We start from the raw sequence: 72089 nt of genomic DNA, 5'->3' as shown, positions 1-72089 counted from the left end.
CTTGCGGTACACCACTAGTAACTGGTCTCCAGGATGAACATTTCCCATCAACTACCACCCTCTGTCTTCTTTCAGCAAGCCAATTTCTGATCCAAACTGCTATATCTCCCACAATTCCATTCCTCCGCATTTTGTACAATAGCCTACTGTGGGGAATCTTATCGAACGCCTTGCTGAAATCCATATACACCACATCAACCGGTTTACTCTCATCTACCTAGATAATAAAATGTGGGGCTGGATGAACACAGCAGGCCAAGCAGCATCTCAGGAGCACAAAAGCTGACGTTTCGGGCCTAGACCCTTCATCAGAGAGGGGGATGGGGAGAGGGAACTGGAATAAATAGGGAGAGAGGGGGAGGCGGACCGAAGATGGAGAGTAAAGAAGATAGGTGGAGAGAGTATAGGTGGGGAGGTAGGGAGGGGATAGGTCAGTCCAGGGAAGATGGACAGGTCAAGGAGGTGGGATGAGGTTAGTAGGTAGCTGGGGGTGCGGCTTGGGGTGGGAGGAAGGGATGGGTGAGAGGAAGAGCCGGTTAGGGAGGCAGAGACAGGTTGGACTGGTTTTGGGATGCAGTGGGTGGGGGGAAGAGCTGGGCTGGTTGTGTGGTGCAGTGGGGGGAGGGGACGAACTAGGCTGGTTTAGGGATGCAGTAGGGGAAGGGGAGATTTTGAAACTGGTGAAGTCCACATTGATACCATATGGCTGCAGGGTTCCCAGGCGGAATATGAGTTGCATGAGGAACATGATGGACATGTCGTCTAGAGAATGGGAGGGGGAGTGGAAATGGTTTGCAACTGGGAGGTGCAGTTGTTTGTTGCGAACTGAGCGGAGGTGTTCTGCAAAGCGGTCCCCAAGCCTCCGCTTGGTTTCCCCAATGTAGAGGAAGCCACACTGGGTACAGTGGATGCAGTATACCACATTGGCAGATGTGCAGGTGAACCTCTGCTTAATGTGGAATGTCATCTTGGGGCCTGGGATAGGGGTGAGGGAGGAGGTGTGGGGACAAGTGTAGCATTTCCTGCGGTTGCAGGGGAAGGTGCCGGGTGTGGTGTCCATCATGGGCCTCCTGCACTGCCACAATGATGCCACCCGAAGGTTGCAGGAACAGCAACTCATATTCCGCCTGGGAACCCTGCAGCCATATGGTATCAATGTGGACTTCACCAGTTTCAAAATCTCCCCTTCCCCTACTGCATCCCTAAACCAGCCTAGTTCGTCCCCTCCCCCCACTGCACCACACAACCAGCCCAGCTCTTCCCCCCCACCCACTGCATCCCAAAACCAGTCCAACCTGTCTCTGCCTCCCTAACCGGCTCTTCCTCTCACCCATCCCTTCCTCCCACCCCAAGCCGCACCCCCAGCTACCTACTAACCTCATCCCACCTCCTTGACCTGTCCATCTTCCCTGGACTGACCTATCCCCTCCCTACCTCCCCACCTATACTCTCTCCACCTATCTTCTTTACTCTCCATCTTCGGTCCGCCTCCCCCTCTCTCCCTATTTATTCCAGTTCCCTCTCCCCATCCCCCTCTCTGATGAAGGGTCTAGGCCCGAAACGTCAGCTTTTGTGCTCCTGAGATGCTGCTTGGCCTGCTGTGTTCATCCAGCCCCAAATTTTATTATCTTGGAATTCTCCAGCATCTGCAGTTCCCATTATCTCTGATACTCTCATCTACCTGTTTGGTCACCTTCTCAAAGAACTCAATAAGGTTTGTGAGGCACGACCTTCCCTTCACAAAACCGTGCTGACTATCCCTAATCAATTTATTCTTTTCGAGATGATCATAAATCCTATCCCTTATAACCTTTTCCAACACTTTACCAACAACTGAGGTAAGGTTCACTGGCCTATAATTACCAGGGTTGTGTCTACTCCCCTTCTTGAACAGGGGAACCACATTTGCTGTCCTCCAGTCGTTTGGCACTATTCCTGTAGACAATGACGAGTTAAAGATCAATGCCAAAGGCTTGGCAATCTCCTCCCTGGCTTCCCAGAGGATCCGAGGATAAATCCCATCCAGCCCAGGGGACTTATCTATCTTCGCCCTCTGTAGGATTTCTAATACCTCTTCCTTGTGAACCTCAATCCCACCTTGTCTAGTAACCTGTATCTCAGAATTCTCGACAACATTGTCGTTTTCTAGAGTGAATACTGTTGAAAAATATTCCTTTAGCGCTTCCCCTATCTCCTCTGACTCCACACACAACTTACCACTACTATCCTTGATTGGCCCTAATCTTACTTTCGTCATTATTTTATTCCTTAAATACCTATAGAAAGCCTTAGGGTTTACCCTGATCCTATCCGCCAACAACTTCTCATGTCCCTCCTGGCTCTTCCGAGCTCTCTCTTTAGGTCTTTCCTGGCTACCTCGTAGCCCTCAAGCGCCCTAACTGAGCCTTCACATCTCATCCTAACATAAGCCTTCTTCTTCCTCTTGACTAGAGATTCCACCTCCTTTGTAGCAAAATAGTAACAACAAGTTCACAAGCTTTGCCTCTCCCTAACTCTCTAATGGCCTCCTACAATTTGTTGAGAACTCTGCGTTCCTCTACTGCTTATCGTGTATCACCCACTAAATTTGTCCTGCCTTGGACAAGTTTTCAGTAGTCCAGGGCATTCCTTTAAAACCTAACTGAAAAATTGGCTAAAGAGATATCTGACTTACTGTCTTGATCCTTCTTTGATTCAGTGTCAATTTTTGTCTCATGACACTGCTGCAACACATCCTTGGGATGTTTTACTGTATGAAAGAGATTACACTAGCTGTTTATGTAGACTAGCTGTTTATTAGGGGAGGTAATGGCATAGTGGTATTAACGCTGAACACTTAATTCAGACCTCTGGCAATATCCTGGGGACCTGGGTTCAAATCCTGCCATGCCAAATGGTGAGATTTGAATTCAACAAATATCTGGGATTAGAAGTCTAATGATAACCCACAAAACTGTTGCTGATTGTTGGGAAAAAAAACCTACGTGTTCACTATCATCCTTACGTGGTCTGGCTTACATGTGACTCCAGACCCATGGTGACCAGCAACATGGTTGACAGCTAACTGCCCTCTGGGCAATTAAGGCTGGGTAATAAATACTGGCCTAACCAGTGATACCCTCATCCTATGAGTGAACAAAAAAAAGCAGAGAACAAATTCCATACAATGTGGAGACTTGAATTAAGCCTCATCTCTCTTCCCAGGTTCAGAAATGTTTATTTATACAATGTGAATACAGGACACCTGGAAATTCACTGGGTTAGACCTCGTACTTCATTCTCCAGACATTGGAATTCCAGACCAAGCTGATATAATCAGAGTCTCTGAACATTGTTGGACGTGGGATTTTTTTATGTTAGACAAACTTGAGCAATGGGAATCCAGTTTCAATGAACAATGGTCCTGAACACAAAATAAAACAAAATTTGACATTTCACAGAATGGCTACCGGACTCCTCTTAGGCTAGGCACTGGAAGACCATAAGACATAGGAAGGTGAGTAGGCCAGTCAGCCCCTTGATGCTGCTCTATCATTCAATAAGACCATGACTGAGCTTTAAAGGAAGAGTTTTAATCATTCACTGATGCTGATCCGGTTTCTCCATAATATTTAGTGCTACATTTCCCACAGGTAAAGAACCTCCCATCACTGCAAAGCCCAAAATTCAGAGACATTAGTTGTTCAGGAAATGAGTCTCAATCAGCAGTAGTCTAAGATCACGCCTCAACCTCCAATCTGCATTGTGCTTTCCAGGTAACAAATCATTTTGATATTCTTGTGACAACTACTTAAAATCACATTGCCAGAATTATTCTTTGCTAAAATTATAGCCTTGCCAGATTTAACTTGTCAGTAACAGATTATATCGGCTCCGAGTTCATATTGGAAATGTATATGGAATATAGAAAGTGCATTCTGAAAAATAAAATTAGATACATGATGTGCAGTTGGTGTTGTTCCTTTCTTTTGATTTTAAAGAGGCCAGGTCCTGTGTGGAGTACAGAACACCAGGTTGCTTTCCCATGAATGCAGACTGACAGGGTACTTGTACAGTTTTACAGGGTAGGCTGATAAGGTGTAATCCTAATGGGAACAGTTGCAGGCTACAATCTCTTGTGGAATAATACAGAAATAAAGTTTCATAGAAATAGTTTAAGAGTACAATCTCATGGGAAATAGTCCTGGGGATACAAGCCCACAGAATGCAGTCTTCTAGTATACAATTCCATGCTTCTAGAAACCAATCGCGTACCCAATACATTACAATTCCACAGTATAGAGACCCATGGGGTACAGTCTCACCATGTATAGACCGTGGGTTAAAATCTCAGAGAATACTCATTGACAGATTATATTTTCATGGGCTACAGAATTGTGGGGTAATAGTTTATGCGATAAAATTCTTCAAGGTATGATCCCGAATTCCTTTGCTAAAAGAAACAACATCTGGGTCTGAGAAAGTTTGCACCGGAACTAACAATTGCCCAGATTGGCTATGGACTCACCCCCTGCTAAATCAAATGTAAGCCATACCAATTCCTACCCTTGAAACATTGAAAACAAAAGTCAACAAACAGAACTGACTAAGGTGAAGGAATGTTACATGGCCATGATCAGAGATATACAGTTCTGAACTCACTACTATAAGCCTAACCCCTTTCCAAACACCATAATCAATTAGGGATCTCTGATGAGCCCGTCCACCGTCACTAATGAACACCTAATTACACAGTCAGTTTTAAAATTTATTCGTTCGTGGGATGCAGTTATCAGTGGCTGGCCAGCATTTACTGCCTGTTCATAATTGCCCTTAAGAAGATGATGGTGAACTGTCTTATTGAACACTTGCAGTCTACATGCTGAAGGTTGATCCACAATGGGAGGGAATTCCAGGATTTCGACCCAGCGACAGTGAAGGAACCATGATATATTTCCAAATCAGGATAGTGAATGGTATGGGGGAGAACTTACAGGTGGTAGTGATTCCATGTTATCTGCTGTCCTTGGTCTCCCAGATGGAAGTGGTCATGGGTTTGGAAGCAGCTAAGGATCTTTGGTGAATTTCTGCAGAGCATTTTGTTGACAGTAAACGCTGCTGCTACTGAGAGTTGGTGGTGGAGAGAGTGGATGTGGTGCCAGTCATACAGGCTGATTTATCCAGAACAGTGTCAAGATTCTTGAATGTTGCTGGAGCTGCATCCATCCAGGCAAGTGGAGGGTATTCCATCACATCTGACTTATGCCTCGTAGATAGTGGACAGGGGAGTTAGGAAGTGAGTTACTCACCACGGTAGTCCTAGCCTCTGATATGTTGTTGTAACCACTATGTTTATGCTGCCAGTCGAGTTGAGTTTCTGGTCAACGGTAAGCCCCAGGTTGTTGATAGTGTTGGATTCAGTGCTGGTAATACCATTAACTGTCAAGGGGTGGTAGTTAGATTGTCTGTTATTGGAGATGGTCATTGCTTGGCATTTGTGTGGTATGAATGTTATTTGTTACTTGTCAGCTCAGGCCTGGATATTGTCTAGATTGTGTTACATTTGAACATAGACTGCTTCAGTATCTTAGGAGTCATGCATGGTGCTGAACATTGTGCAATCACTGACATTCCCCATTTCTGACCTTATAATGGAGGGCAGGTCATTCATGAAGCAGCTGAAGATGGTTGAGCCAGGGACACTACCTAAAGAACTACCGCAGAGATGTCCTGGCACTGAGATGACTGACCTCCAACAATCATAATCATCTTCCTATGTGCCAGGTATGACTCCAACCAGTGCAGAGTTTGCCCCAAGACCCATTGACTCCAGTTTTGCTAGGGCTCCTTGATGCCACATTTGGTTGAATGTGACTTTGATGTCAAGGACTATCACTTTTACTTCAGCTCTGAAATTCATCGTTTTTTGTTCATGTTTGAACCAAGGCTGTAATGAGGCCAGGAGCTGAGTGGCCCTGGCAGAAATCAAACTGAGTGTCACTGGGTCGGTTATTGCTGAGCAGGTTCTGCTTGATAACACTGTTGATGACACCTCCATCTCTTTACTGATGATCAACAGTAGACTGATGGAATGGTAATTGGCCAGGTTGGATTTGTCCTGCTTTCTGTGTACAGAACAAACCTGGACTATTTTCCACATTGTCAGGTTGATGCCAGTGTTGTAACTGTACTCGAAGAGCTTGACTAGGGAAGCAACAAGTTCTGGAGCATAGTACTGTTTCTGAAATGTTGTCAGAGCCATAGCCTTTGCAGAATTTAGTGCCTCCAACCATTTCTTGATATCTCGTGGAGTGAATCGAACTTGCTGATGACGGGTATCTGTAACACTAGGGACCACTGGAGGCCATGATGGATCATATTCTGTCATACCTGTGCCCAAATTCTTAAAGAACCATTCAATTAATCCCATGTCTCTGCTCTTTCCCTGTAGCTCTTCAAATATTTTCTCAACTTTTCATCCAAATTCCTTTTGCAAGTAATAAAGGAATCTATTTTCACTACCCTTTCTGGCATTGCCTTCCAAATTACAACTTACTGCAGAAAAAAACTCTTATCTCCCCAAGTTCTTTTGCTACATCTTAAACTGTGCCCTCTGGTTATTGACACTCCTATGACTCGAAACAGCTTGTCTTCATTTACCACTTTAACTGTGATGTTGGTTTATTGTAGTACAATTTGCAACTTATTAGCCTAACAGTGTGAATCACCCTAATCAGGGGGCACTCCCATCAATGTGGATTCCTAATTAGTTTGAGAAAGATTTTATGTATAGACATCAAAGGTTAAGTGTGCCAACAGAATGAAATGATGTCATCTGGTTGTGGTATACTGGGTGCCAAGGTACTTCCCAAAACCTGTGACCAGATGAGCCAGCTGTGGTTTACTTTAAGTAGGAGCAGTGAGTTGTAATCCAATCTTAGTCCCAGGCCTACCTACCCTTAGGAATCTGAGTTAAGAGACAGGCGGAAGTGTTTCCAAATGAAAAGATAAGTACTGAACACTTGTAGTAACATACCTTCAACAGGGACCATGTGGGTACAGTGAGATTTATCATCCATTATCTCTCTGTCTGACTACTTTAAAATGTTCCAAATACTCAGAACGAACAATATAACTGCCATATGCAATGCAATTTGACCATAAAACAGGAAGGACAAACAAGATTTACGCTGTATCAAACTTGTGATGCAACTATCCTAGGAACTCAAGTGTAGAATGAACTTTAGTTTGGAGTTAGATCAATCTTATCTAGCTCTCATAGAAGAGTTCAGGGGTGAAAGCCTGTGGAATCTATATCTAGTGGGAGTTGATATATTCAGGGGACAAAAAGTGATATCCAATAAGAGTTAGTTCTTCTGTGGGAGAGAGGTGAAACCTGAGTGGAGTGATTGCCATTATTTTTATTGGAGGTGAGATTTGACCTTTCATCCTTGGTGAGATGCAATATACGATATTGGAATTTATTTATGGGAGACGTGTTTGGCTTGTGCAATGTGTCAAATGTGTCCACACTTCCCCCGCCCCATATCCGTTTTCCATAAATTATGGATAAATTAAAGTTGGCCCTTAATATCTCGGCAAGTGAAACTGGAGCTGGTTATTTATATAAAAGGGCCATTGCTGTGAAAGGAGCATATATTGAACAGAAGATATTATTAATAATAACAAAACATGAGGAGTGACGTAAGCGAGAAAAAGAATGAAAGGGAGGGATGGCATAGTGGTATTACCACTGGATTATTAATCCAGACACTCTGGTAGTGTTCTGGTGACCCTGGGGTTCGAATTCTGCCACAGCAGATTTTCAAATTTGGATTCAGTGAAAATCTGGAATTAAAAGTCTAATGATGACCATGAATCTGTTGTCAATTGTCAGAAAAAAACAATCTGATTCACGGACGTCCTTTAGAAAAGAAAACTGCCATTCTTATCTCATCTGGCCTCTATATGAATCTGGATCCACAGCAATATGGTTGACTTATAACTGCCCTCTGGGCAATTAGGAATGGGCAATAAATGCTGGCTTAGTGGAATCCTGTGAATTCATTTTTTAAAAATGATGAAAATTAGAGCCAGATGGTACTTGAAGAATAAGAATGAAAATGTTAAGAAAAGTGAGAATAAGGTCAAGAAAGGGATGGTGAAAATAATGAAAAAAGTGAGAATTAGAGATTCAGACACTCTACCTCTTTCCAGCCAGTGGGCGGACACTCATCACTCTATTAAATATGGGCCGTAGTCTGTTAGCTGGTTCGTTAGCTAAACTGGAGGTAAGATTGTCTCAGGACTTGGTTTTAATAGCTCAGTCTTTTAATGATACTTTTATGACAATGAAAAATTGATGTTTAATGGAAGTAATACAAGTGTTCATGAAACTTGTGTTTTCAAGTGAAGCAGGAAACTGGAAGGTACTGGATCTTTCAGATGTTATTCTGCATGATGTTGACTAATACAATCCTAAAATGCAGAAAGAGACCATTCAGCCCATCAAGTCTGCACTAACCCTCCAAACAACATCCCACCCAGATCCAGGGCCCCAGCCTATCCACATTTCCTATGGCTAATCCGCATGGCCTGCACATCCCTGGACACTGCCAGGAAATCTGTAATGATCAATCCAGTTCCCTGCACACCTTTGGCCTGTGGGAGGAAGCTGAAGCATCCACAAGAAACCCACACAGACACGGGGAGAATGTGCAAATTCCATGCAGTCAGCCAAGGCTAGAATCTGACTCGGGTTCTTGGCAGTGCTAACCAATGAGCCAAAGGTAGTAGGAACTGCAGATGCTGGAGAATCTGAGATAACAAGGTGTACAGGTGGATGAGAGGTAACAAAGTGTGGAGCTGGATGAACATAGCAGGCCAAGCAGCACCTTAGGACCACAAAAGCTGATCTTTCCGGCCTTGACCCTTCATCAGAAAAGCCCTTTATCAGAAAAGGGGGAAGAGGCAGGTGGTTCTGAAACAAATAGGGAGAGAGGCGGAGGCGGATCGAAGATGGATAGAGAAGATAGGTGGAGAGGAGACAGACAAGTTGAAGGGGCAGGGATGGAGCCAGTAAAGGTGAGTGTAGGTGAGGAGGTAGGGAGGGGATAGATCAGTCCATGGAGGATGGACAGGTCAAGGGGGCGGGATGAGGTTAGTAGGTAGGAAATGGAGGCACGGCTTGAGGTGGGAGGAGGAGATAGGTGAGAGGTGGAACAGGTTAGGGTGGCAGGCACAAGCTGGACTGGTTTTGGGATGCAGTGGGGGAGGGGGGGATTTTGAAGCTGGTGAAGTCCACATTGATACCATTGGGCTGCAGGGTTCCCAAGCGGAATATGAGTTGCTGTTCCTGCAACCTTCGGGTGGCATCATTGTGGCACTGCAGGAGGTCCATTGATGGACATGTCGTCTAAGGAATGGGAGGGGGAGTTGAAATGGTTCACGACTGGGGTGGATTAACACAGCAGGCCCAGCAGCATCAGAGGAACCGGAAGGCTGACGTTTCGGGCCTAGACCTAAGAAGGGTCTAGGCCCGAAACGTCAGCCTCCCTGCTCTTCTGATGCTGCCGGGCCTGCTGTGTTCATCCAGATCTACACCTTCTTATCTCTAACCAATGAGTCACCTGGAAATCTTACAAAGTAGGGTTATTGTCAGATATTCCGGATTTTAGGGAAATATAGAATGCTGTAAACTTGTAAGCACAGGTGCCCCCCGACATGCTGGAAGCGCTCTGACCTGGCCTCTCCAGTTTCAGTCCCCCATCCAGTCGTGTGCTGCACTCGAGTGCGCGTGGTCGTTGTTCTCCCATTCACAGCTTCCTCCTTCCCAGCTTTCTGGCCCCTCGCGCTGTGACAGTTGGAATTTGAACTCCTTCGCGCTAGTTCTTCAACCGTCTTCAAATCCCTTTGCCGCTGGTGCTTCGAGCCGCTATTCGATCCCGTCCAACATATCATATTTGGTGTTCGAAGGTGGAACGGAGGAGTAGTGAAACACATGGTGTTTCAGGGGGATAGAACCCCTCCCCGCAAATAGCTGGAGAGAAGACAGAGTGGCGTGCCACTTATTTATGGGATGGTCCACAGAAAGAAATGTTTATCAGTCACTTAACTGAGCAGTAGCGGGCCTTCCCCAGAATCAAGTACCCTGGATATAGACGTTATGCCCTCCGACAGCTGCTGGATATTCGGGGTCCCTTCTTTGATGTGAGTTGTACATAATAAACTTGATCGTGTCCCAATTTACACTTCACTGCTATGATGTGTTGAACTGACGACAACACTGGAGAGCTGATGTCAACAATGTATCATAGAGCTAGTTTATTTTGTAGAATACACATAAAGGACCAGTTCTCGTTAACATCTGTTGCACGCAATAATACAAACAGAAAAATAAGTTACAGTTTTCCAAAAAGTAGATAATTTTTAAAATTTATCTCAGCTTCTAGGTTGTACAAATCCATATGCTGTACCTAACTCCTTGATGATGCTACATTATCTGTGACTGTCATGGAGTATAAGCCTTCCTGTCTGTCAGTTCCGATCGAAGGAAGCACTAGATGGCACTGGAAACTACCCCTGTTGAACTTAAATGAATTCAGTCCCCATCTCAACCAGAACAAGCCTGACTGATCACAAAGGTTTCCAAACCAACTCCCATTGTCGAAACGTATGCTAGTTCATGCATCGCGTCTGATTCTCTCAATCCTGCTGTCCTTTGAATGTAATCCTTTGAGAACAAATTTCACTCAATAGAAGTATTTTTAATTGTTACACCAAGGATAAATGGTGAGAAATCCCCAAAGTGAGAGAGACATTTATATAGCATGATACCAATAAATGTTTGTAAACTAAGGAAAATGAAATGTGGGAATATTTATATGACCACATGACACCAATAACATAGCCACAGGTGAATCACCAATGACCTGATAGAGTAAGCAATGAGCCATAATATAACTATGCACCATACCAACTAGTTTCTTCAAAGAACACCTGTCAGTCAGGATTTTAGTAGATTATAACTTAATCAAAAGATAGTTGGAACCAGTTTAAAGGCATCCTCAGGGTCCTTTCTTCAATTTATTTATAGGTTCCTAGTGGGAGGATGGGAAGAGAGAGACTGTTTGAGGATTACATATTTGACAAACTTGTGATGCTATTTTGATGTTTTCTGTTTATAGCGGAGGTGCAGTGCAGAGAGAGATGTTGCATACAATGAAGCTGAATAGGAAGAAAGCAGCCATATGTCTAAAACCTCTTATCCGTTTCCCCAGATGTAATTTTTTTTGGAGTTCCTTCAGAAATATGTAAATTCAGCAGGAGCCAGGTTCTGTGAAACCTCTGATGTGAATGAAGACTCTGTGGTTGAATAATAAAGGATCAGTAATATGAAAGTTTGGAACACATAGCATCTAAATGCGGGTGTCAATTATTAGAAGCATTACTTCACAGCATTGCAGCATTCTGTACATTGTCACCCACTGTATGAGTTGTGTTTCCTAAATTCTTTATTTCTGATGAACAACAGATACCAGTTAATTAAACTGGGTAAAAAAAAAACACTTCTAATGCAAGGATTGAGGACTCAGCTGCACTCAGCTGAATTTAAATATTATTTTCTAGGACAGTGGTCCCAGTAAATTTCATCAGAATGATAAGGAACCGCAAGAGGCACAATTCTGGCATTCAAGCAGTTGTACTTGTACAGCACCCTTAATATAGCAAAGCATTCCAAGGTGCTTCACAGGACTAGTGTGGGAAAGTGCTCCATGCAGCATATCAGGAGTAGAATTAAGTGAGATGATCAAGGATTTGGTCTAAAGGATGTTTTTTGAGGGGGTTCTTGAGGATAGCAATAGGGAGCTAGGAGAAATAGGAACTCCTGAGACTAAAGACCAGCTGTTCATTCATAGAGCAGGGGAAAGGATGTTGTGTGACCAAAATGAGTGAGTTGAGGCAAAGGAATTGGGGAGAAGAGTGCATGTGCGTCTGTGCATGCATACATATGTGTATCTCATGTGTCTGTGGGTCTAGTTGTGAAAGTACGTGAACATAGGGACAAGGGTAGGCCCTTTAGCTCCAAGCCCAACCATAGTTGAGGTCATGGCATTGTTTAGGCAACACAACTCATACAGGGAGTGACAATGTACAGGAGGCTGTAATGCTGTGAAGTAATGCTTCTAAAAATGTGTTATCTCCATTTAGATGCTGTATGTTCCAGACCTCCAATTTTAAGTCTACTTATCCATCTTGCTCAACCCCAAGCTAACAAAGAAAACATTTTAATTGATCTAACATCATCAGTTTTTGATGGAAGTGTGTTCCATATTTCCACCAGCATTTCTGTCCAAAAATGCTTCCTTTAAAGTTTTTGAGAAGATTTGTATCTCGGGTTGTGGATGAGGTTGTAGACTTGCTCACCAAGCCAGTGTGTTTGATTGCAGACGTTTCATCACCCTGCTAGTTAACATCACCAGCGCACCCCCCATGAAGCATTGGTGTTCTGTCCTGCTTGTTATTTATATGCCTAAATTTGCTGTGGTGGTTGGCATCACATCCGGTTCTGGTTTTCAGTGGTTTATATATTGGGTCCAGTTCAATGTGTTTGTTGATGGAGTTCCAGTTAGAATGCCAGGCCTCCAGAAATTCTCTGGCATGTCTGTGTTTAGCTAATAGCAGGCAACAAACCGAGGCATATAAATAACAAGCAGACAGAACACCAATACTTCACCAGAGGCGCGCTAACGATGTTACCTAGCAGGGTGATGAACCTCTGCATTCAAATACACTGGCTCGGCAAGCAAGTCGACAACCTCAAAAATGCTTCCTGTCATCAGCCCTGAATGAACTGGCTCTAATTTAAAAATTGGGCTTGCTTGTTCTAAACTCTCCCACCAAGGTGAAGAGCTTTTCTATCTACCCTTTCAAGTGTTTTAGTCATTTTGAATGTCTCAATTGTGTCCCTCTTCAGTCTTTTGTATTCAAGAGAGCACAAGTCTAGTCCTTACAACCTGCCCTCATATTTTTAATTCTTTGGATCAGCACTATTTCCCTTCAAAGGCTGAATAAGTAAGATTTCAGTTATATAGCACTCGACAACCTGAAGATTTCTCAAATCATTTACAGCCAAATAAATACTTAAATGTATCAAGCCACTGCTGTAAAGTCAGAAAGCATACTGGATGTATCCCTTGAAAGACAGAATGGTCAAAACTGCAAGCAGTACTCCACAGGATGTTCAAGTGGAACTCTATACAACTGTACTGTAACTTCCACTGCTTATGTTGCAGCCACTTTGAGAGACTAACATTTTATTAGATTTTGGAATTAATTATGACTGTCCACTAGATTGCTGTATAAAGAAGTTCAAAGCTCTTTGCCCCCCTGCAGTTCCCACCTTCTTAACATTTTGCAAATACTCTGACCTACCTTTCTTACGTAGAATAAGGATGGCCTTACTCTTCATCCATATTGAACTCCACCTGCTGCAGTTTTACCTATTTAACCTACCAAAGACCATTTGAAATTTCTTGCTTCAATATGTACTATTTATTGTACTGTTGAATGTGATATCATCAACAAACTTGGTTGAATTTTTTTTAATGTCTTTGTCTAAGCTATTGGTAAATATCATGAAAGGTGGAGACTTATCCATGATACTCAGGAACATCAAATGCCACATTCTATCAATTTCAGGATATGCCCATTATCATAATAGTCTGTATCGTTCAACTAATTCCCTATCCCTACTCATGTTAATAGCTCCATTTTCATGTATTCTACCTTTTATTAATGGCTTCATACAAAGCCTTAATGAATATTTTCTACATAGCCCCTGTTAAAAAAATCCATGGACACTATTATCTCCCACTTATTAATCCTTTCAAGAAATTCAACTGGATTAGTTTGATATGATTTCTTCTTTACAAATAATGGTTTTTTTCTAATCTGTTCATATTCCCCAAGTGGTCAATCACTTTATTCTTCACCACAGCTGTTAAACTAAAGGAATAATAGAATGATTCCAGCCAAGAAGGTAGGAGATACAAAGGAAACTTAAAAAAGGATGAACCTACTAAATTTCATACATTCAAAATGCAGAAAATAATTAGACAGATGAACAAACCTCCAAGATGTGATTAGAAATTGGATTGAAAAATTCTCAATGTCACTCCATTTTTAAAAAGGTTGGGAAAGAGGAACCAGTAAAGAAGTAATTTTTTTTTAGTTTTCCATATATGGTATTTTAATCTCTTATTCTGTGAGGACCTGCAAGGTCTTCATTTAACAAATCTACTCTTTCCTTATTTCCAATTAAAATGCCACCTGTGTCTTGAAGGGATCATCAGTATCTGTAGCCACCCTATTTTTCTTAGACATTAACTTTACTTGTAAAGATTTTGTGTTCATCAGTTTGTCTATCTTTGCATGTATTATAGATGTAGAGTCGATAGCCAGAGACTTTTCCCCAGGGCAGGATTGACTGCCACGAGGGGTCATAGTTTTAAGGTGTTAGGAGGAAGGTATAGAGGAGACGTCAGAGGGAGGTTCTTCACCCAGAGAGTTGTGAGCACATGGAATAGTTTACCAGTGGTAGTCGTGGAAGCGGAGTCATTAGTGACATTTAAGCGACTGCTGGACATGAACATGGACAGCAGTGAATTGAGGGGAATGTAGGTTAGGTTATTTTACTTTTGGACTAGGATTATTCCACGGCACAACTTCGTGGGCCGAAGGGCCTGTACTGTGCTGTACTTTTCTATGTTCTATGTGTAAGTTGTAAACGCCTATGGGTGTATCCATTCCCTGTCAGTCAATTCCACTAACAAAGCTGGATATTCACCCCAGGTGTTGGTCGAATCTGTTATAACTCAGCACTTTCTAATGACTTTGGTTTTAGATGTGGCTGCAGTACAAATACTGCAGTGGTTTTCTGTTAATATGTGACACTTTGCGACTGACTCTCCCCAGCACAGTGAAACTTCATCCAGCCTCACATTTTATTATCTTGGATTCTCCAGCATCTGCAGTTCCCATTATCACTGACTACTTTTTCAGTGTCTTACTAAACAGTGCCATTGGTTACGGGTGATGTTTATTCATAAACTACTTTTACTGCCAGTGAAACACTGAACCAGATATACTGCAATAGTACTCCCCAAAAGATCAGCTTATATTCAAGTATGTTCTCACAGAGCTCAGCAAATGAATCCAAAAAGATGACCCTACATAGCAGGCAAGGCAAAGGTTGCTTCCCTGATCTGTGTTGACACAAATATTCTGAGAATTACAGTTGTCCTCGCTGCTCCAGGGATGTCTTGGGGAATGGTACGTAGTCAGTTAGAACTCTCTTTGATTATTATCCAATTATACCAGCTGTAGGGAAGAAGAAATGGAGTATATGGCTTCTCTTGAAGAGCAAGCACCAACAAATGTTATAAATTCTAATAATTCTTAGACCAAAGGCATAGATCTTGAAGAACGAATAGATTCTGCAAGCTATAATGCCCATTAAATTTGAACATGCTGCCTAATATGTTGAGGGAAGGCTACATAGATGAGAGGCTGGGAAAAATTTTAGTTACCAACAAAATCAGGCTACCATATTCTCCCTTCCTTTAGAAATTGTTATTTGTTCCTGAGCTGGGACCGGTGGTGTGTTGGGATCAAGGGGAGTTGGGAAGAATGCAAGGTGGGAATTAGGGATAATAGGAAGTCACTGGGCAACTCTGTCAGTTCACATCTTCATGAGCAGGTGAGAGGCCAGTTTGGGTTTGCTACCTGTCAAGTGAGGTAAAAATTGGATCGTTTTCTCAGGCTCCAAAAAGAGGGAACAGATTTTTGTATTCCATCTATGATCGCTGAAAGGTTGTTTAGGGCAAGGGTGTACTCCATGTCAAAAATGAAGTTATGAACTTTTATAAAGCTCTGGTTAAGCCACAACTAGTATAGTCCATCCATTTCAGGCCACGACATTTTAAGGAAGGATGTCTTTGAGGGGGTATAATTGTAACTTACCAGAATGATTCCAAGGGTGGAGGATTTTAGCTCCAAGGTTAGGTTGGAGAGACAGCGGTAGTGACACCTTTAAGCAAAAGAGTTTGAGTAAAATTTGATAAAGGGGCTCAACTTTAAGGGCAGGTTCATGGCAGATAGAAAAAAGTTATTTGCGTTGTCTGGTCATTACAAAAATTAGGATACATAGAATTAAGGTTGGGGAATTTTGGAGTTGGGAACAGATAGAATGAAAATTGTTTTTACGCAAGTGGTAATGACCTAAAACTTGCTGCTAACAAGAATGGCGCTAGTGTAGACAATGAATAATTTTAAAAGGAAGTGGAGTACAAACTGGAAAAGTGTGAAATTGTCCATTTTGACTGTAAAAAAACATATATTCTAAATGGTGAGAGGTTGCAGAGATTGGAATGTCCTAGTGCAGGAATCACAGAAGATTAGTATGCCGGTACTGCAAGTAATCAGGAAAGCTAATAGAATGTTATCATTTATTGCGAAGGGAATTGAAGGCAATAGTAGGGAGGTTATGCTTTGGTTATACAGGGCATTGGTGAGACTGTATCTGTCTACAGTACTGATTGCCATTCTTGTGGAAGGATGTTGGTGCATAGAAGCACATCAGAGAGTCTTTACTTGACTGAAACCCGAATGACCAGATTAGCTTTTGAGGACACACATACCAGGCCTGGATCCTCAGGAGTTTAGAAGAGTCAGAGATGATTTAACTGAAACATACAAGATCCTGGGAGGACTTGACCGGGTGGACGTTGAAAGCACGTTTGATGTTGTGGGACAATCTAGAACCAGGGGTTATAGTTTAAAAAATCAGGCATGCCCAATTAAAACAGAGATGAGAAAACATTTTGTTCTCCAAGGGTTGAGTGTCATTGGAATTCCCTTCCTCAAAAAGCAGTGGATGCAGAAACTTCAAATAAGACCATAAGACATAGGAGTGGAAGTAAGGCCATTCGGCCCATCAAGTCCAACTCGCTATTTAAATCATGGCTGATAGGCATTTCAACTCCACTTCCCTGCACTCTCCCCGGAGCCCTTGATTCCTTCTGAGATCAAGAATTTGTCGATCTCTGCCTTGAAGGCATCCAAGTCCCGGCCTCCACTGCACTCCATCGCAATGAATTCCACAAGCCCACCACTCTCTGGCTGAAGAAATGTCATCTCATTTCAGTTTTAAATTTACCCCCTCTAATTTTAAGGCTGTGCCCACGGGTCCTAGTCTCCCTGCCTATCGGAAACAACTTCCTAGCGTCCACCCCTTCTAAACCATACATTTTCTTGTAAGTTTCTATTAGATCTCCCCTCAACCTTCTAAACTCCAATAAGTACAATCCCAGGATCCTTAGCCATTCATCATACGTTAAACCTTCCATTCCAGGGATCATCCATGTGAATCTCTGCTGGACACGCTCCTGGGCCAGTATGTCCTTCCTGAGGTGTGGGGCCCAAAATTGGACACAGTATTCTAAATGGGGCCTAACTAAAGCTTTATAAAGCCTCAGAAGCACATCGCTGCTTTTATATTCCAACCCCCTTGAGATAAACGACAACATTACAATTGCTTTCTTAATCACAGACTCTACCTGCAAGTTAACCTTTAGAGAATCCTGGACCAACACTCCCAGATCCCTTTGTACTTCTGCTTTACGAATTTTAATCACCATTAAGAAAATAGTCCATGCCTGTATTCTTTTTTCCAAAGTGCAAAGCCTCACATTTACTCACACTGAATTTCATCAGCCATTTCCTGGACCACTCTCCTGAACTGTCTAAATCCTTCTGCAGCTTCCCCACCTCCTCAGTACTACCTGCCTGTCCACCTATCTTCATATCATCGGCAAACTTCACCAGAATGCCCCCAGTCCCTTCATCCAGATCATTAATATACAAGGTGAATAGCTGTGGCCCCCAACACTGACTTCTGCGGGACACCACTCGTCACAGGTTGCCATTCCGAAAAAGAGCCTTTTATCCCAACTCTCTGCCTTCTGTCAGACAGCCAATCCTCAATCCAAGCCAGTGGATCACCTCGAACACCATGGGCCCTCACCTTGCTCAGCAGCATCCCATGAGGCACCGTATCAAAGGCCTTTTGGAAGTCTAGATAGATAACATCTACTGGGTTTCCCTTATCTAACATACTTGTTACCTCTTCTGGGTTTCCCTTATCTAACATACTTGTTACCTCTTCAAAGAATTCTAACAGGTTTGTCAGGCACGACTTCCCCTTATTAAATCCATGCTGACTTGTTCTAATCTGACCCGGCACTTCTAGGAATTTAGAAATCTCATCCTTGACGATGGATTCAAGAATTTTACCAACTACCGAGGTTAGGCTACTCGGCCTATAATTTTCCATCTTTTGCCTTGATCCTTTCTTAAGGGGAATTACAACAGCAATTTTCCAATCATCTGGGACTTACCCTGACTCGTGAGTTTTAAGGCGGGTTAATAGTTTTAAGGCAGAGGTAGGTAGGTTCTTGATTACCAAGGGGATGAAAGATCATTAGGGATCTGTAGGAATGTAGTGTTGAGGTCAAAAATCAGATCAAACTTACTGAATGGCAGAGCAGGCTCAAAGGGCTAAATGGCCTACACTTGTTCCTTGTTTGTATTTTAAGATGAAATTGAAGGAGGTACTCAAGAGAAAAACTTGCAAGGCTGAAGGGGTGGAGATTGACTGGAAGCTCTACAGACAGCCATCTTGGACTTGCTGGGCTGACCCTCCTCCTGTACAGTTCTACGGCTGTATAACAATGTGGTACTCCGTTGCTACATGTAGTCAGTCGATGATATAAATACGAGCTGTGGCTACTACTAAGGTATACACCTCTTAAAAAAAAACACTTAATTGTTAAATCTTGTGTTAATTAGGTACTAAGCACTCAGTGAATGAATGGCACAGAGCTGAAATGGAGAAGATGGGTTAAAAGAAATAGTGAAGAGGTATTTTTGAGGGCCATATTGATATGGAGATCAGCTGTAAAGATGGCTTAGATTATAGGGTCCTGGGCATTCAAATACAAATGATATATTTTGAATATAGCTTCAGTTTCACAGGCATAGTAAACATTCCTGGATTTTAGTTACACATACTCCCCAGGACTACACTCAGTCTAATTTTGTCAAATTAGATTTCTTTGGCAACACAAGCTTGACTAGCACATCATCTTCCCAGTTTGTGTAAAAGAAACCAATTATTTCTGATATGAATGATGTGCTTGTGTGCTTCCATCTCAGTTTCTGTACACATAAAAGTATCAAGTAAAAAGAAACTCTCTCTCTCAACAATGAAGTTCTTCTTCGTTGCTCAGCCATGTGTAAATACTGTCTTTTGTCCTTTATTTATTGTGAACTGAAAAGAGAAAGTAATTGTTTTATTGCATTGCAAGCATTGTTGCAAGGTTTGAAAGCAATTAAATTGATACTATGAATACTATTTGCACTACCATGGGTAACAGCAGTGGCCATGGACCAGAGCCAAAAGATTACATATTGAGATTCAGCTAGCAACAAGTAGCTGATTGATAACTGGTCCTGAGCTCACAGATCAATGACAAAGGCCTGTCTGTAAAGTACTTTGTGATTGGTTCTCAGATATCTGAACAGCTTGGAGCTGTGGATAGAGATAGAGAGGCTAATCAGATGACCAGTCCAGGAGCTGTCTGTTCTCTGCAGAAAACAAAAATGCTTTAAGTCTGAGGTAAACTAATTTGTCTTTCATTCAGCAGTTACTATAATCTGTGATTTTTAGTCAATATGCCAGAGACGTCTCATCAGTAAGCTAGCCACCATACCTCTTGCAAACCAGTGGAAGCATCTGGGAAAGGGAAGACTGAGAAGCAGCATTCTGATCAGCACAAGAATTAGCTGAACAGACCATGACAACTGACCTACTTTCCCAGTGTTCTCTCTATTCATAACATTCATTAAATTTTCCCCTGTCTAGTCTGCCTGTGAGAGAAAAAGGGAAGTTTAAGGAAATTACAGTTTTTTAAAAATTAATTATGTCAACAGTTCATAACTGTTTACCTATATAGCTAAAGCCTAGTCACTTGTAATAAATAGTTTTTGTTAAGTGTAGACATCTGGTTCATCCTTGCCAAAGAAAGTCTTTAAAAAAAAAAGACAACAACAACAACAGGTAAATTGGAGAACCTATATGTACTTTTAAAAAATCTTTAACCTTTTGTGATGACTCTGGTAACACCAGGGCTTGATTTCAACCACAACACTTCAGTGAGGTGTGACGTATGTTGGAGTCCCCCTGTCATATATAGTAAAATACCATACTGCTTATTCCCACAAATTTGATTACTGGAGAATAGAAATGTATTAACACACAGAGCACATATTTATCCCACATCACTGTAGGTCAGTTCTGAGGTTGACCAATGGGTAGATGAATTGTTTATCATGCATTTGATTTAGCTTAGTCACACTGTTTGCAAAATAGCAATGCTGCCAACTTTCTTTGAGAGAGTTGAGCCTTAGCAGGCAGCACTGATCAAGCAACACAGAACAATTTAATAAAAATAGACATAGCGAAGAAATTTTTTTTTAAATAATGTAATTAATGATATCCCAATAATACTGCACAGACCACACGAACAAATATCATTGTGGTTTTTAAACAAATAGTTACAATACATTAAAAGATATGTTACAGCCAATGACACAAGAGTAGAATTATAGGCCTTCATTTATGGTACATGTAGTTAATTGAGTCACTTACACAAAACTATTCTCGAACATAAGCAACTGCATGGATTCTTCATCTAGGTCCCTTATCAACTATCATGTAAACTAGTCTGCAGATTAGTACTGAGTCTCTCACCATTATGTCCCTTGTTGCACCCTGTTAAGTTTTATTTTAGTAGCCCGATGTTTACTTACGATCTTATTTTCCATTTAACTCAATTGCTTATGTCTGTGAAGAGGTGTTTGATTTCCAAGATGAACTGTGGCTGAAGCTGTCTTGCATCTTACTGCCAATAGACGATGAGCTTTATATTAGGAGGCCCAACATCATTATAGTCACCTCCTGAATGTTTCTTTTTTCCTTGCTTTGTTCCTTCAGTCCCCACTCTTAGCTGATGTAGCAACCTTAAATGTGGACTCAGGAGGCCAAACCTAGGGTCATATATGGGCTTAAAAAGGCAACATATGAGCCACAGGCACAAATCATATCCATCCACAAACAAACAACACTAAATACTGACAGTAGGAGCTACAGGAAAGCAGTTGCTGGTTACCATGGACCTCACTTGCCAGACAGGAAACAATGGGCCCATTTTTTCTGAAACTGTGAATGTACGAAGGACTGTAATGTGGACTGTGATGCTCTGGGTGGTCAATTATTCACAATCATTTGAAGAATGGACATTTAGATATGGTAATAAAAGAGGTCAACAAGCAGAACAAATGCTAACAATCTCCATGCCAATCCCCACTGAAGTATCTCCTATTAAGAGCTGGTGATGATCTGCAGCCTTTTGTGGGTTAATATTAAAAAGATGCAGGTCATGTTTTGGGTACACTTTAAAAGGTGTGGGTAAGCTACTCGTGCTTACAAACTTGGCATAGCAAAATGTGACAAGTCTGTTCTCCTGTGCCACATTTACAGCTGTAACAGTTCCTTTCAAAACAGGAAGGGAGCACACCCTGAGAGGCAAGGAAGAAAGGACAATGAAAAGATTGTTAGTCTTCAAACAAAGTGGATCACTGATTCCATTCCCTCTGACCCTTGGCTTCTCCATCCCAACAGATATGTCATGAATTGTTGGGGATGGGTGAAAGAGGCAGAGACATGAACTTGTGGCAGTTTCTGTGCTTAACTTTTAACTAAATCCCTTCACTTTAGTATAATACTTGTCACTCAAAATAGTCAAGTCAGAGGTGACCTTCACTGAGCATCCCTGAGCTGGATTGTTATTAGGCATGGTCATCCTTATGTGCCCTTTAACAATTGCAGCAGTTCTTCTTCGCAAGAGTCTCTGGACAGTTATATAATAAATCAGAAGTTTCAGTAATAAAAATCTAGTCTTGATTGTGTTGTGCTTGTTTCACATGAGAGTCACTGCCTGGGAAGGGCCTTTAATATTCCAAACGGATGTTGAACTTTCTCCAAGATATTATAAGGCACTGTGCTCAATGCATCTTGCCTGGTTCACTGCCTTTTCAAGGTTCCAAAAAGTAGATAAAGTGCAATTAAAAAACTAAAATGTTCTAGTGAAAAATGTCTACTGTAAAACTATTGTACAGATAACCTGGTCACTGTCATGTTCAAGGGCCTCTGGTTTACAGCAACTTATATTGTATTTTAACATTGTATTTTCACTGGTTTTTGGATCACACATTCTGTGATTCCACCTATTTTCCCAAGGAATTGCAAACCAATTACCTTGGATTATCCTGGAACTGTTTTTTGCTGATGTCATATTTTGATGCCCCTCTGCAGGGATGGTAAAATCTAAGGAGCCTCCGCGTAAGCAACAGGTTTCCCCTTTACTGTTGCTGGTTTGGTCAATGCAAAAGTCTTTAAATTGTCTGCTGTGCAATCATTTGACTCCCATGTGTTCTGAGCCTCCACCAAGTACTTCTGAAACTTGTCCAGATAAGGAGGCTTCTCAGGGAGCAGATAGTAGTGTGTAGAGCTCATCTTCTTACCATCTTCCATGATTGGTAAAATGCATGGCACCCTTGTGTTTGCTCCATCACTGCTCTGCCGCTGCAAGATTTTGTTGCTGACATATTTAGGATCAGGTGCAAAGCTTCGTGTGGGTGGCATCACTCCATTGAGGTAGAAAGGGAGGCTTTTGGGACTTGGGGTGCGCGAGTTATTTCTGGACACAGGTTCCCGTGGAGGTATCTTCGGTGGCCTGTCCTCATCACAATACATGCCTGACATCACCTCTGTAGACCATCTCCGGCAGTCATGTTTCACAAGTCGCGGGGGTATGGGAACTCGAGGAGGGACCTCAGGCTTCACCTCGTTGGAATTTGGTGATGAATGCGATAAGCAGCCTCCATTTTTAAATGCAACAGGTTTGTTGTAAGATCCAGCTGGACCGGAATGTGAACGCCGTAATTTGCGGTGAGGCCGAACAGACTTCTCAGTAACCTCCATGCTTTCCAGGTTAGAGTCTTTAATCATATTGCAACTCTCTGGCAACTTATTTCCACTAGCACCTTCTGAGTAAGCATAGTTGGTCTGCCCACATCCACGGAAGCTCCTTCTGCTCGGAGTATTGTACCTAAAGCTCAGTGGCCTATAGTCTTGCAAGAGGGAATCAGTTTCAGAGCTCGTAATGGATTCAACCTCACTATCAACATCATCAAAAGGCACATCACTAGTGATGGGCAATGGAGGGAGTGGCTTAGAACTTCGATCACTGGTACACCCAGAAATAGATAGTGGACTTGCTCCTTTTACTGGTGTTTGAGGTGGTGACTGTATAGTGCTATCCACAGAGAGTCTCTTAAATGGGGAGAGCAGCTGATCTTTTTCCATTTGTAGAAATGACTCCTCATTGTTAGGCATTTTCAGAGGAGCTGGTCGCGGCTTGTGGAAAGATGATCGGAGACAACTCCCGAAACAACAATGGCTGTTCAGCTGAATTGGATCCATTTCTTGCCCTGTTGGAGGAAGAAAAGTAATTTTTAAAATGGAAAGAATTCGCTATAACAAACATTTCCATCTTTTCAGGAGGTTCAGCCATCTTCTGGCATCTGGGTTCCACTGTTGTTGGCCATCTCTCAGTATCTTACTTATGCAGCCATTCTTCATGAGAAATTCTAGTCAAGACTGCCAGTGTGGTATTCAAAATTAGGTTCAAGGAATTATTGGACAGTGATCATTTACAGGAGCCCTTGTCTAAAGTATAATGTCAATTGGTAAGGCTCAATGCCAATTTAGCATAAATCTGGCTAAGACCTGTTCCGTACACATGGTGTAGGTAGGAATAAGAGTAGTTACTCAGTTTCAGTTTGATGATCTGACAGCAATGGAAAGGCTTAATTATCATCCAGTACTCGTTCAGAATTTGATGGTGGGCCTTCTTAAATCATAATTTTAATGCCCGCAAGACACTTAAAAGCAGCTAAGTTAATCACAGTAGAGTGGCACATTTGACCTAATCAGGTAAGAGTTACTGGTCTTCTAAGGGATATTAGTGAAAATTTCTTTTAAAATGACAATTTGACTGTTCCATGTTGTCAGTAAAATTATCCAGTTTCCCTTTTGAAAAAAACAAATTTGAAATCTGCAGTGTTTGGTGAGCATTTCCCATTGACGTGAGATACATACGGTTGTTTGAAGTTGCGATGTAGGGCTGTTGATGGGGAGCAGCATTCAAAGTACAGGTCATGGCTGTTGGGTCTGCGTAGATGCTGAAATCACAAAAACACAATATTTGTTGCAATATGAGAGTGAACAGTCAATCCCCTAGATTAATTCATAACAAAGGCTTTTCAACCCCTTCAATTCCATGTATCCAGGATACACATTTCCACCTACCTCTCTCATGAGCCTACCTTCTTGCCTCCACCTGTAGCCTTAATTCAACCATCAAAAATTACAGAAAAACAATATTCCCAGTGATACTTGCTGCATTATTCAGCTTTAGTTTTCTTTCTGCTCAATAGCCCTTTTAGAGGCTCAAGAGATCAAGTTTATCTTCAGAGCTACTCCCCTTTGATACTGGGGTCAGCTGTTATTCTGCTCAAATAACTGCAAAACCTCTTGCATTACACCTGTACTTAGAACTGAGCCCAGTATTCCTTGAACAGTATCCTTTAAATATTGTCAACAAGACCCCAACAGATGTAGACTCAACTGATGTAGCAGCATTTGACAAACTTACTATGTTCAAATAAAACATGACTAAACTAAATCAACACTACATTCTCTGCTTCCCTCTGGCCAGTTTATTTCATCCAATGGAGTGTATTTGGTTCCTATTCTTTTCTCCTAGGATGCAATACTTGCACTCCTTTTCGTTGAATTTTGTTTACCTGATCAGCCCAGATGCAATCCCGTCTTTTTGCACAGATGGTGATCATCGCTGCAGAATCCCTTAGTTTGGTGTTATATAAATTTAAACTCCTTGCATTGTAACTGTAATCTCAAAGACCCAAAAACCCTAAACAATATGCCAAGGACAGGTCCAGCAACACCATTTTAGCAGCTTAAACTCAATATTTACAGGGATTAAGTTTAAGTAAATCTCACCCTTTTGGAAGTCATGCAACATGACAACATACTTCAGTTTTGAAATGTATTTGCCTCAAGAAACCTCTGAAGGTAGTCCCTCCCAATACCAAACTGTAGTGAGTTCAGGTGCTCGAGTGATTCCAGAAATGTTCGGTATTGATGACTTTGTGATTAATGTGCATAAAGCAATTACTCAGCAGTTTGCAAATCTGTGTTCCAGCCCCGTGATGAAATGGTTACAATCTGGAGAATATACCATTCCTTTAAAAGACTTGGTGTTATAGTTAACAGGATATTTCACTCCTTGTCAAATACCAAGGAGATTCTTGAATTATTCAGTTTATTGTACCTCAATAATTCAGATTGTAGGACTCACTCCACCCCCTTAAAAGGCACATCAGTGATAAAACTCTCCTTTAGGAAACCACATTTGGCTTCTGGTGAAAAAAGTTAACCACCTGAAACATTAACCAATTCTTTTCCTTTACAGATACTGACTTAACTGCTTCGTATTTTCACAATTTTTTGTCTTGTTTGACATAACATTTACACTAAAGAAGATTAGACAGGATCTTTAGAAATCATCAACGACCTTACTTTATACGTTATTGTCAGGTTGTGGTGTGAAAGATATCTTCCAACCAAATCACTAGCTGTGCTAACAAATAAGTGTCTTTGATGTTGAAAGTTCCTTTACAAATTGCACTTCGGTGCAATTCTGACACAGTATGATGTCAGACATGGAATACATTCAAGAGGACAAAGTTATATTACATTGGTTATCTTAAAATGTGAAAAGGCATATAAGACAAGTTAATGTCAAAAGACAAGAACAATGAAATGTTTGAAGGACTAGAACTCTTACTAGAGTGAAGTATCAGGCTGACATTCAACATCCATCCCTTAAATTTATCTATTACATAAAAATTCCCACCATAATTAAAAGGGACAATTTCCATATATTGATCTGGATGTGAGTTTGCTCACTGAGCTGGAAGGTTAGTTTTCAGATGTTTCGGCACCATTCTAGGTAACATCATCAGTGAGCCTCCGGTGAAGCGCTGGTGTTATGTCCTGCTTTCTATTTATCTGTTTAGGTTTCCTTGGGTTGGTGATGTCATTGCCTGTTCTTTTTCTCAGAGGATGGTAGATGGGCTCCAAATCAATGCGTTTGTTGATGGAGTTCTGGTTAGAATACCATGCTTCTAGGAATTCTCATGCTTGGCTCTGTTTGGCTTGTCCTAGGTTGGATGTGATGTCCCAATCAAAGTGATGTCCTTCCTCATCTGTATGTAAGGATACTAGTGATAATGGGTCATATCTTTTTGTGGCTAGTTGATGTTCATGTAGCCATTGGAAATGCAAGGTTACTGAGATGGGGGATGGTCAGGGTTGGATAGTCTTCAGAGGATCAATGTGAACTTGATAGGCTGAACGGCCCATTCCCCCCATAGGGATTCAAGGATTAAAATGGCTGATCAGATCTAAGAAGATCATGCCATTCCACAGAGCCAGCCAACCTGCAGCATCATTAAGTTTCTTCAGATCTTGAAGATAAATCTCACATAAAACATGTCTTGATTAAAATCGCCAGACATAGCTTTTTATAAAAAGCGTACAAACTATCATGTTCACTTTTTTTTGCCAGAGTTCCCTCTTTAGCCCTATCTTTACTCAAAAGGGAACAAAAAAGGTACTGGATTAAAGAGAAGGTTGCTATTGACACAGAAGGGTTGGACAAAGTCCGTATTTTGTATGAAGAAACAGCATCACAGAAACAACCAGTGCAGGCACTAACCCAAAGATATTAACTGTAGTGTGTCTCACTTGGTGTACGACAGAGGACAGTTATACAAATTTAACAATTAAACTGTGCACCTACTTCCTATTTGCAAAAAGATACAGGAATCAGTATTTGGAAATTATCCCACTGTTTGTAATAGTTTTTCCATTATTCTTGCTTAACAGCATAGCTCATTACCATGAAAGTAGTTTGTATAGTTGGCCTTTTCATTTTTCAGTATCTGCTACCTCCAAAAGTGGTTTTACTGCTGCACCAGTCAGACAATGACAATATCGGTTAGCAACTGCATCTCCACTTTCATTCACCATTGTTCACTCACTTGCTGCCTCCAGCATGCTCAATGTAACCATTTTAAAAAAAAAGACAGCTGTGAACATTTTTGTCACTGCTCCCGATTGTGCTCACTCTTAGTAGGGTTCATGTACATTCTTCTGCTGATGGTGCTGATTCTCACAAGGGCAACAGAAATAATTATTCTGCCATCTCCATCATGGAGCTTGAATAGAGGTTCTCTCTGTGGGCAAGAGGTATGTTGATAATCATACAAAGATTACAAGGTGCGTTCACAGTGCTTCTTATATTTTGTTTCAGAAAAGCACACTAGAATCTTTCTTTACTTTAAATGGCCTGCACTGGTTCCTTCCGGAAGTCTTATGTTACATACTTTGACATTGATACTTGGAGTACTGAAATTTCTTCAGGAGCTTTTTCCAAACTGCTGTGAAACAGATAAAGATTGGGCCAATCAAAGGAAGCCCTGAAGAAGAAAAGATGCAGATGGGACAGAATTAGGTCACAATTTTCCAAGATGGTATCATCTTGCTGCCAGCGGAATGAATATTGACCAAAATGTTAATTCCACAGTGTGAAGAGTCACACAAGTACTGTTCTCTCCTCACCTTGCGTTCACCCTGGTCACTTACTGCCTGTTCCCATTCAGTGTTTACTGAATGTACCTCATGTTGCCCAGGCTGAAAGAGTCCAATTCATCTCATATTGATGATAGAATGACAGTCGAACATTGGTTGCTGTGTATAACATAGATTGTGTGTTTACCCATTGAAGCATCATAAGGGAATGTAGCAGTGAGTGATGTAACATCATTGAATTTTGGAACATTTTGTATTTAGGGGTGGGCATAATGGTGACTGTTCTAATGCACAAAAGAATGTCAACATAATTTAGTTGGACAGAAATGCTCAGTAGTATGGAATTGTACATTAAACATACAGAATCTTTACACTGGGGAATACTTGCACATACTTTGCATTCTGTCATTCCCACAGTTTAATTAGAGCATGTTGTTCACAAATCAAGGCACAAGCTGACCAATGTGCATCTTTTTATTGGAAGATTGTGGATGTAGGTGAATTTTAAAACATTAAAGTGTGAGAAAACCAACTGAAATGGGGTGGCACAGTGGTTAGCACTGCTGCCTCACAGCATCAGGGACCTGGGTTCAATTGCATCCTCGGGCAACTGTCTGTGTGGAGTTTGCACATTCTCCTTGTGTCTGCGTATGTTTCCTCCAGGAGCTCTAGTTTCCTCCCACAGTCCAAACATATGCAGGCTTGGGAAATTGCCCATGCTAAATTGCCTGTAGCATTCAGGGATATATAGATTATGTGGTTTATAGGGGGATGGGTCTGGGTGGGATGTTCTGACGGTTGGTCTGGACCTGTTGGGCTGAAGGGCCTGTTTCCACACTATAGGCGTTCTGTGAAATTTCAGGCAAAAACACATTCTTGGAACAGAGGAATTACTAGCAAGACCTCCATTTATTACCCATCCAGATCTGCCCTAAGATCTTACAGAAGGCACAGGCACGACAGTTGTAGGCACACCAAACTAAAGAGAGGAAATATAAAAATTAAGTGGCTTCCTCTAGACATCTGCAAATTTAAATAAGAGTATTTAAATTTCCTGCAGCTTGGTACCAAATGTCTGATGCTTCAAAAATTAGATTTTGAACATCCAAAGCTTTCTACTGGTAGAAGTTTTTGGTGGGGGGGGGGGGGGGGGGGCGGTGTTGAGAAAATACAAACTGCCATTTTTTTAAAAAATGAAAACTGCACAGTAGTGCCTGCTTCCAGTTGTCTGCTGTCCTGATGCTCACCATGATAAAATAGCTTCCCAACACTTAATACCTACATGAAGTATCGCTATCTGGGTCAGGTGAGAGAGAACAAGTCAGCAAAAGTCATTATCTTCTGGACTCAAAGTGGAAAAGGAAGCATACAAACCATAAGAGGGACCCTAAACTGAAGGGAGAAAATGCACATCTTTAACTGCCAAAGTGTAGCACCTCCTCTTTATACAGTCCAAAATCATAAGGATCAACAAATGTTGAACAATATGTTTTTGACCAAAACCAAAGTCTTTCTTAATATACCAAAATCATAATAACCTAACAGATAGAAACAGCTCCAATATTGGCTGCAGTTACTAAGTTTTGCAAATTCTACGGAAGGGTCACTGGACCCAAAACGTTTACTCATTTTTCTTCACAGATGCTACCAGACCTGCTGAGCTTTTGTAGCAACTGTTTTTGTTTGCAAATTGCATGTTTTACCTGTGACCCTGTGCCTAATTTCCAATACTGCCAATAAGAAAAGTCTGAAAACTTCAACAATTGTAGCTTTAAAAAGCCTGAAATATTAAACCCCTTCCCTCATTTTTGAGCCAAAATCCATATAGGCACAAAGTGGTTCACCACATTTACTCCCAGTATTTACACCATGTGCTGTCATCACCTCAGACTCAAAAGATAGATAAGCCAACTAATGATGAAAAACATATCGCGATTGCTGGTAACAAGTCTCTCACACCTGGGAGAAGTGGGAAACTTGTGATTTCTTTTCCTAGTATGAGCACGTCTTTCTAATTTTCATTACATTACCTGAGCTTTTTTTAAATGACTAGTTTTGACGGGACATTGACAGAGCATGAGTAATAACACCAATAATGTGGGTGTTGCAATTTACTGATATCAAAAAGGAGGAAAAAAAACTAAACTCAGATCACACAAGCTTAAGGCCACTTAATGTGGTCACAATGAAACTTCCGCTTTGAAAAAAGGGTCTGACAAGCTATTGTACCTTAAGGTCAGCACATATAGCAAGTATAAATACATACTTGCAAGAGAAAAAGAAAAGAATTGCAGGGCTATAGGAAAAGATTGGAGGACACAACTAATTGAATAGCTCACAGGTGATACAAGTGTGTTCAGCTGAATGGTCCCTTTCTGTGCTGTAAGATTTATGACTCAATGCTATATAACCCTTTCAGCCAGATTATACACAATTTAAGAATTGTAGCATGCTATTCTTTATTGTAGTGTTTCCTTAAGAGCAACTTTCGGATTTTTTTTAATGTTTCAAACTGCCATAGGTGGCAGGTTTGAGTGGTGACATGGACGTGAACTCAAACTCCAGATCGTAAGTCCAGTAACATAATCACCACACTACCATAATACAACTACAGGAAGTCAAATAGCGTTTCTGCTTTTAGTCACTATCCAGTCACCCTTTCTATATAGACACTTACAGATATTAGATAAAAGGACAAGCTCCTGAGGTAAGGCTTCCATTGACTCAATAGTCAAAAACTTCTGGATGTTCACTATCTTGTGTCATTAAGAACAGCTATTCAGTTGGAAAACAGAGAAAAAGGGACAATAAGCAACATCCGGATTATATCCAGCAGAGGACGCAGAAGGAACTAGGACAATTGGACTCTATATCAGTGACAGAATACAGTTTTTTGAATTGCTACCTAAATATTCTCGTTTAGTTGGAGTTTTCACAGGACAGCTCGAAAATACCATGTAATGTGTATTTTTAATTTAATTTTTAATTTAAAAAATACTCGATTAACGTGTTCACAGCTCAGAGAGCTAGAAATCGATCATCTCAAAATGGCATGTACAAGGGCATTTTGGAATTGGTTCACTAACAGCGAAGTCTGGGACCAATTGATCCGTATCCGAACGGACCGTTAAAACTGGGCCTCAGCAGCAAACAGGCACGGGACAGTAAAGCTTTAAATAACCAATCACTGCAGTTTGAGAGCCGATACTAACACCTTGATTTACTGCTGGCTGGAGAGAGAAACTGGTTTAGATCACAGCATAAACTCAAAGGGAGAGATGCACTTCTAACTTAGTCTAGAGCTTCAGTTCTGTCCTCACTTTTTGAAAGAAATAAGTGAAGCCTGCAGCAATCACGTCACAGAAAGCCATTGTCTTGGAGAGAGTGTTTTAGAGCATTTTTCAAATCTTTGAGGGGTAGTTAGCTGCATTTATATTTCTCAAAATAACTACAAACGGATCAATGGTGAGTGTTTCGCTACAGAAGTGATTTCAAGGTAGCTGCGGAGGAACTCGATTTAAATCATGAGATATGAAGTGATTTGGACAGTCCCTTGTGTTCAATCTATGTACGTATGTATCTTGCCTAACTCTTGGTAACAGGTTGACATAACCATTGTAAAATCCAGTCACTTTATACACTGACTCAGAAACCGATCTCAGGTTCTACAAAAGCTGCAACTTTTAAGATTTTGTTAAACTAAAGTAAAGAAAAATGTACCAAACTTCTGAATTAACACTAAAACAGCTAGCATGTTTGCATAATCCATTTGTATCATTATTGCAAAAATGTATTTATTTTGGAAAGACTTTTACAGAAGTTTTAAACTGGGGTAATACTTGCTGCAGTTCAGGTTATATATTAAACTGATCGGAGTGGCTCACGGCTAATAATTTATAGACAGTTTTATTCATCCAGCACAGCAACCAACACATATCGACATTTTTGGAAAAAATATTGTCGTACAACAAAGGATTTAAAATCACGAAATTCAGCAGAAACAAGAAACGTTTAAAAAAGACGAAAAAGTAACGAATAAAAAAGCAAAGTGATTTTTAAAAAGCAAGAGGCAATACCGGCGGAACAGGAGTGCAAACGACTGCGATTGGGGTCTGAAACTCACCTACCTCCTGATCAGTTTCACGGGACAGGAAATCCGGCGCAAATACTCCAACTAACTACCCGATTCAACGTAGCAATGAATACAAAAACATTTCTCCAGACTACGTTACACCTTCCCTACTCACTCTAGCTCCCGACTCTAATTAAATGTTTCTCTGTTGCAATGCGCCCTGCAGTTTGCTTAATAAGGCGGGCACTAAATCCTGATGTCACCGTGAAGTGAGATCAGGATATCTCCACGCCCACAGCCTGCAGTCAGCACGCTTACTTAGCTCAGCCTTAAAGGGGAACATATACAAATAATCGGAGATCAGCCCCTTATATTTAAATTGACAACGTTCCTCGTATTATGTGTACAAAAATGTATTAAGTTCTCAACCTGACAGCATCAGAGGGATGAATCCACAGATTGCATTTTTTTTAGCAGTCGGTGGGGCCCACCATCCATCCTTGCAGTTTAAACCTTGCAAAACTCAAATCAGAGCACAAAAACAAAAGGTTATATTGCACTCTGCCAAGAGTTTCCACGTCATTTGCTTATTCTCAGATTGCTACATAGCTGAGTATTGAGTGCTGAGTATTAAATTGTTTTCCGGCCCTGTGTGTCGCTATTGGGCTAATGTCTTGATTCACCACAAAATGTTACTTTAACTTCCAAGGATGAATTGAAAACGATTTAGTAGCTTGCTCCAGTATTGCATAGGAAGTATCTGATGCTACATTACTGTGTCTGTATCTATCTGTGACCCTATTAATCTCCCTTCCACTCTCCAACCTCACTTTATTTCCGTGTGTACCCAGCGACACTTACAGCTGTACTTTCTCATTCATAACTGACTTTGGCCCTCCATTCACCATGACATTTCCGCAGCTACTAAACTATTCAATCATTTGTTCAACTTCTTTTCCTAGTGTCAAAGCATGATTTAGTTTGCAGTGTTCCTAACCCTAACTCATAGGTTGTGGGTTTAATTACGTTCCACTCCAGAATTTTAAGTACAAAACCAGCATGGCACAACTGTGCAGTACTGATGGAATGCTGCACTGTTGAGAAGTGCTACATTTCTAATGGATGAACTAAACCCTATCTACTCACCCAAGTGGATGTAAAACACATCCATGGCACTGTTTTGAAGAGCAGAAGAGTATGCCAAGTATCCTGGCCAATTTTATCCCTCAGTTTACAACACAAGTAAAAGATTATCAAATCATTATCACATTGCTATTTATGGAAGCTTTCTGTGCACAAATTGGCTTACATATTTGATTACATTTCCTTTTTGTGAAGTGCTTTGGAGGCCCTCTGGAGGTAACAAGGCACTGTTTAAATGCAAGTTTTACCCTTGATGCTCTTGCCTCACTAAATCCATTTCTCATTTCTCTTGATATTTGCCATGTTATGTTACCAAATGAAATGTTACCAAGATGAAACTAAATGCAAAGAAATGTGAAGTGATGCATTTTGTGAAGAAGAAAGAGGAGAGGAAATATAAACCGGGTGGCACAGTGGCTCGGTGGTTAGCACTGTAGCCTCACAGCACCAGGGAACTTGGGTTCAATTCTAACCTCAGGCGACTGTCTGTGTGGAGTTTGCACGTTCTCCCTGTGTTTGCGTGGGTTTCCTCCAGTTTCCTCCCACAGTCCAAAGATGTGCAGGTTAGGTGGATTGGCCATGCTAAAATTGCCCGTAATGTTCAGGAGTGTGTGGGTTATAGGGGGATGGGTCTGGGTGGGATGCTTCAAGGGGTAGTGTGGATTTGTTGGGCCAAAGGGCCTGTTTCCACACTGTAGGGAATCTACACTAAAGAATGAAATTCATAGGAGTTGCATAAACAGAGCCATGAGTTTTGTTTGAGCAAATAATTGAAGTTGACAAGGCTGGTCGAGAAAGTAGTTAATAAGATAATTAGGATCCATATCTTTATGAAAATAGATGCATAGAGTAGAAAAGCAAAGAAGTTATGGTGAATCTTTACAAAGCACTGGTTTGGACACCAATCCTGGAAACCCCTATTTAAGAGGGATGCAAGCATTAGAGAAGCTGCAGAAAAGATTACAAGATTGGGGAAGTTAAAACTGTTACCCATGGAGAAGGTTGAGAGAAGATTTGATAGCAGTGTTCAAAATTGTGTTGGGTCTGAACAGAATAATTACAGCGAAACTGCTTCCAGCGGCAGAAGGTTCAAGATCCAAAGGATATCGGTTTGTGATGAAGAGTAAGAAAACTGCAAGTGACATGAAGAAAAAAAATTGCGCAGCAAGTAGTTAGAATCTAGAATGCACTGCCTGAGAGGTTGATGGAGACAAATTCAATTGTTGCTTTCTGAAGGGTACCGTTTTCAAAAATGATCTCTTCTTCAGAAGAAAGAAAATACTGGGCTACAGGGAGAAAGAGAAGATGTGGGAGGAGAATTGTTTCAGAGATAGTAGGAACTGCAGATGCTGGAGAATCTGAGATAACAAGGTGTAGAGCCGATGAACACAGCAGGGCCAAACAGCATCAGAGGAGCAGGAAGGCTGATGTTTCGGGACTAGACTCTTCTTCAGAAAGGGTCTCCATTTCTGAAGAAGGGTCTAGGGCCAAAACATCAGCCTTCCTGCTCCTCTGATGCAGATGTAGGACTATTTGTGCTTCTCATGCATAAAGCTAGCATTGACACAATCGGCTGAATGAAGTCTCTCCACTTGGGCTTCTGCTCCTACCAAAGCATTGAAAAGGCCCAAATCAATATCCAAAATAATAGCCTATGTGACTGTGACTGTGGTAAACTAGCTTCCCTCATTCTGCAGCCTTTAACATGGGTGATCATATCGTCATCCTTTTTCGCTATCATCCAATTTGATGGAATTGCTCAAAACCAGGTTAAAAAAAATACCTGAGATAATGGGAACTGCAGATGCTGGAGATTCCAAGATAATAAAATGTGAGGCTGGATGAACACAGCAGGCCAAGCAGCATCCCAGGAGCACAAAAGCTGACGCTTCGGGCCTAGACCCTTCATCAGAGAGGGTTTCTCTTCTCACTTCCTTTGCTACTCTGTTGCCCCCACCCCCGTTCCCACTACCCAAACAGATACACAATTACTCATCTGCAGTTTTGTCCCCTTGGCAAAACTATTCAAATATACAAACTCAAACTCACTGATACCACAAACTTTTTTTTAAACTTAATCATCAGCTTTCTCAAGCTCACTACAGTTTCTAATTTATCACACTGTTCATCTGACAGCCAGTCCTGAAGGAGCTGAAATGAATTCCAACTGTATTTTGGAAGTTCTGAAGTCATTATCTTCAGGCTTTATCAAAAAGTTACTCCCTAATCATTGTTTTCCCCAGGTTACTATTTGAGTCTGAACTGGATCATTCATAAACTTGGCATCTTATTTAAACCTGAAGTTAATTTCTGACTACATCACCAAGATCACCCACTGCCACCTCTATAACTTGGTGCTGAAGCCCTCAACAATGCCTTTGTTTCCCAATGCATCTGACTATTTGAACACTGTCCTAACCAGTCTCCCATCTTCCACCCTTCAAAGTCTTGAACTCATCCAAAACAATGCCCCAATCCTAATCTGCACCAAGTCGTACTCATCTATTGCCCCTTTATTTGCTGATCTATATTTGCTGCAGGTCTAGCAACCACTTGATTTTAAAATTTTGATCCTTGTTTTTAAATCCCAACATGCTTTTGTTTCTCCAATGCTTTGCAATCTCTGCACGCCTTCAGTTCTGGTCTCTTGCACATTCCTAATTGTAATTACTGCACTGTGCTTTCACTGTGGAAGTCTCTAGCTTTGAAATTCTGTTCCTATGGCTACCTATAGCTCTACCTGTCTCTACTCCATCAATGTATCCCTTTAAACCCACCGCTAATATATCCCTCTGTTTCCTTGTGTCACTTTTTTGATACTTCTCTTGTGTATTATCATAGAATGCATTTCTATATTAAATGGATTACATAAATGTATGTTGTGTTTCTGTAGGTAAGCATTGATGCATCTATGTATGAGTGTTGATACAAATGTCTGCGTGCCTTTTGTTTATAATTGTCGTTGTGCCATCAAACAAGAAAGATCAGACAAGATTGTCCCTTTTTAGATGAATATACCAAAGAGGAAACCTAAATGAAAATTCATTAATTTGGGACCAAATATTCTTGTTCCATATCTCCAGTGTTTCTTTTGAAAGATTTTGTCATCACATAATTGTAGTAGAAGGTTTTCTTCAGCTAGACATTCAATATAAACTTGGAATTCTGAACTTTTCTGTAGAAAGAGCCTTTCTCATTGACCAAAACATCACTGTTGCATCACTTGTGAGAAAACTAGTTGTTTGAGTGCGAGGTATTTGAAAATTTTCTGCAAACTTCTCATTTTCAGCCTGCAAAGCTTGATCCAGATTGCTAAAATTTGGACTTTTATTTCAGTAGTCTCACTGAGGTAGTGATACTGCCAATTCTTGATTATTTCTGAGCTATTTAATCTTGTTTCTACATTCAAATTTAAACCATGCATCAAATCTCGTAGGTTTTGGCTGTTGGTACTAGCTGTTGGCAAACAAACAGGAGGCTGGAAGAACACAGCAAGCCAGGCAGCATTTGGAGGAGAGGAGAAGTCAACAGCCTCCTGTTTGTCTAACTTGGATTCCAGCATCTGCAGTTTTTTATTGTCTCATAATAGTTGTTGGGTTTCTTTTGTAGCCTCCATCTGCCATCTATGCAGACTGACAATTTTTGCTCGTTAAAATTTATCATAATCCATTTTGGACTAAGGATATATTTCTCTCTGGATAACTTCTTATTAGCTTCTTGAAGTTGCTTTACTTCTTCTTGGTGGACCTTTGCTGAAAACTGAAGCTTCTCTCTAAACAATGTCAAGTTCAAAAGGAATGTTTCCTGTGCATGACTACATAGATTTGTTGCATATAATTAGTTTATGCCTGTACAGGTGTGATACCATCCACCCTGATAGGCCATTCAATGGTCTTGCGCTTAAAAAATCATAGCATTATAGAGCTGAACGGCATGGAAACAGAGCCTTTGGTCCAACTTATCCATGCCAACCAAATATCCTAAAGTTTAACAACATCTTTCCTATAGCAGTAAGTCCAGAATTGAAGGCAGTATTCCAAAAAGGGTCTAACCAATGTCCTATACAGCCACAACATGGCATCCCAGCTCCTATACTCAATGCATTGACTAATAAAGGCAAGCGTACCAAATGCCTTCTTCACGACCCTATGACTCCACATCCAAGGAACTATGAACCTACACTCAAACATCTCTTTGTGTGGCAGCAGTCTCCAGAACTCTACCATTCAGCGTATAGGTCCTGCCCCGATTTGCATTACCAAAATGCAACACCTCACATTTATCTAAATTAAACTCCATCTGCCACTCCTTAACCCATCTGATTAAGGTCTTGTTGTACTCTGAGATAACCTTCTTCACTGTCCACTACACCACTAACTTCACTGTTATTTGTGAACTTATTAATCATTTATTCTATGTTCACATCCAAATAATTTATGTAAATGACAAAAGCAGTGGATTCAGCACCAATCCTTGCAGCACACCACTGGTCACAGGCCTCCAGTTCAAAAACAGCCCACTATCACACTCTGTCTCCTACCTTCAAGCCAATTTTGTATTCATATGGGCTAGCTCCTCCTGGATTCCATGTGATCCAACCTTGTTGATCAGTCGACCATATGGAATCTTGTTGAACACCTTGCTGAAATCCACATAGACAATGTCCACTGCTCTGCCTTTTTCAATCTTCTTTATCACTTCTTTCAAAAACTGAATCAAATTAGTGAGACATGACTTGCTTTGCACAAACCCATTTTGACTATCCATAATCAGTACTTGTCTTTCCAAATACATGTAGATCTCATTTCCCAGAGTGCCCTCCAACAACTTACACACCACTGACCTCAGGCTTACTGATCACTTGTTTTGAACTTCTGAGATCTCTTCTTTGATCAATTGAAGATCTCTTTCTAACTTGATAATTTATAGTATCTCAGAAACTGTGGTTACTTTACTGGTAAAAACTTCAGAAATTTCATTTGCTTTCATTACAGATTGAACTAGCACAAGATCGCTTACTTGCTTCCCAGCTGCGACTTTGCTATCTACATTGTAAGGAATTGCTTCCTCTGACTGTGACTGCAGTTGCTGTTGCTTCATTTCCTGGGCAGTTTCTGTGCAATAAGTAAATAACTTTATTTCTCATTATGCTCTTCAAGAAAAGTTAGAGTTTCATCCAAAGTGACAACTTTGTGTTGTGGAACAATATCTTCCGCATCCACAAATACAGGAAGGTCCAGAATTTCAGATTCTAACAAATAAATGACTTGTATGATTATTTCTTTCTCTGTAACTATTCTGCAAGAACAAACCATGATCTGGAATTCCTCGCAGATGGCTTGTCACTGCCTTCTTTGTACCTACTTTTCTAACTAGTTACAATTTCTGTTTTGAGAAATGCAGTGAATGTTCTACTCGCTTTTTAAGTGCTTGGATTGAAGTGTCTTCAATGTCTGCTAATCAAAGAATATCTAAAGAGATATAAATGGCTCCACTTAGTAAAAAATGGTCATGAGTAGGACAAAGTCTCTTTAATGCCTTTCCTACTGTAGTGAAATGTATGACTCATCAGGTCTTTTACACTAATTTGTATACTTCCCAAGTTCCTAAGTATAATGGAGAACAGCCTGAGTATTCCTGACCTCAACCAAGGTATAGCATCTGATAAGGTTGAATGTCTGCTTCAGTATACAACTTCAAACTAGTTTCTCTGCCATTTACTTTAATTGCTGCATAGTAAAGTTCATCCCCTGGCTCTGTACTGTCAAGGAAGTTGAATTCTTGCTGTGATGCTCTCACGTTCTCCATGAAGAGCTCACCCTACCTCTCTGCATTCCCCACAGAACTTTCAAAGACTGCTATGGTCTGTGTTTGATTTTCTGTGCTGCCAATGCAGTCTTATCCTGGTCTCTCTCTTTGCACTTGCAATGTTCTATAAAACTGGTCAGGTTGGATTCCCGCTGGTGGAGTTCCCTTCTTGCTTGGACCGCACCCTATTCCTTTGCATGCTTGCTGTCAGTTTAATTTCTGAGTGCTCATTTACTCCTCGTTTCTGTAAGTACTTTTGTTTCTGTAGTAATTTACTTAATATGATTGATTTTTATTTTCTATTGCTTACTGTGGCACTCTGCTAAGAGACTTCTCCTGCTCTGCCTTCAGAAGACCCTAAGAAACAGGAACAGGAGGAGGCTGTTCAGCCCTGCCAATAGGATCATAGCTGATCTCATAATCCTCAATCCACTTTTCTGCCCTTTCCCCAGGACCATTGATTCTCCTACAGAGCAAGAATCTATCTATCTCAGCATTAAATATACACATGGCACGGAGTTCCAAAGACTCTCAACCCTCAGAGAGAAGAAATTCCTCCTTGTCTCAGTCTTAATTGATATCCATTTATCCTGGGACTACGTTCTCTGGTCCTAGACACTTCCATGAGGGGAAGCATCCTCTCAGCATTTACCCTGTAAGACCCAGAAGAATTCTGTATGTTTTAATGAGATCGCCTCTCATTTTTTCTGAACTGTAGTGAGTTGAATCTCTACCTGTTTAAGCTTTGAACAAAAGACAATTCCTCCATACCAGGGATCATCCGGGTGAAGATTCTCTTAACAGTCTCCAGTGAAATAACATTTTACCTTAATTAAGGGGACCAAAACTGCTCACAGTCCTCCAGATATGATCTCATCAGCACCCTTTACAGTTGTAGTAAGACATCTCTGCTCTTAAATTCCATCCCTTGGAAATAAGGGTCAACATTCCATCAGCCTTCTTGACACCAGACGCACCTGTGTGCCAGCTTTCCGTGTTTCATGTCAAGTACCCTCAAGTCTCTTTGTGTAGCAGCTTTCTGGAGTTTCTCTCTATTTAAATAATATCCTGTCCTTTAGTTCTCCATTCCAAAATAAACAATTTCAGATTTTACCGTATTATACTCAATTTGCCTAAACTACCAATATCTCTCTAAACTGTTCTTATCCCTCTCACAATCAGCCTTTCCGCGTATTTTTGTCTTGTCTGCAAATTTGGCTATGATACATTCACTTCCTTCCACCAGGTCATTAATATATGTTGTAAACAGTTGCAGTCCCAGCACTGATCCCAGTGCAATGCTGCTGGTCACAGTCACTGGCCTTGGAAATGACCACACGTCCTCAATTTCTATTTCCTGACCATGAGCCAATTCTCTTTCCATGCCACTACACTATCTCCAACACCATGGGCTATCACCTTTTTTGAGATACCTTGTCAAATGCCTTCTGGAAGTCTAAGTACAACACATCTACTGTTCCCCCTCTATCCACTCTAGCTGAGGGTTCCTTGAAAAACACTAATAGGTTAGTCAGACACAATTTCCCTTACATGAAGCCATGCTGACTCTGCTTGATTAGATTATGATTTCCAAATGTTCTGTTAATATTTGATTTGATTTGATTTATTGTCATGTGTACCTAATTACAGTGAAAAGCTTTGTTTACAAGCAGTACAGGCAGACCTTTGTAAGCATGAACATACAGATCATAGGGTGAAAAAAAATTTAGACAGAGGCATATAGGTTACATCGCACAGGGCATAGCTAGGGAAGATCAACATTAGCAAGGTCAGCATTATTTGAAGTTAGAGAGTCTATTCGTCAGTCTAATATGGCTGGGAGGAAGGTGTTCCTGAATCTACTGGTTCGTGTGTTCAAGCTTCTGTATCTTCTGCTTGATGGAAGATGTGGTAGGACAGCATTACCAGGGTGCAATGGGTTTTTGATGATGTTGGCAGACTTTCTGTGGCCATGAGCTATACAAATGGAGTTCATGAATGGAAGGTTGGCTTCTGTGATGATCTGAACTGTGCACACATTGTGTAATTTCTTATGAGCCTGGGCGGAGCAGTTGCTGTATCAGGTTATTATGTAACCAAACAGTATACTTTCAATGGTGCATCTGAAAAAGTTGGCAAGGATCGTTATGGACATATCAAACGTCCTGAGCAGCCCAAGGAAGAAGACGCGTTGTTGTGCCTTCTTGACCACTGCATCAACTATGGAAATCCAGGACAGGTTGGTCGTTACTGTCTCTCCTGGGAACTTGATGACCTCTAACTTCAGCTCGGTTTATGTAGACGGGGTGTGTTCGCTTCCTTTTTTTCTAAAATCAATAATCAGTTGTTTAGTTTGCGACATTGAGAGAGAGGGTTTTCTCATTGCACCACATCACCAAGCTCTCTATCTTCTTTCTGTACTCTGATTTGTCATTGTTTGATATCCATCCTACTTTGTTGGTGTCATCAGCAACTTATAGATGGTGTTTGTTCAGAATTTAGCAACACAGTTGTGGGTGTACAGGGAGTGCAGTAGGGGGCTGAGGATGCATCCTTGGGGAGCTCTAGTGTTGAGTGTTATCATGGAAGAGATGCAGTCGTCTATCTTCTCTAATTGCAGCTTGTGTGTTGGTAAGCTGAGGATCCAGTTAAAGAGGGTGGAGCCAAGAGCAAGGTCTCAGAGTTTTGAGATCAGTCTGGAGGTGATAATGGCATTGAAGGCGGAGCTGTAGTTGATGAGCAGGAATCTGCCATAAGTGTCCTTGTTGTCCAGATGTTCCAGCGATGTGTGCAGGGTTAGGGAAATGGTGTCTGCTATGGACCTGTTACATTGCTAAGGGAATTGTCAGGCATCGAGGCAGGCTGGGAAACGAGAGTTAGTATTTCCCTAGTAATTGATTCCAGTACTTCTCCAACATTACATGTTAGGCTAATTGGCTTATAGTTACCTGCTTTTGTCTCCCTCCATTTTTGAATAGGGGTGTCACATTAGCAGTTTTCCAATCCTCTGGTACTTCTCTAGAATCCAATGATTTTTGGAAAACCATAACCAATGCATCCACTTTCTCTCTTGCTGCCTGTTTTAGGTTCCTGGGATACAAGCCATCAAGGCCAGGGGAATTATCTGCCTTTAGCCCCATTAGTTTATCTAGTACTATTTCTTTTGTGATGGATGTAGAACTTAATTCTGCCCCCTTATTCATTAGAATTAATGTAATGTTTGAAGTATCTTCCACCTGATGGAAAATAACTGTTTAACTCCTCTGCCATTTCTTTGTTCCCCAAAACCATCTCCAATTTGACCCCTGTCTCTTCCTTTCTACATGTTTAAAGAAGCTATTATTGTCAAATTTTTATATTCCTCACTGGTTTGTTCTCATAGCTTACTTTATCTGTCTTTATTAGCTTTTTAGTCCTCCTTTATTGAATTCTGAATTTATCCCAGTCTTCGGGGCTCTCTCTGACTTTGACCTCCTTATGTGCTTTATCTTTCAACTTAGTATTTTACTTAACTTGATTGACTAGCTGTGGTTGGTTTATCCCTCTGTTAGAATCTTTCCTCCTCGCTGGGATGTCATTTTGCTGGGAATCATGAATCACCTCCTTAAATGTCTGCCGCTGCTGCTTGCTAACTATCATTCCTGCTAATCTATTAGTCTGGTTCACTTAAGCTAACTCTGACCTCATTTCATTGTAAGTCCTTTATTCAAGTTAAACATAATTGTTTTTGATCTAAGTTTCTCACTTTCAGACTGAATATTGAATTCATTCATGTTATGATCATTACGTCCTCGGCGATCTTTTGTTCAGAGGTTATTTATTAAATCTGTCTCATTAGTCATTACCAACCCAAGTGACCCATAATCATTGTTCTATTCTTTTTACATACTCCCATTATTTGATGATTTATAACCTTTCTGACAAGGTAGCTACTGTTTGGAGCCTGTACACAACTCCTAGAAATGTCTTCTCTCCCTTGCTGTTTTTCTTAACCCCACCAAAATGGAAATTACGTCACCTGAGCCGAGATCATCTCTCATAACTTTCTTCATTTCATTTCTTAGTAACAGTGCTATCCACTATCTCTCCTGTTCATCCTGTCTCTCCAAAAAGGTCAAATATCCCTGAATGCTAAGCTCCCAGCTTTGATCTCCCAGTAACCATGTTTTTGCAATGGCTATGACACCATATTTATTTTCCTCGATTTGTGTTGTCAGTTTGTCGATGTCACTCTGAATATTTTGAACATTAAGACACAAAGCCTTTAAGTTTGTTCTATTATCAAGTTTCCTTGCACTTTCGTGGTTCCATTGCACAATATGACATTCACAAATTCTGCCCTTTCCTTTTATTTTCTGGTAACAATGAAATCCTGCACTTTTTTCTTGTTCCACAGTTCAGGGCCTAGGTGTGCCTTGAAGTTCTTCCCTAAATAGCCCCCAACACCACTTGGCTTTGCTTCAGGTATTTTCCCACGTTTAGGTTCACAACATTGGGCTGGCCTCATGCTTTATTGTCATTCTTCTTAAGTTGAGTCTTACCCTTCACCCTTGGCTCAGTGGGTCAGTTCACAACTGCAAGTTTGTAATAATGTGAAATTAGTCCTAAGAGTGAAAAGCATCAGGTTTTATTGAATTTAACAATATGAGGAGGATGGTAAGAGATGACATCTTACTTGGAGCAATGCAGATCCAGATTCCAGATCCCTCTGATTTGGGGTCACGCTGAATAGCTCCCTTTGCACCTGCATATCTAGAGTAAAGTAACATTTCCCTTTACAATGGAAAGAGTGAATGTTTAAGCCAACTAAAGCGTCTGCAGTAGATACGTCAGGGAATTTTTAACAAGTGCTCTTTGACTCACTTGCCCAGAAAGATAAACCAGTTAAAAATACAAACGACATAAAGTGGCCCGACTTGTCATATATACTTCAAAATGGACCTCAACTATGCCCAGTATGTTAATTTCCAAGTATTACTGATTTTAAAAAAGCTTTTCCCTGTGGATGGTAAATACACAGATGTGCAATTGATTGTCGCCACATGAGGTGCTGAGGCATCATCACATCAATAATTGTTTATACTTTAATCAGGAATTCCACAGAATAGGAAGTGGTTTAACTGACTGGAATTTGAGACATTGAGATTATAAGGCCATGAGTCTTGTTCATTGGAATGTTGGGCTCGGAGCTGTAGCTTTCAGCAGGAATGTATTTGGATTTTGTTGTACTGGAACATAAAGAACAAGAAAAAGGCTATCACTTTTCAATCGTCATATCCATTGAACTTTGTCTCCCAGTATTCCTTTAACCTCACCTGACCAGTTTCTCAATATATCCTTCAATCAGTCCATCTCCAAAACATATTGTCAAAATATTTTTTCAGAGATAGTAGGAACTGTAGATGCTGGAGAATCTGAGATAACAAGGTCGAGTGCCAAATGAACACAGCAGGCCAAGCAGCATCAGAGGAGCAGGAAGGCTGACGCTTTGGGCCTAGACCCTTCTTTTGGTCTAGGCCCGAAATGTCAGCCTTCTTGCTCCTCTGATGCTGCTTGGCCTGCTGTGTTCATCCAGCTCTACACCTTGTTATTGCGCTTGTCAAAACATTGTCTGTTTCAAGTCTTTCATGTCATAAAATTCTATCATCCCAAGTTCCTTTCCTACAACCAAATCCTCACCTTTAAATTTGTCATTCTCAGATTTGAATCATTTTGTTCCTGCATTATTTGTCTAATCTATTTAAGATTTTGCAAACATCATATCAATTACATTGAAAACTCTTTTTCCAAAGAAAAATACATCTACCTTCTTTAACATTTTCTTACAACCTAAATTTCTGCTACTAAAATTCATTCCTCTTTTGTCTTTCTTGTATATTTTCACGCTTTTAAGTCACCTACAAGTTCTTCAAGGAGTATGTGATCAGGTCAAGTCTGGCCGAGACCTTGATATGGGGATAAAGCTTGGGGTATATAGAGTAACAGAAGCTGTAGGTATATAAAAGTGAACTTTCCTCTACAAATCCAGCAGGTTTGTAAATGTTTAAGGTACCAGTTGATGATCGCCACCTAATTTCCCATACGCTCCAATCTGAGCTATTTCAGCCAGAAGGAATCCATGTTTGGAAACTATGAGTTTCCTTTAAGAGAGATGAAGAACAATTCTCGAGGAGTCTTACCCCAGTGAGTTTGACTCCAGAAAAGTTGTGATCTGGCAACTTAGTTTTTAATGTTATGGAAACAAAACAAAAGCTATGGGGACAAAATTGTATAGCAGCCAAAAAACAAAAATTAGCGTTCAGTAATTTGAGATTTTGGATCACAGAACTTTGATCAGTGTTTCCTAAATACTGTTTCCAACTCACTACGGAATTGTATTCCAGCGCGATCATGATATTAAAATATGCGGCCCAAATGCTGCCATCTGCCGCTGCCATTTCCTCAGCCAACAGTCGATAGATAGAGTCATAGAATTGTACAGCATGGAAACAGACCCTTTGGTCCAATGCCGTCTATGCTGACCAGATATCCTAAATTAATGCTGTCCCATTTGCTCGCATTTGGCCCATATCTCTTTAAACAGTTCCTATTCATATTCCCATCCAGATGTCTTTTAAATGTTGTAAATGTACCAGCCTCCACCGCTTCCTCTGGCAGCTCATTCCACTCATACACCAATCTCTGTGTGAAAAAGTTGCCCCTTATGTCCCTTTTATATTTATCCCCTCTGACCTTAAACCCATGGCAACTAATTTTGGTCTCCCTTACCATGGGATAAAAGACCTTCACTATTCATCCTATCCATGCCCCTCATGATTTTATGAAACTCTATAAGGTCACCCGTCAGCCTCCGATGCCCAGGGAAAATAGCCCCAGCTATTCAGCCTTTCCTTACAGCTCAAATTCTCCAACCCCAGCAACGATCTTGTAAATCCTTTCTGCACCCTTTCAAGTTTTGCAACACCTTTCCTATAAGAGGAGATAATTGAACACATTATTCCAAAAGCGACCTAACCAATGTCTTGTACAGCCACAACATGACCTCCCAACTTCTATACTCAAAGCACCAACCAATAAAGGCAAGTGTACCAAATGCCTTCTTCACTACCCTGTCTACCAGTGAATCCATCTTGAAGAAACTATGAACTTACACCCTTAAGTCTCTTTGTTCAACAATTCTTTTGGACTTTTTATGCAGCATTGTCTGTTACTCATGTATCTCAACTGTTTTGTGAAAACCGCCAATTACCAGCTAAAGAAAACCAAAGTCTTCAGTTAGAAAGCTGTCTGCAATGAAACTTTCAAGAATAAATTGACCACTATCCTTCCAAAGGTCAAGCATGCTTTCACAGTACTTCACAAGTGATCCACGTGTCTAAATATAAAGGCAGCCAGATATGACAGGAAAGGAGAAGATAACAAACAGATGACTATATTTCTTGCTTCATTAAGCAAGTGGCCTTTCAGATTCCAGATCATTACAGGCCTGACTACTAGACCATATTTTGATTTACAATGTTGCAGTTTGACCAATATGCAACACAGTTAATTCTTACTTGTTCATTTAAGGACAGGTGACAAATAATGGTCTAGTGAATGACACCCATATTCATACTCACCACTGCAGCTTTAACAACTCCATATTCTGTGGCTCTAAAAGTGAACAACATCAATTCACAGCTGATTTGTTATGCATGACAAGTGGCAAACGTATTAGACAACATTGTCATAGGCTCCCTTATGTATAAAAATAATTTCTATACATTCTATCAATTCTTCTCAAAATATAAAACCACTGAATCATATCATCCATTAATCTTCTACATTCCATGGATTACAAGCAATACTGCTCAATGGAATGCCCCCAATACCATCATCACAACCCCGACAGAAATGTATTACCTGCATTGTTAGACATCAAATGTTTCAGTATTGGTGATGGTTTTGTTCATTGGAAATATTATAGAACAGAGGGAGCTCTGTAATACTGAGCAGTGGAGAGGTTTTATTTTGTCTTGCCTACTTATAGCACAATATGAGCATAAATTAACGTGTAATATTTACAACTGACAGAAATGTTGCTCTAGGGTGCAATTTTCTACCTAATGACTTTTTAAAATTCCCCTTTGTCTATTTATTTACAAAGATTACATTCAATAGCATGCCCTAATTGATTCCTTTTGTTTCCACTATACATTGAAAAGATGTTGTGAAACTTGGATAACAAGGTGTAGAGCCGGATGAACACAGCAGGCCAAGCAGCATCAGAGGAGCAGGAAAGCCGACACTTCGGGTCTAGACCCTCCTCAGAGATCTAGGATGTTGCCAGGGTGGGAGGGTTTGAGCTAGAGAGAGAAGATCAATAGGCTGGGGCTATTTTCTGCCTGATGCCGTGCCGTTGGAAGACGTTATGGCCTTGCTGACTTCTTCCGTCTCGCATGGACGCATAAAAGGTCCCATCTCTCTTCCAAGATCTTCCTGATCAGCCTCTGATCCACTTTACTCTCAGATGTCAGGAGCTCCTTCCAGTACTCCGCTACCACCATGTCCCCCCACTCCCCCCGGAGGATGAATTTAACAACACCCCACCCCCCCTCCGTTTCTCCCAGTGGGTCTGGACATGTGTGTACTCTTTGCGCCTCCATTGTTGTGCGGTCAGTCGTTGCCACTGCTGTGATGTCAACCAAACCTTCGATGGCTTCCTTTTCACTGGCAGATTTTTATCTGCATGGTCATCGAGCACCAGCCTCACTTTCGACATCGAGCATTCCCCATGGATAATCTGATCAACCAAGAGCCGGAGTACATCAGAGCCAAATACCTCGGTGCGAATTCCCTGTAGATGTACACCAGCTGTCTCAATCAATCAATGTCTGACGCCAGTCCTCAATCAGGGAACACCGTTCTGGTCCTGACAGTTATCTCAGCATAGGCAAGATGTTCCTCACTTCCAAGTGCTGGACCTGTCCCAGACGTCGATAAGGATGTTCCCTGCATCAGCTGCTCCTTTCGCCTCCTTCTACATTCCCGTGTGTCCATTTTAGCGGCCTCTGAGTATTCCGCTGACATTGCATTTTGGAATCATGAGGGTTGACACAATAAATGGCTAATCTGTTGTATAAACTGAAAACTAACAACTACAAATCCCCTTTAAATCTTCATTTTTTTTACTCTTGGTGGGTTTGATTTAATTGGCAGGTCTTTACAAAAAAAAAGTCCACATAAAATTAGGTCTTCTTTTAAAAAGACTACTGCAGCTTAAACAATTGCTGTCCTACCCCATCCCTACTCAGGAGCTACACCCAGCCCCAGCTAAGCAGCGAGAGCTATTGCCCTGGTTAGATGCTTCCGTTTTTTTCCCCCTCACAATGTGCATTATACTTAGTTTCATCCAGTTATTATACACGGTGCTTCTTTACATTTTAATTTCCTACCCACACTTTGTTTTGCTTTCGCTGAATGAGATGGGCAATGATCATGAATTCAAAGCAGTTTTTATGCACTAAGTTTACCTTCAGAAGGCTAACTAGGAACTCATTTCAGCATAATCTGCAAGCCTCAACGCAACAAATGTTTCCTAATTAAATTCATCTTCTTTCATGATGTTTTCAAACATGGTGATTCTGAATACCGGGGGGTCTTCAGTTGGATTTGTTCAAGTAAAAATTCTAAAACTCTCCACATTGTAATTGAGGATTGATTACCTTTCCCACACTGTCTGCCAGGACTTCTAGGAATATTGATGGAAATTCACAGCTGTTTTTTTTGTTCTGGTTTTAAAACATGTTTCCTTATAGTTCCAGTTTTTTTTAAATTAGTCTTCACAGCTGTTTCGAATTTTACAAATATTTGAATTATAGGACTGCAGATTTTTGCAAGTGCAGGTTTTAAACAGACAGGATCACTGACATACGTAGGGATAGAAAGTGTGACTGAAGTCAAACAGCTTAGATGAACTCCAGTAGCATAAGTGTTAAGGTGAGAGATAATGGGAACTGCAGATGCTGGAGAATCCAAGATAACAAAGTGTGGATCTGGATGAACACACCGTGGTATACTGTATCCATTGTACTCAGTGTGGCTTCCTCTACATTGGGGAAACCAAGCGGAGGCTTGGGGACCGCTTTGCAGAACACCTCCGCTCGGTTCGCAATAAACAACTGCACCTCCCAGTCGCGAACCATTTTAACTCCCCCTCCCATTCTTCAGATGACATGTCCATCATGGGCCTCCTGCAGTGCCACAAGGATGCCACCCGAAGGTTGCAGGAACAGCAACTCATATTCCGCTTGCGAACCCTGCAGCCCAATGGTATCAATGTGGACTTCACCAGCTTCAAAATCTCCCCTTCCCCCACCGCATCCCACAACCAGCCCAGTTCGTCTCCTCCCCCCACTGCACCACACAACCGGCCCAGCTCATCCCCTCCCCTCACTGCATCCCAAAACCAGCCCAGCCTATCTCTGCCTCCCTAACCTGTTCTTCCTCTCACCCATCCCTTCCTCCCATCTCAAGCTGCACCTCCATTTCCTACCTACTAACCTCATCCCACCTCCTTGACCTGTCCGTCTTCCCTGGACTGACCTATCCCCCCCCTACCTCCCCACCTATACTCTCCTCTCCACCTATCTTCTTTTCTCTCCATCTTCGGTCTGCCTCCTCCTCTCTCACTATTTATTCCAGAACCCTCTCCCCATCCCCCTCTCTGATGAAGGGTCTAGGCCCGAAACATCAGCTTTTGTGCTCCTGAGATGCTGCTTGGCTTGCTGTGTTCATCCAGCTCCACACTTTGTTATTAAGAGTTAAGGTGACATTTGTGTCCTGTGGGAATTGAGATCCAAAGATCTATAAAGAATTGCTGCAGAACAATCTGTTATTCCTTGAGATGAAGCCAATATCTCTTGCACTGTAATAGTAAAATTTTGAACAAGAAAACACAATCCAAAAGAGAGCAGAACTGTGTATCTGAACAAAAGGGAAGGAGAGAGACTGGGATTGAGTTTTGCTTGGAGCAGTTTGAAGCAGGGAAGGGAGTGGACTGGTACAACTGGTTTAGAGAGAGGAAGGGCTGATAGGTGCTAGAGATAGAGACAAAGAGAAACTATTGCTGGAGAATCTGAGGAAGTATCCCAGAGAGAGAGGAAGGGAGAGGGAGAGAGACAGAGGAAAAAGGGAATCTATGAAAGAAAGATGGGAGAGGGAGACGGAGCGGGGGAAAAGGGAAACTATGAAAGAAAGATAGAATGAGAAAGTATCAGAAGAATCAGAAAGAAAGGAGAATATCAAAGAGGCAGGGAGACAATCGGAGATATATTAAAAGAAGAATCAGAGAAAATGTGAGAAAAAAGGGAGGAAAAACAAAGACAGGAAATGAGAAAAAGCAAAGGAAAAATAAGGAAGAGAATTAACAAAAAAAGAGAGCGAGGTACATAAAGAGAATCAAGGACTGGATTTTAGGTCCAGAAATTGGATGGCTGCATGAATGTAAAACAGGTCAGCAGTATAATGTGATAATGGGAACTGCAGATGCTGGAGAATCCAAGATAATAAAATGTGAGGCTGGATGAACACAGCAGGCCCAACAGCATCTCAGGAGCACAAAAGCGGACGTTTCGGGCCTAGACCCTTCATCAGAGAGGGGGATGGGGTGAGGGTTCTGGAATAAATAGGGAGAGAGGGGGAGGCGGACCGAAGATGGAGAGAAAAGAAGATAGGTGGAGAGGAGAGTATAGGTGGGGAGGTAGGGAGGGGATAGGTCAGTCCAGGGAAGACGGACAGGTCAAGGAGGTGGGATGAGGTTAGTAGGTAGGAGATGGAGGTGCGGCTTGGGGTGGGAGGAAGGTATGGGTGAGAAGAAGAACAGGTTAGGGAGGCAGAGACAGGCTGGGCTGGTTTTGGGATGCAGTGGGTGGAGGGGAAGAGCTGGGCTGGTTTAGGGATGCGGTGGTGGAAGGGGAGATTTTGAAGCTGGTGAAGTCCACATTGATACCATTGGGCTTCAGGGTTCCCAAGCGGAATATGAGTTGCTGTTCCTGCAACCTTTGGGTGGCATCATTGTGGCACTGCAGGAGACCCACGATGGACATGTCATCTAAAGAATGGGAGGGGGAGTGGAAATGGTTTGCGACTGGGAGGTGCAGTTGTTTATTGCAAACCGAGCGGAGGTGTTCTGCAAATCGGTCCCAAAGCCTCTGCTTGGTTTCCCCAATGTAGAGGAAGCCACACTGGGTACAGTGGATGCAGTGTACCACATTGGCAGATGTGCAGGTGAACCTCTGTTTAATATGGAAAGTCATCTTGGGGCCTGGAATAGGGGTGAGGGAGGTGGTGTGGGTGCAAGTATAGCATTTCCTGCGGTTGCAGGGGAAGGTGCCGGGTGTTGTCGAGTTGGAGGGCAGTGTGGAGCGAACAAGGGAGTCACGGTGAGAGTGGTCTCTACGGAAAGCAGACAAGGGTGGGGATGGAAAAATGTCTTGGGTGGTGGGGTCGGATTGTAGATGGCAGAAGTGTCGGAGGATGATGCGTTGTATCCGGAGGTTGGTGGGGTGGTGTGTGAGACCGAGGGGGATCCTCTTTGGGCGGTTGTGGCGGGGGCGGGGTGTGAGGGATGTGTTGCGGGAAATGCGGGAGACGCGGTCAAGGGCGTTCTCGACCACTGTGGGGGGAAAGTTGCGTTCCTTGAAGACCTTCGACATCTGGGATGTGCGGGAGTGGAATGCCTCATTGTGGGAGCAGATGCGGTGGAGGCGGAGGAATTGGGAATAGGGGATGGAATTTTTGCAGGAGGGTGGGTGGGAGGAGGTGTATTCTAGGTAGCTGTGGGAGTCGGTGGGCTTGAAATGGACATCAGTTACGAGCACCAAACCATCATCTCCAACACCATTCATGACCTCATCACCTCAGGGGACCTCCCACCCACAGCCTCCAACCTCATTGTTCCCCAATCCCCCACGGCCCGTTTCTATGTCCTTCCCAAAATCCACAAACCTGCCTGCCCTGATCGACCCATTGTCTCAGCCTGTTCCTGCCCCACCGAACTCATCTCCACCTATCTGGACTCCATTTTCTCCCCTTTGGTCCAGGAACTCCCTACTTACGTCCGTGACACCACCCACGCCCTCCACCTCCTCCAGGACTTCCAATTCCCTGGCCCCCAACACCTCATTTTCACCATGGACGTCCAGTCCCTATACAACTGTATTCCGCGTGCAGATGGCCTCAAGGCCCTCCACTTCTTCCTGTCCCGCAGGCCCGACCAGTCCCCCTCCACCAACACCCTCATCCGCCTAACCGAACTCGTCCACACCCTCAACAACTTCTGTTTCGATTCCTCCCACTTCCTACAGACTAAGGGGGTGGCCATGGGCACCCGCATGGGCCCCAGCTATGCCTGCCTCTTTGTAGGTTACGTGGAACAGTCCCTCTTCCGCACCTACACAGGCCCCAAACCCCACCACTTCCTCCATTACGTTGATGACTGTATTTGCGCTGCCTCTTGCTCCCCAGAGGAACTCGAACAGTTCATCCACTTCACCAACACCTTCCACCCCAACCTTCAGTTCACCTGGGCCATCTCCAGCACATCGCTCACCTTCCTGGACCTCTCAGTCTCCATCTCAGGCAACCAGCTTGTAACTGATGTCCATTTCAAGCCCACCGACTCCCACAGCTACCTAGAATACACCTCCTCCCACCCACCCTCCTGCAAAAATTCCATCCCCTGTTCCCAATTCCTCTGTCTCTGCCTCATCTGCTCCCACGATGAGGCGTTCCACTCCCACACATCCCAGATGTCCAAGTTCTTCAAGGGCCGCAACTTTCCCCCCACAGTGGTCGAGAACGCCCTTCACCGCGTCTCCCGCATTTCCCGCAACACATCCCTCACACCCTGCCCCCGCCACAACCGCCCAAAGAGGATCCCCCTCGTTCTCACACATCACCCCACCAACCTCCGGATACAACGCATCATCCTCCGACACTTCCGCCATCTACAATCTGACCCCACCACCCAAGACATTTTTCTATCCCCACCCTTGTCTGCTTTCCGTAGAGACCACTCTCTCCGTGACTCCCTTGTTCGCTCCACACTGCCCTCCAACCCCACAACACCTGGACCTTCCCCTGCAACCGCAGGAAATGCTACACTTGCCCCCACACCTCCTCCCTCACCCCCATCCCAGGCCCCAAGATGACTTTCCATATTAAGCAGAGGTTCACCTGCACATCTGCCAATGTGGTATACTGCATCCACTGTACCCGGTGTGGCTTCCTCTACATTGGGGAAACCAAGCGGAGGCTTGGGGACCGCTTTGCAGAACACCTCCGCTCGGTTCGCAATAAACAACTGCACCTCCCAGTCGCAAACCATTTCTACTCCCCCTCCCATTCTTTAGATGACATGTCCATCATGGGCCTCCTGCAGTGCCACAGTGATGCCACCCGAAGGTTGCAGGAACAGCAACTCATATTCCGCTTGGGAACCCTGAAGCCCAATTGTATCAATGTGGACTTCACCAGCTTCAAAATCTCCCCTTCCCCCACCGCACCACACAACCAGCCCAGCTCTTCCCCTCTACCCACTGCATCCCAAAACTAGTCCAACCTATCTCTGCCTCCCTAACCTGTTCTTTCTCTCACCCATCCCTTCCTCCCACCCCAAGCCGCACCTCCATCTCCTACCTACTAACCTCATCCCACCTCCTTGACCTGTCCGTCTTCCCTGGACTGACCTATCCCCTCCCTACCTATAGTCTCCTCTCCACCTATCTTCTTTTCTCTCCATCTTCGGTCCACCTCCCCCTCTCTCCCTATTTATTCCAGAACCCTCACCCCATCCCCCTCTCTGATGAACGGTCTAAGCCCAAAACGTCCGCTTTTGTGCTCCTGAGATGCTGCTTGGCCTGCTGTGTTCATCCAGCCTCCCATTTTATTATCTCAGCAGTATAATGTCCTTGTGCAAATCCAAATTTGTGATAGATGTGTTTTATGAAAATTGGTCGCCATTTTGAAAATTCTAATTGCTTTTAAAATTGTTAATGATCAAATAGTTAGAACATACTTTATCGGCTGCTGCATTTTTTGAGGTGTTGGCTCTGAGAATGACTTGACTGTTTTATGACAGCTGTGACAAGGAGACAAATGCAGAAGGAAACAGTCCACTTTCGGCAAGATGGTTAAGTGGACCAGCAGATTCTGTTGGTGAAAGTGGCAGCATCTGTACATTTTTACAGAGCAATTTTTGAATATTCGATAAAAATTGGAGGCATTTAGCGAGCAGGAGGTCTTCAAACCTGTAGCCATCCCTGACTTCCTGTTCATGGTTTAAAACAATACCACATCATTGTCCATGTTTTGAGTCTTAATTGGTGTGGACTTCCTTCTCTGGACCTCTAATTGGCATCCATCATCCCAAATGGCTGTTAATTGTTATCAGAGTAGGAGGTCTTTAAACCTGTAGACATCCCTGACTTCCAGCTCATGACATTACAACAATACTACATGATTGTCCCCGTTTAAGACTCTTGACTGGGTGTGGAGTTCCTTCTCTGGACCTCTAATTGGACTCCATCGTCCCAAATGGCTACTAATTGCTATCAGAGCTTGATTGGTCAAGTTGACAGAGTGAGGAAAGAAGTGGACAGTCCATTTTTACATCTCCCTGACTCCACCTATGATATGCCAAAAGTGACATGCATTATTAAAAATGATGTGCGTAACTGTGTAATGGCTTAGTAATGGGAAACAAAGAATAATGGCCGACGACTGCCCTTGCGAATGGAAAACCGTTTTGAGTGGTATTCGGTAGGGCTCGGCATTTGTTTTATACATTAATGGTTTTGACAAACTTGGGGGACATAATTGGAAATTTTGCAGAGAGCATAAAAATTGGTTATGGAGTGGATTGTACAGCTGGTAGCTGTAAGCTCTAAAATAATGTAGATGGGTTGTTGGAGAAGGCAAGAAAGTGGCAGATGGAGTTTAACTCTAGTCAGTGTGAGGTGATGCATTTAGAGAGGTCAAATAGTTAAAGGGAATACACGATAAATGAGAATGTATTGAGAGATCTTGGTATGCAAGTGCACAAGTCTGGAAAAGTAACAGTACAGATAGATAAGGTCATAAAGAAGGCATATGGAATGTGCCCCTTCATTGCGAGGTATGGAATACAAAAGTAGGGATATAAAGCTGAAACTATGTAAGACACTGGTGAGGCCACAACTGGAGTATTGTGTGCAATTCTGGTACCACATTACTGGAAGGACGTAATTGCTCTGGAAAGAGTGCAGACAAGATTTACTGGAATGTTGCCAGGCCTTGAGAACTGTAGCTATGAGGAGAGATTGGAGAGTTTCATGTTGTTTTCCTTAGAACAGAGAAGACTGAGCAATGATGATTGAGGTATACAAAATTGAGAGAGGTAGGGATAGAGTGGACAGGAGAAACCTGTTTATCTTGGCAGAGAGTTCAAAAACCAGGGTAAGCCAAGTGGCAGAAAGATTAGAGGGGAGTTGAGGGAAAAAAGTTTTTTTATAAGCAGAGGGTAGTTGGTGTCTGGAATTCACTGCCCGAGTTGGTGGCAGAGGCAGAGACCCTAAACTCTTTCAATAGTATCTGCATCTGCATCTTAAGTGCTGCAAGCTAAAAAGGCTATGGGTCGTGCACAGGAAGATGGGATTAGAAAGGTCTTCGGATGTCTTTAGGTCAGCATGGTCAAGATGGGCTGAATGGCCCCCTTCTTGTGCTGTATTATCGTTCCTGCAGTTTGAAGATTCTATGAGCATAGATAGCAAAACATGCCAAAGCACTTAAATCAACAGGTAATTCAGAAAGACATGATCAATGATGTTTCCAGGAGATCTCCATTAACTTTGAGATAATAAAAAGTGTGGAGCTGGATGAACACAGCAGGCCCAGCAGCATCTCGGGAGCACAAAATCTGACATTTCGGGCCTAAGCCCTTCATCAGAAAAGGGGGATGGGAAGAGGGTTCTGAAATAAATAGGGAGAGAGGGGGAGGCAGATCGAAGATGGATAGAGGAGAAGGTAGGTGGAGACAGACAAGTTAAAGGGGCGGGGATGAAGCCTGTAGAGGTGAGTGTAGGTGGGGAGGTAGGGAGGGGATAGGTCAGTCCGGGGAGGATGGACAGGTCAAGGGGTCTCCCACCTCAAGCCGCATCTCCATTTCCTACCTACTAACCTCATCCCACCCCCTTGACCTGTCCCTACTCCCTGGACTGACCTATCCCCTCCCTACCTCCCCACCTCTACAGGCTCCATTTAACTTCTGTCTCCTCTCCACCTATCTTCTTTTCTATCCATCTTCAATCTGCCTCCCCCTCTCTCCCTATTTAGTTCAGAACCCTCTCCCCATCCCCCTTTTCTGATGAAGGGTCTAGGCCCAAAACGTCAGCTTTCCTGCTCCTAAGATGCTGCTTGGCCTGCAGTGTTCACCCAGCTCCACGCTTTGTTATCTCGGATTCTCCAGCATCTGCAGTACCCGTTATCTCCATTAACTTTGATCTTTTTTCACCTGTTGCATTCTCTACATTGGGGAAACTTATAATAAGTGAACGAGTAAGATTAGGTGCCTCACTTGGGACTGTCAACGTTCAAAGATTTAGCTGAGAGACATGTAGGAACATAAAACTCCTTTCAGTTCCACTCGTCCTTCCTGAAGATCGTGGCACCTGTTCAATCTGGCTCAGTCCATTTAGAAGCTTTTGATATTCTCAACTTGTCAATGTTTATTTTGCAAATCGTGAATCTGGCATTGCATGCCACATACATATCTGGTATCAAGCAATCTAGAAACAGGACCATCTTTTTAAGTTTGCATCTGGTGCACCTGGACATTCACATTCCATTCCATGTTCTGTAACCAGATAATTATTTATTCGAATAGGACTGAAATTATTATTTTGAAGAACCATTGCACAAATATTGATATGACACAGTAGGGGCATTGTGCAGATGCGTATCAGACTGTATAGACTAAATTGAACTGGGCATCGAACAGAATGAAACAAAACTCAGTGACTTGAAACACAACACATCCGATGCGTGTATCACAACTCAGTAAATTGGCTTACTGTCAAAATATAACAAAATTGCTGTCTTTATTTATTTAAGAACTGATTAAGAGGTGGTTTTGCTGTGTCCAGTAACAGAGTTCTGTAATCTTGCTGGATTGATTAAGACTGATGTCCATCAATTCATTATCCTGACAGCCCATGACTGCGAGTGCTATTACTGGCACAGATGTATCTCACCTTTCTTAATAACCAGGACACTGCAATTTGAGTCAGAAAACTTTAAATGTTACTTTTGAATGAAATAACAATATTATAATGTTACAATGCTGCAATATTATTCACCGATAATACTGACAAAAGTACTGTAATACAAAGTTAGGCCACTGGAACATTAGTTAGGCTACTGAATAGCAGCTGTCATATTTGGCAATTTACAGTAATATTAGTATGCTATACTCAGGCAATCATGTGAACAGTATTCCATTATTAGCCAATTTATGGTAACAATCAAATTACTGATTGACTAATGAAACTTATTATTTTAATCAGGGTATGAAGTATGTGTATATAATTAGCTGACACTGTTTTCTATTATATTAATTTGTCTACTGCATTCATAGAATTATGGAATAAGTATAACATGCCAATTAGCCATTCATGCCCTACCTTTAATCCAGCTACACAAAGTTAATCCCACCCCACTGCTCCTTATCCATAGTTCTGTAAACATATTCCCTCAAATATGTATCAGAGATAATGGGAACTGCAGATGCTGGAGAATCCAAGAAAATAAAATGTGAGGCTGGATGAACACAGCAGGCCAAGCAGCATCTCAGGAGCACAAAAGCTGACGTTTCAGGCCTAGACCCTTCATCAGAGAGAGGGGAATGGGGTGAGGGTTCTGGAATAAATAGGGAGAGAGGGGGAGGCGGACCAAAGATGGAGAGAAAAGAAGATAGGTGGAGAGAGTGTAGGTGGGGAGGTAGGGAGGGGATAGGTCAGTCCAGGGAAGATGGACAGGTCAAGGAGGTGGGATGAGGTTAGTAGGTAGGAGATGGAGGTGCGGCTTGGGGTGGGAGGAAGGGATGGGTGAGAGGAAGAACAGGTTAGGGAGGCAGAGACAGGTTGGACTGGTTTTGGAATGCAGTGAGTGGAGGGGAAGAGCTGGGCTGGTTGTGTGGTGCAGTGGTGGGAGGGGACGAACTGGGCTGGTTTAGGGATGCGGTGGGAGAAGGAGAGATTTTGAAGCTGGTGAAGTCCACATTGATACCATTAGGCTGCAGGGTTCCCAAGCGGAATATGAGTTGCTGTTCCTGCAACCTTCGGGTGGCATCATTGTGGCACTGCAGGAGGCCCATGATGGACATGTCATCTAAAGAATGGGAGGGGGAGTGGAAATGGTTTGCGACTGGGAGGTGCAGTTAAGCAGAGGTTCACCTGCACATCTGCCAATGTGGTATACTGCATCCACTGTACCCGATGTGGCTTCCTCTACATTGGGGAAACCAAGCGGAGGCTTGGGGACCGCTTTGCAGAACACCTCCGCTCGGTTCGCAACAAACAACTGCACCTCCCAGTCGCAATCCATTTCCACTCCCCCTCCCATTCTTTAGATGACATGTCCATCATGGGCCTCCTGCAGTGCCACAATGATGCCACCCAAAGGGTGCAGGAACAGCAACTCATATTCTTCTTGGGAACCGGGAAGCCTAATGATATCAATGTGGACTTCACCAGCTTCAAAATCTCTCCTTCCCCCACCGCATCCCTAAACCAGCCCAGTTCGTCCCCTCCCCCCACTGCACCACACAACCAGCCCAGCTCTTCCCCTCCACCCACTGCATCCCAAAACCAGTCCAACCTGTCTCTGCCTCCCTAACCTGTTCTTCCTCTCACCCATCCCTTCCTCCCACCCCAAGCCGCACCTCCATCTCCTACCTACTAACCTCATCCCACCTCCTTGACCTGTCCGTCTTCCCTGGACTGACCTATCCCCTCCCTACCTCCCCACCTATACTCTCCTCTCCACCTATCTTCTTTTCTCTCCATCTTCGTTCCGCCTCCCCCTCGCTCTCTATTTATTCCAGAACCCTCACCCGATCCCCCTCTCTGATGAAGGGTCTAGGCCCGAAACGTCAGCTTGTGTGCTCCTGAGATGCTGCTTGGCCTGCTGTGTTCATCCAGCCTCACATTTTATTATCTTCCCTCAAATATGTATCCAGTTTGTTTTGAACAATCATTACTATTGAGTGTGCTTTTCTCATTCTTTCAGGATATATGTTGTACATCACAGTCCACCATGTGAAAAAGAATTCTCCTGACAATCTTTTGACAAACAGTTCAAATCTTTGTGCTATTTACCACCTTATTTTTTTCGAAGTCTCTTTTCATGATTGAGGTCCTTATGTCTGGTAGTGCTGGGAAATCTTTTGCAAATTTACTGCAACAGTCAAAATACTGTAATATTGGTCATGATGCCATAATATTAATCACACTAATATTAATCAAACTTCTTGAATGTCAGTCAGAATGCTGAATACCTGTCAACACAATGCTGTTACATTACTCTGTCGCCTGAATTCCCGAACAAATTACTTTAATATCAGAGTACATTAATCGACATGCATATCAATCTGCTGTAGTACCAGCAGGGCTATAATGCCAATTAGTATTGTTATGATCCCCAATGAGACTGCCAAATGGTGTTATAATAATAGCTTTTGTCTAATACAAATTTAGAAGAATTGAGATCTCTTTTATTGATTAGGAGAATACTAAAAAAGCCTTTAACAAAGTCCCACATAGGATACTTATCAAGAAGGCAAATGCATGTGGGATACAGGATAAATTGAAAAAGTATATTTAAAATTTGCTCAGTTGTGGGAGACAGAGGGTGGTGATAGAGGCTGCTTTAGTGATTGGAAGCTGGTGTCCAGTGGCATACCACAGGGACCTGAGCTGGGTCCCCTATAATTCGTTATTTATATAAATGACATAGATGGCTGTGTAAAATGTTGGATTAGTAGGTTTGCTGATGACACAAAGATTGGTTGGGTGGTTAACAGTGAGGTTGAGTGTCTTGGGCTACAAGAAGATATAAATGGGATGGCCAAAGGGGCTGATAAATGGCAGGTGGAATTTAACTCTGAAAATTTGGAGGTGATACAATTTGGAAGGACTAATTTGACAAAGAAGTATTTAATGAATGGAATAACACAAGGAATTTCAGTGGGACAAAGGGACTTTGGAGTTTTTGTCCATTGATCTTTGAAGGCTAAAGAGCATGCTAGTAGAGTGGTGAAAAAGGCATTTGCTTTTATCAATCAAGGCATAGAATACAAAAACAGGGAAGGTATGTTGGAGCTGTATAGAACTGTAGTGAGGCCACAGCTAGAGTACTGTATGCAATTCTGGGGTGAAGGAGTACAGAGGAGATTCACCAGGATTCTGCCTGGGATGATTTGATCAAGGTGTACAACATTACGAGGGTGTTGGACAGAATAGATAAGGAGCAGCTGTGTCTGTTAGTTGAATCGCCAGTCATAAGGGGTCACAGGTTCAAGGTGAGATGCAGGGAGTTTAGGCGGGATGCGAGGAAAAACATTTTTTTACCCAGGGGTGGTGATGGTCTGTAATGCGCTGCCTAGGAGGGTGGTAGAGGCAAATTGCCTCACATCCTTTAGAAAGTACCTGGAGGAGCACTTGGCATGTCATAACATTCAAGGCTATGGATTAAGTGCTGGTAAATGGGATTACACTGAAGGTCATGGTGTTTTTCATGTGTTGGTCGAGTCTTGATGGACCAAAAGCCTCTTCTACACTATGATTCTATGTAAGTAAAGCCACAAGATTCCATAAGCCAAATTTTACAAGGTCAGAAAAGTAAAACAATCTACAACACATGTGCAATTTAAGTTCTAACTTTCTGAATTTAACAATGAAGCAAATAAGATTGGTAGACAACCTATGTTTAACGACTGACAGAGCATATCAAGTAGCAGATGTGGTCAAGATAGAATCCATGGATTTGTCAGCAACCCATCTGGATATAGTGACCTTTTACATCACCAAAACACAATTTTCTAATATTCATTCATGTGATGAGGACTAGGCCAGCATTTATTGCCCAAAAGACAGTTAAGAGTCAAATCTCTTCAGCCTTGAAACTGCTCCACCTATCTTCTTTTCTCTTCATCTTCGGTCCGCCTCCCCCTCTCTCCCTATTTATTTCAGAACCCTCACCCCATCCCCCTCTCTGATGAAGGGTCTAGGCCCGAAACGTCAGCTTTTGTGCTCCCAAGATGCTGCTGGGCCTGCTGTGTTCATCCAGCCTCACATTTTATTATCTTAGATTCTCCAGCATCTGCAGTTCCCATTATCACTAAGAGTCAACTACATTGTTGTGGGCCTGGAGTCACATATAGGCCACACCAGCTAAGTTTCCTTCCCTAAAGGACATTCGTGAACCAGCCATGTTTTTCCTGACAATTGACTCATGGCCATCATTAGACTGTTAATTCCAGATATTTATTGAATTCAAATTCCACCATCTAGTGTAGCAGGATTCAAACTCAGGTCCCCAAAATATTTTCCGGGTGTCTAGATTAACAGACCAATGATAATACCATTGAGCCAATGCCCTTAAAACTTTTTTTCTCATTTACAAGTAATTCCAGTTATTCACTTTGAAAATCTAGCCTTAAAACTCTCCCCTCAAGATTCACTGATATGAACTGCCTAAATGAACATTCATGTCCTGGTAGTTAAATTTCTTGCCTTTTGAATGTGCTCCACTGTATTCCAAAGGCTGCATTTCAAGATCTACTGACACGCACAATTCTAGCTCTTCTGCAGACAGCCAGCTTCATTAAGTTAGCACTACACCTAAGATTTTGCCGAGATCCAATATTTCTTAGTTGCACCAAGCAAACAGTACTTTTGAACTTCCTTCACCCATACTCTCGACTGTTTTGAATTATCAATGGCTGTCAAGGCTTCTTTTGAGCCCCCACAGCTCTGCTGCTCCCAATGTTTTAATTCTTAACTACCTTAGCTACCCAAGCTATCTAATAACCCCCAGCATTTCTGTGAACCCTGACTTCTCAGAGGCTGAACTGGCACCTTTTTGTCATGGAGCCTCTACCTTTCCTTCAGAACACTCCCTTATCAGAGGGCTTGCCATTTTCCCATCACCATATGTCCCATAGTTGAATTTTCAAACTACCAACATAGGTAGATGCACTACTGGCTTTGCATTGCCCACATAAGAACCCAAATTGTTAGATTGAGTATCCATGGCCTGGTGACTTGTTTGCCCTTAGACTCATTAGATTTTCAGATACCTTGTCCTTAATGATAGAGATTGTAGCAAGATCTTTCCTTCCATTCGCACCTTGAGTGTCTAATGTCTTTGGGATCTTTACAGTGTCCTGCATCATAAAGACTGATATAAAATATTGGTTTCAATTATCTGTCATTCCCTGACATCAATTCCCCAGCTGCTCCAAAGTTTGCACTCTTACTTTCATTACTCACTTGTTATATACCCACAGAGATTCTTGCAGTTTGTTTTTATTATTTCTTGCTGATTTACTTTCATAAATCAATTTTCTCTTTCTTCATTATCTTTTTAATTATCTGCTGTAGGTTCCAAAAAAAATCCCAATCCTCTGGCCTCCTATTAATTTTTCCTACCTTGTATGCCTTAATTTTTGATTGGATACTCTCCCTGATCTCCTTTGTTAATCATAGCTGGTTCCTCCTTCTCATTAAGTCTTTCTTTTTGACTGGATTAAATTTTTGAGAGCTTAAATGTCTGCCACTGCTCATCCACTGACATTCCCAATACTCTATTTTCCCAAGCTGCTTTAGAAATTTTAGTCTTCTAGTCCTTTGTCATAACTCTGTAATGACCCTTATTTAAATTGATGATGGTATTTTGAGATCGGAATAGCTCTCTCTCAAACTGAATTTGAAATTCTATTATGTTGTGGTCTCTATCCTTAGAGGATCCTAAACTGCAAGATAACTTATTGTTCCTACCTCATTACATGTTATTAGATCTAAATTAGCCTGTTCCTAGATATGGTCTGCAACATACTGCTCCAAGACTGCCATCATGCTCTGCTCCGTACTGGCACGGTGGCTCAGTGGTTAGCAGTGCTGCCTCACAGCACCAGGAACCCAGGTTCAATTCCGCCCTCAAGTGACTGTCTGAGTGGAGTTTGCACGTTATCTCCATGTCCGTTGGTTTCTTGCCACAGTCCAAAGATGTGCAGGTTAGGTGGATTAGCCATGCTAAGTTACTTGTAGTGTCTAGGGGTGTGTAAATTAGGCGGATTAGACATGAGAAATGCAGGATTACAAGAAAAAGGATAGGCGAATGGTTTTGGGTGAAATGCTCTTCAGAAGGGCAGTGTGGTCTTGCTGAGCCAAATGGCCTGTTTCCACACTGTAGGGACTCTATGAAGAAGCATTCCTTGATGCATTCCAGAAATTCATTGTCCATGTCACACTTAGCCAATTCGTAATTTGTCCAACAGTGAAGCAACTCTTCAGGGACCTTCAGATGACTTCTACCTGTGACTTATTTTCCTTGCTATTCTTTATTTCCATTCAATTTGATTCAATGTCACGATATATTGCATCTAATACACCACTCATCACTGCACTGATACCTTTTTTATTAACAATGCTAATTTCTGGATCCTCTTATCTGCCTCACTCACATTCACACCGTCCTATCCCTGACCAGAAATCAAATTTGACGTAATAAATCTAAGTGTTATTATAGTCTCCTGAAGCAGAGTGTCCATGTAACTTTCCCTTTTATTGATATGCCTCATAGCCTATAGTTCAGGCTCCAGTTCAGTAACACTGAGCCAAAGTATTGAGAACAGCAATCAGGGTGGCACGGTGGCTCAGTGGTTAGCACTGCAGCCTCACAGCGCCAGGGACCCGGGTTCGATTCCAGCCTTGGGTGACTGTGTGTGGAGTTTGCACATTCTCCTCGTGTCTGTATGGGTTTCCTCCCAAAGATGTGCAGACTAGGTGGATTGGCCATCCTAAATTGCCCATAGTGTTCAGGTGTATGTGGGTTATAGGGGAATGGGGATGGGTTTGGGTGGGATGCTTCAAGGGGCGGTGTGGACTTGTTGGGCTTTACTGTAGGTAAATCTAATTTCTTGCAGGTGTGATCACTATGGACAGTTTTGACATTCCCCAGTGCCCACATAATACACATGTACCTCCTCACCTCCTGACATCTCAATGTTATTCAAATAATTTGTATGTTAAATATTTTAAAGAATTTCTTAGCTGTACTCTTCGGCACTAATAATGTCCCCTGATTTAAACTAACCGGCCAATCAAAAGACACAGAAGACATCCCAATCTATCATCTACCTGTTTTCCTGTGACATCACACTTAGGCCGTTGCAGGAGGACAAAAGTTGAACAGGTTCTATTTTTTTTTTAAAATCTCCTTCTGTCACTGCCCTTCTCAAGCTGGTCCACTTTTGTCTTTATGAAATTACTGACCCTATTCACTCTCATACTCTTTCAAAAGCAAAGGGTCCTCTTTTATCCTTAATGACACTAACTCTCTGAATACTCTTCCCATTCCATTTCACTGTGATACTGATTTGTTGTATACTTCTCCTAGTCCACTTCACATCAATGCTGACTTGCTGTACCAACCATTACACCACAACGTTACCCATAAGGTTTTCTTCTTTCTGATACCCAAATAGTATAACATGGCCACAAAGTGCAGTCACACTAGAAAGCTGACGAAGATGCTGCACCATCACTTGACTTTACAGGCTCAACCACAGGTTCAGATGCTGACACTATACATTTTAGGTTAGAGTTAGAGTGAGAGAGAGAGACACTGGACATATACAGGTTGTACTCAGGGCAGGGGTAGAACAGCACAAGTCCAGCTCGTCAGAAGGCAAGGTCACTTGTTTTTCATTGTAGAAGATTCAGATGATGATTTAGATGTGGAAGTCCATTCTTTCTAGCATAGAAGTGAAGGTGAAACCCAATTGCACAATTATGGACTGCAACTCATGTTGCAGCTTGAGAGCAGCCACCCAACATTTTGAACAGAGTGTATGGTCAGATGGCTCTCATTTCAAGGTCATCATGCTTCCATGTAAACTCAAATTACTGCCTTTGAGACTACGGATTACAGCATACAGAGGATTTATGGAGTGACATAGCAATCCAGTAATCCATCCTTCAACAAAATATTAGGATTGCTGAAGTTCTACCCAAAGGAGGTGGTATTATTTGCATGGTATGTGAACTTTGTGCCCATCGCAAGATGATTTTTTTTTAATGCCGCCTTACTATTGTGTCACGCAGCCATCCCAGACTGCTATTACCCACGTTGAGTTTGTGTAGTACATAAGGGCCTTCCAGGGCCAGAAATGTTCAAAGATGTCTTCCGAGGCAATCTGACATTTCCCCATTTCTCCCACCATGCTATAGCCACTGGGGTACACCAGGTGAAAGTTGTAGGACAGGCAAAAATGCATAAAAAGGAATGTAGGAGGTGATTAGTTTGATTTTTGTGTGCGATATATTATAATTTGATTTATGAATTTGCTTTGGAAAGTTAATTTCCTAATAAATTTTATTTCTTTCCTTGTGGCAGAGTGAATGTCGCACCACTATGTGACAAAGAGAAGGTGAATAAGGAATTGAGCATAATTGCAGTTACCAATAATCCACTCAGATTATTTCTTCTCAGACAGCATGGGCAAAGGGGGCTGAATCCTACTTTCTACTGCCTCCTGTTTCTCTTCCTCCTCTTCACTTTTCAGCTGATCATCATATATCTGGTAAAATGGGCTGTCCTCTCAAGATGATGAGTCTTGATCAAGATGATCAGTCCACCGTAAATCTTAAGATATATTCTCCTGAGTAGTGCAGTACTCCTCCAGAATGGATCAGGAAGCATAATCATTACTTCAGCACAACAATAGTTTCTGCTATCGTATTTTGTGTGTCTTCATAATACTTGCTGCATACATGTATGTGGGTTACACACTAGAATCTGCCGTTTTGACAGCTGATAGCCATTATCATCCTCTAGCTATTCTTTGGCTGACTGAAGTGATGCAGTGCAGTTTGCAAGTCAGATTGGCATAGAGTAAAGCCATGATGACTGTGACCACAAATATTAACCTCCATGATTTGCAACCTGTGGTGCCACATCAGCTGGAAGCATGATTGTCATATAGGGTAGACCTGTAATGCAGGACCAAATAGCAATGCACATTGAATTAATGGCATCCTGCACAACTGCAAATCTTGTGAAATCTTATGCTTGCTACTGCACAGGACATAAAATTACAACTTAATCTTTTTCAATGGAGAAACTAAGTGATCGTTTTCACTCGACAGTGGATAGCAAACCATGATAACATTACAAATAGCTCTAGATTGAGGCCAAATAAGTGCCAGTTCATTGATTTGGTCACTTTCACAACAAATTCAACGTGGTTCTTGGCCTGCTCTGGATTTGCAGTTGTGACTTCAGCAGATGGTAGAGCTCAGAAGCATAAATATTTCATAGTTTGTTCCTCACTAATGTTGAGGTAGGAGTGTTGCTTCCTGAACACTTTGGGTAGATATGGCCTCCTGTTAACAGTTTAACTATTTTGTTCATTCTCCAAGTGTTGCTGCATTCTAAAGGAAATGCCAACTTGGTGCACATATCCTATGAAAAACTAGTTTGTGCGACACCTTGAAATCAACAGAATACCTTTTTAGCACCCGCCATGTGTTTCCCTATACGCTTTTGAAACTTGAAGATACAATAGCAAGGGACAGACACATTAAGAATTGGAGCAACGTACAGAAGGAATCAACCATCAACCAACCTGTAAGAAACTAATGATCCCTTTAAATAGCACTTGGGCTGAGTTCTTTCTGTATTGCATGAGTTTAAGCTATACGAGGCTAAGAAACATCATTGGCTAGAATGGTGGGCTCCAAAATGGCAACGTTGGTGTTGCGCACCTGATTGATTTCATGACCTGCCTGCTTTGCATGCCTTAGGTAGGTATACATTAATGGCTGCAGCAACATGTTTCTGGCATGAATTGCCTCAAAAGTGTTGGGCATGCTGCTTAGAACATTTCTACATTTTAAGGACTCATGGCACACAAAATGGATGCTCACAAGCCCAATTTTCAGCTGTACATTTTTATAAATAGACTTGGTCAAAGGGTTACATCTGCTGCAGAAGGTGGCAGTGGTGCTGTGAGAGATACCTCAGAAAATGTGTTTTACATTCACACCTTGTAGCAGTAGCATAGCCCTGTAATATCCAGAATGAAGTTTTAAAGATGAGGATATATAGAAGGCAGAATAAGCAACCAGAGTCAGAGAGTAAGCATGCAACTTCCCTTAACATCAAGAGAACATTTGACTGAGAGTGGCATCAATGAGCTTTAGCAAAACTGAAGTCAATATCAATGAGGAGGAAAGCCTCCACATGTTGGAATCCTATCTAGCACAAAGGAAAATCATTGCAGTTGCTGAACATTGATCATCTTAGTCCCAGGACATCACTGAAGATGATCCCCAATCTTCAGCTGTTTCACTTATGACTTTCCCTCTATCACAAGGGCAGAGTTTGCTGATGATTGCACAATGTTCAGTATTAAATTTGTGACTCCCCAGATGCTGAAACAATCCATTCACGGGTTCTAAGAGGTGGCTACAGAGATAGTACATGCTCTGTTGTGATTTTTTTTAAAAATTCCAGAGATTGTGGTGCAGTTGAGGTACCACAACTAAAAAGTAGCACTCGCTACTTTCCAAAAAAGGAGGCAGACACAAAACAGCAAACAATAAGCCAGTTAACTTGATACCAGACAGGGAAATTGCTAGAATCCACTATTAAGAAATTGATAATAGGACTCTTGAAAAATTATACAGTTCATCTGCATCAACATGATTTATGAAAGTGAAATCATGTTTGACAAAGCTATTAGAAATGATTGAGCATTCTCCCTGCTATAGGGAGGATGTTGTGAAACTTGAAAAGATTCAGAAAAGATTTACAAAGAATGTTGCCAGGTTTGAAGGGTTTGCGCTGTAGGGAGGGGCTGGGGCTTTTTTCCCCTGGAGGATTGGAGGCTGACAGGTGACCTTGTACAATTTTATAAAATCATGATGGGCATGGACAAGAGTCTTTTCCCCAGGATAGGGGAGTCCAAAACTAGAGGATGTAAGTTTAAGGTGAGAGGGGAAAGATATGAAAGGACCCAAGGTGTAACTTTTTCACATGGCAGACTTTTAAAAGTGGGTGTCATAAAGGTACAATGCTAGGGCCTCATTTATTCATAATCAATATTACCAACAAAACTAAAGAGATTAAATGTAATGTACTGAAATTTTCTGGTGATACAAAATTGGATTGCAAAATAAAGAGGAGACATAAAGGGTAGTATTTAATCCAGATGATGGGGCTTTCTCTGAATGTATAGACAGCCAGAAAAGTTTTGCGTCACTTATTTTGGGGAAAGTCTATTGTCTATGTGCTTATCACAACCTTATTACAAAAGGATCAAAAATCCAAGGATGGAAGTCCCACCTCCAAGCCTGTCAGCCAATCAGGGACCGGCATTGCAAACAATACCAGCAGGACTGGTGGCAGCTGCTGATAATGCACCCAGGATCAGTGAGAAATCTCACAGCACAATGAAGTGAGGGTAGGATGGAGGCTGCAGTTGGAAGTCATGGGACAGGAGAATTTCCCACAGGGACAGGATTACGACTCTGCTCATCCTGCCTTTTAGCTTCCAACCTAACTCCCTCTATTCACTTTTCAGGACCTGATCCGGCTTCCTAGCTATACCATAGATGCCAACGTGTACTACAACTTCTGGCTGCTCACCCTCCCCCTTAGAAATCCTGTAAACTCAATCTGAGGCGTCCCTGACCCTGGCACCCAGGAGGCAACATACCATCTGGAAGTCTTGCTCGGGACCACAGAATCTCCAGTCTGTTGCCCTAACCATTTAATCTCCAATGACCAATGCTCTCCTGTTGGTGGTGCAGGAGGGAGGGCTTCAGGTTTGTGGATCATTGAGATACCTTCTGGGGAAAGTGACACCTGTACAAGAAGGATGGTTTGCCCCTGACTGGAGGGGCACCAATATTCTGAGCGGGAGGTTTGCTGGACCTCTTCGGGAGGGTTTAAACTCGTTTGGCTGGGGGATGGGAACCAGAGCTACAGATCAAAGGATGGGATAGCTGGTGTGTAGGTGGATACAGTATGTAGACAATCTTTGAGGAAGGATAGACAGTTGAAAAGGCAAAGTTGCTGTCCGTGTGACAGGCTGAAGTGTGTCTGTTTTAATGCGAGAAGTGTCAGGAATAAGAATAACAAGCTTAGAGCATGGATCAGTGCTTGGAGATACGGCCATTACGGAGACTTGGATAACACGGGGCAGGAATAATTGGTGGATGTTCTGGGGTTTAGATGTTTGAAAAGAAATAAGGAGCAGGGTGGAAAAGGTGGGGGACTGGCATTGCTAATCATAGATGTATCACAGCTGCAAAAAGGGAAGTCGAAGGGGTTTGACTACTGAGTAAATATGGGTGCAAGTCAGAAACAGGAAAGGAGCAGTCACTCTATTGGGAGTTTTCTATAGACCCCCAATAACAACAGAGACACTGAGGAACAGATTGGGAGGCAGATTTTGGAAAGGTGCAGAAGTAACAGGGTTGTTGTCATGGATGATTTCAACTTCCCTAATATCGACTGGAACCTCCTAAGTGCAAACAGTTTGTATGGAGCAGATTTTGTCAGGTGTCCAGGAAGGATTTCTGACTCAATGTGTAGGTAGGGCGACTGGAGGGGAGGCCGTATTGGATTTAGTGCTGGGCAACAAAACAGGTCAGGAGTCCGATTTCTTGTTGGGAGAGCATTTCGATGATAATGATCACAACACTCTGATCTGTAATGAGAAGGACAGGAGCAGACAGTATGGGAAAGTATTTAATTGGGGGAGGGGGAATTATCATGATGTTTGGCAAGAACTGTGGAATATGAATTGGGAAGAGAAATACACTACAAAAATGTGGAGATTGTTTAGGGGAACACTTGCTATGAGCTCTGGATAGGTTTGTCCACTGGAGGCAAGGAAGGAATGGTAAGGTGAAGGAATCTTGGATGACAAGACATGTGGAGCATCTAGTCAAGAGGAAGAAGGAAGTTTACTTAAGGTTGAGGAAGCAAGGATCAGACAGAGCTCTAGAGGGCAATAAAGATACCCAGGAAGGAACCGAAGAATGGACTTAGGAGAACTAGAAGTGGGTATGAAAAAACCTTGGCGGGTGAGATTAAGGAAAACTCCAAGGCTATCTATACTTAAGTGGAGTAAGAGGATGGCCAAAGTGAGGGTAGAGCCAATCAGGGATAGCGGAGGGAACTTATGCGCAGAGTCAGAGGAAGTAGGGGAGGTCCTCAACGAATACTTTGCTTCAGTATTTACCAGTGAGAGGGACCTTATGGCTTGTGAGGGCAGTGTGGTACAGGCTGATAAGCTCGAACAGATTGATTTTAGGAAGGAGGAAGTACTGGAAAGTTTGAAAAGCATGAGGATGGATAAGTTCCCTGGGCCAGATGGGATATACCCAAAGTTTCTACAGGAATCAAGGGAAGAGACTGATGCACCTTTGGCGATAATCTTTGCGTCCTCACTGTCCACTGGAGTAGTACCATATGATTGGAGGGTGGCAAATGTTATTCCATTGTTCAAGAAAGAAAATAGGGATAATCCTGGGAATTAGAGACCAGTCAGTCTTACTTCTGTGGTGGGCAAATTATTGAGAGGATTCTGAGAGATAGTATTTATGATGATTTGGAAAACCATAGTTTGATTAGAAATAATCAGCATGGCTTTGAGGGGGCAGGTCATGCCTCACAAGCCTTATTGAATCTTTCGAGGAAGTGACAAAATACATTAATGAAAGTGGATGTGGTGTAAATGGATTTTACCAAGGTATTTGATAGGGTTCCCCATGGTAGGCCCATTCAGAAAGTAAGGAGGCATGGGATTCAGGGAAATTTGGCTGTCTGGATATAGAACTAGCTGTCCTATAGAAGACAGAGGGTGGTAGCAGATGGAAAGTATTCAGCTTGAAGCTCAGTGACCAGTGGTGTACCACAGGGATCTGTTCTGGGACCTCTGCTCTTTGTGATCTTTATAAATGACTTGGATGAGGAAGTGGAAAGGTGGGTTGGTAAGTTTGCCAATGAAACAAAGCTTGGTGAAGTTGTGGATAGTGTGGAGAGCTGTTGTCGGTTGCAGTGGGACACTGACAGGATGCAGAGCAAAAAGTGGGCAGATAGAATTCAACCTGGAAAAGTGTGAAGTGATTCATTTTGCAAGGTCAAATTTGAATGCAGAATACAGGGTTAATAATAGGATTCTTGGCAGTGTGAAGGAACAGAGGGGTCTTGGGGTCCCCATCCATTGATCCTTCAAAGTTGCTATCCAAGTTGATAGGGTTGTTAAGAAGGCGTGTGGTGTGTTGGCTTTCATTGGCACGGGAATTGAGTTTAAGAGCTGTGAGGTTGTTGCTGTAGCTCCATAAAAGCCTGGTTAGACCACACTTGGAATATTATGATAACAAGGTGTAGAGCTGGATAACACAACATCAGAGGAGCAGAAAAGCTGACGTTTCGGGTCTAGACCCTTCTTTAAATGGAATATTGTGTTCAGTTCTGGTTGCCTCATTATAGGAAGGATGTGGAAGCTTTAGAGAGGGTGCAGAAAAGATTTACCAGGATGCTGCCTGGACTGGAGGGCAGGTCTTATGAGGAGAGGCTGAGGAAGCTAGGGCTTTGTTCATTGGAGCAAAGAAGGATGAGAGATGACTTGGCAGAGGTGTACAAGACAATGAGAGGCATCGAAGGAGTGGATAGTCAGAGACTTTTTCCTAGGGCAGAAACGACTATTATGAGGGGGCATAATTTTAAGGTGATTGGAGGAAGGTATAGGGGAGATGTCAGAGGTAGGTTCTTTGCACAGAGTGTGGTGGGTTCATGGTATCTGCTGCTGGTGGTGCTAGTGGAGTCAGATAAATTAGAGACATTCAAGTG

At 42.2% G+C, this 72089-nt stretch overlaps 1 protein-coding gene across 2 annotated transcripts; it reads right to left on the bottom strand.

Moving 5' to 3' along the window:
- Nucleotides 1-20600: 20600 nt before the first annotated feature.
- LOC125466636 (ERBB receptor feedback inhibitor 1-like) lies at nucleotides 20601-32227 on the bottom strand. 2 transcript variants are annotated; one of them, XM_048561420.2, is made up of 3 exons: nucleotides 32025-32227; nucleotides 24323-24405; nucleotides 20601-23652 (listed from the first exon to the last, which is right to left on the bottom strand). In XM_048561420.2, the coding sequence occupies exons 2-3, from the start codon at nucleotides 24381-24383 to the stop codon at nucleotides 22487-22489; spliced, it is 1227 nt and encodes a 408-aa protein (XP_048417377.1). In that variant the 5' UTR covers nucleotides 24384-24405; nucleotides 32025-32227; the 3' UTR covers nucleotides 20601-22486. The 2 variants fall into 2 exon arrangements, with proteins under 2 accessions (XP_048417377.1, XP_048417378.1); XM_048561421.2 differs by having other exon boundaries at nucleotides 32029-32227.
- Between the last annotated feature and the right edge of the window lie 39862 nt (nucleotides 32228-72089).

Source organism: Stegostoma tigrinum, chromosome 28 (assembly GCF_030684315.1).
Source record: "Stegostoma tigrinum isolate sSteTig4 chromosome 28, sSteTig4.hap1, whole genome shotgun sequence".
Classification (NCBI taxonomy): domain Eukaryota; kingdom Metazoa; phylum Chordata; class Chondrichthyes; order Orectolobiformes; family Stegostomatidae; genus Stegostoma; species Stegostoma tigrinum.
This window is presented reverse-complemented; position numbering and strand designations above follow the sequence as displayed.

Coding starts and splice junctions, on each gene's coding strand:
- LOC125466636 (XM_048561420.2), bottom strand. CDS start 24,383: ATGACCTGTACTTTGAATGCTGCTCCCCATCAACAGCCCTACATCGCA. Junction 23,653..24,322: donor CATCGCAACTTCAAACAACC/GTATGTATCTCA, acceptor TTCCTCCAACAG/GGCAAGAAATGGATCCAATT.